Here is a 68210-nt window from a genome sequence, read left to right as displayed (position 1 = left end):
AATCAAGTTTCGGGTCAACCTTTGAGTAATCCCTTTGAAAACTTTAATCAATTGCCTTTTTCTCAAGAAGATTATCAAAAATTGTTATCTTTAATTCACTCACAACCTGATGATAATATCAATCATCGAGCAGCAAATGTCATTTCTAAATCTGCTGCTCATTCCACTCAAGGTATATAATCTAATCCAAGTATTTCCTTAAGTGCATCAGCTTACACTTTACTGTCCCATAATGCTTGGATTGTAGACACAGGAGCTACAGATTATATTGTATATTCAATTGATTTTTTCACTTCCATTACAAAGATCCTAAACACCTCAGTAAAATTACCAAAGAGTGACAATGTGTCTATTACACATTCTGGTATAGTTCGAATATCAAAAAATTTAATTCTTAAAGATGTACTTTGTGTACCATCTTTTTCATACAATTTACTTTCTGTGAGTAAAATTACTTCAAAATATAAATGTTTATTCATTTTTTCATCTGATTTTTACTTTATTCAGGAGCATACCCCATGGAAGATGATTGGGATAGCTAGAAGAAAAGCTAGTCTATACATATTGCAAGAATCAGGTGCTAGTGATGACGAGGTTCAACCCAAATCAAATCTTATCAATTTTGTGATAAATTCTAAAGTCCAGCATAGAAGACTAGGACATCCTTCCATGTCTAGATTGTTTTTTCTTTCCAAAAATGTATCTGATATCAATTTTACAAATAAAATGTCTGATCATTGTACTGTTTGCCCACTGACAAAACAGAAAAGACTTCCTTTCCAAGTTCATACATATAATAAAAGTTTTCCTTTTCATATTGTCCATTGTGATATATGGGGACCTTTCTCTATTTCAACCCATAATGGATCCAGATTCTTTCTCACTATAGTTGATGATCATTTAAGATTTATTTGGGTTTATTTGATGAAAAACAAATATGAAGTCAGAAACATATTAACTAATTTTTACAATCTAGTTGAAACACAATTTGGGAGAAAAATACAATGTATAAGGAGTGACAATGGTTCAGAATTCAAAATGATTGAATTTTATGCTTTAAAAGGAATTGTACATCAAATGTCATGCATCGAAACGCCTCAACAAAATTTCATAGTTGGGAGAAAACATCAACACTTGCTAAATATAGCAAGAGCTTAAAGGTTTCAATCAGATGTTCCTTTAGTTTTTGGAGGGAATGTATATTGACTGCATGTCATCTTATAAATCGAGTTCCATCTTTGATTTTAAACAACAAATCTTCACATGAAGTTCTTTATAATTCAGTCCCATCATATAATTAGTTGAGAAGCTTTGTTTGTTTATGCTATGCATCAACTATTACTCAAAAAAAAAAAAAAAATTTCACCAAGGGCTAGAAAATGCATTTTTATAGGCTATCCTTTTGGCATAAAAGGATATAAGTTGTATGACTTGGAACTTAATTTTTTTTTTGTTTGTTTCAAGAGATGTAATTTTTCATGAATCAATCTTCCCTTTTATTTTACAAAATGATTCATCAACTCATAATTCAAATCTAGACATTAGTTCTCAGCTTTTCCATTCGAAGTCAGATGACAATATTCTTCCAAAGCCAGTTCCTGATTACATTGAAAATAACATATCCTCCTCATCTGTTAACAATTCGAATCAGTCCAATAATGCTATCATTAATATTAACACAGAGGCCACAAATATACCATCTATCAATGATGAGAATCACTTTCCTTCTCTTAGAAGATCAACCAGACAACACAAAGCACCTAATTACTTGCAAAGTTATCACTGTAATCTAGCTACTTCTACTTCTCAATCATCTCCTACAGCTCCTGCCATCAATTCAGGTAACAAATATAGCATTTTTTTATGTTATCTCATATTCCAAATTATCTCAATCTCATAAAGCTTTTTTTGTTGCAATTTGTTTTGAAATTGAACCAACTTTCTATCACCAAGCTGTTAGGCATATTCATTGGAGAGAAGCCATGTCTGCAGAATTATCTACATTAGAGTCGAATAACACTTGGGTTTTAACACCACTTCCTCCAAATAAAAAACCTATAGGTTGCAAGTGGGTATATAAAATAAAATACAATTTAGATGGTTCTATTGAGAGGCATAAGGTAAGGCTTGTAGCCAAAGGGTACACTCAAAAGAAGAGCCTAGATTTTTTTAAAACTTTCTCACCTATTGCAAAAATGGTGACTGTTACATGTGTTTTATCACTGGCTGCTATACATAATTGGCATATTTTTCACTTGGATGTCAATAATCCCTTTTTATATGGAGACTTAAATGAAGAAGTTTTCATGAAAGCACCTCCTGGTTATCTACCTAAGAGGGACACAAGGGTATGTAAATTGCAAAGATCCATTTATGGCTTTAAAAGAGCATCTAGGCAATGAAATTCAAAATTCAAATCTGCCTTGTTTGATATTGGATTTTCACAGTCAAAAGCAGATTATTCCTTGTTTACTGAGAAGGAAGGAACTTCATTTATGGCATTACTATTTTATGTGGATGATATCTTACTTGCTAGCAATGATTTAGAAGCCATTGAAACTGTCAAAGCAGCTTTAACAATGAAGTTCAAGCTGAAAGATTTGGGTCCAGCCAAATTCTTTATTGGAATGGAAATTGCAAGATCATAAAAGAGTATTTCTTTATCTCAAAGAAAATATACTTTAGAATTGTTAGCAGATTTTGGTTTACTTGCTGCCAAACCTGCGTTATTTCCTATGGATACTTATACTAAATTGTCAAAAGATGAGGGTGAAGTAGTTGATGACATTTCTGGTTATAGAAGATTAATTGGAAGATTAATCTATCTTACTCATACCATACCAGATATCACATTTGCAATCCACCATTTGAGCCAATTTTTGGATAATCCTCGAACACAACATCTCCAAGCAGTAATGAGAATTCTGAGGTATTTAAAATCAGTTCCTGGGCAAGATTTGTTATTTCCCAACTCTTTAAATATTCATATAAAAGCCTTTTCGGATTTAGATTGGGCTAGTTGTCTGGATACTAGAAGATCGGTTAATGGGTATTGTGTTTTCATTGGTGATTCATTAATATCTTGGAAATCAAAGAAGCAACACACGGTTTCAAGATCATCAGCAGAGGCAGAGTATAGGTCAATGGCCTTTACTGTTTGTGAGATAACATGGATTCGAGCATTGCTTAATGATTTGCATCAGTCACACAGTCAAACAACATTGTTGTTTTGTGATAATCAAGCGGCACTTCAAATAGCAACCAACCCAGTTTACCATGAGCGCACCAAACATATCGAATTGGACTGTCACTTTATTCGAGAGAAAATTCAAGAAGGATCATTAACTATTCTTCATGTTAGATCTGTTCATCAAGTTGCAGACTTGATGACTAAACCTCTCGGTTCTAAGCCATTTGATACCTTATTGTCCAAGATGAATGTGCATAACATATACACATCATCTTGAGAGGGACTATTATAGATTGATATAATTCAAAGTGTATAGAATAGATACGTGGATAGTTTTCATTGGTTTACAATAAAGTTAGTTGATGTTAGTTACATTTGACTCTATATAAATACAGAGCATTTAATTGTAACTCGATCAAGTAAATGAATACAACAGTTTCTCTTCTCTTAGTCTGCTCTCTACTTCATCTCACTACAACATTTGTTGGTTTTTTCCGCAAGGATATGTGGTCGGAAAAACTATAGTCGTAGTGGGAAATGCTCTTTTTCCACTAAATCTATCCGTGGGAGATTAGTGATTTAAAGTTGGTGACACTTGATATTTTTTTCCACTAATTTGTGAACTAGTGGGAAATTGTGACATTTTTCTACCAAATAGATAACGGAGATAGCCAGCAAATTTCGTGAAAAAATGTTAATCAAATTAGGTTGGTTTGTGAGAAATACTATATTTTATTGACGAAATGTGCTTGTGGGTATTAATATTACCCACTAGAGCATTTAGTGGAAAAAAATGTTTGCTGAAAAAAACAAAAAAAAAAAAGAGTATTTGCCGCGAGATATATTCGCGGCAAATGGTAAAAGAATTTGGAAAAAAAAATTGTAAAAGCTAAAAAATAAAAATAAAAATGATGATATTGTTTCACACCTACTAATCAACATTCACCTAAATTATTAGATATCACATATAAAGGAAGAAGCAGAAGAATTAAGTGAATATTCCTATTCAACATATACAAATTGTAAGTAGACATAACCCTTTTTTTAATAATCTTAATTTATGTATCCTAAAACTACATTGAAATCTAAAAGTAAAATTACCAAGCTAGTCATCATTGATCCCATAAACATAGACAATAACTGAGTGCAATAACTGTGTGCACTATCGGCAGCAATATGGCCTAGGATACAAGGATATGCAATAATTGAGAATGATACACAACAGAGACAATAACTGAGTGCAATAACTATGTGCACTATCGACAGCAATATGGGCTAGGATACAAGGATATGCAATATTTGAGAAGCATACACAACAGAGACAATAATTGTGTGCACTATCGGCAACAATATGGCCTAGGCAAGTTATCACACCCATGGTAACACCAATTTTGAAGTGTACATGAACCTGCAATTGTCAAGACAAATTGTACTGCTAAAATCAACCTAAAACCGAGTACAACCGTCTTGTGAGCAAGCAATAAAAGGGTCATGTTTAAGTTCAGACGCCCCTGGATTAATAACAAAAGGGAACCCAACAACATGAAGGAAAAATCTGGTTTCAAAATAACAATAAGAGATTCCCCAGTATTACAAAGCAAGCAAGTCAGAATTCATAATTCAAAAGGCATGACAAATACCAAAATCATGAATCTGACCACCAGAAGGTCCTTTAACATGAAAATTTCAACACATAATAGGATTAATAGAGGTTTTCAAACCAAAAAACAGGGCTTGAAAAAAGTGGACTCACGTGCTTCCAACACTTAGCACAACTTCACAACTACAACACAAGACCCAAAATTTCATAATCCAACAACAATATTATCACAACCAAATTTGTTTCTCCTCTGACTTCCACAACAACATAATCAAAATACTACATGTCCACGAATATAAATCTATCTAAGCAATCAACACCACACTATACACATCCATTTACTCAAAAATAAAGCACTAAAGATATAAAGGTAGGATTTTACCATGCTTAAGGGCTTCGACAGTGAATGAAAGCGTGTAGGAGATGCTGCTGTGTAGGTGGGTTGCTCGTGGTGGTGCGGCGTCGTGGCTAGAGGCGGCGATTGTGGCTCACGGAGGCAGATCTGGTGGCTGGCGGCAGAGTTGGCTCGCGATGGCAAGGGACCGAGTGAGGGTGAGGGGGTTCGGTTTGGGGTTGCCTCGGGGAGAGAGAAAAGGAAGAGAGGGAGAGGGAGGCCTAGGGTGGCTAGGTCCGGTGAGGTGGTTGTGCTCAATGGCGACGACGGTGGCCATCTATGGAGCCGGGGAGGTGGTTGTGCGAATGGGGAGGCGTGGGGAAGCTGATGGCAGGAGAGAGAGAGAGAGAGAGAGAGAGAGAGAGAGAGAGAGAGAGAGAGAGAGAGGCTGCACGGGTTTTGGGTTGGGGGGAGGAAATTAGGTTTTAACTTTTAATTTCAACCGTTCGATCTTTAAGATGCAGATGAAATATTGAATTGCTTATTTGCAGCGACAAGAAATCGCCGCAAAATATGTATTTTTTTTTTCCGTCTTCTCTGTTTGGTGACAAAATGTTAATTTTTTTCCACTACACGAAGTCATCGCAAGAAGCAATTTTACCCACAATTTTTAAACCGTGGGATATGAATTAGTGGCAAAAGAACGTATTTTTTTCCACTAATACAATTTGTAACAACAAGTATATATTTTTCATGAACATATATTGTGGGAAAAGAATTGGTAAAAGGTCAATTTTGTTGTAGTCTCTCAATATTCTGTTACATATAGCATATTAGAGAGTATCGAGCAAGGAACATCGTTTATCTGGTAGACCACAAAGCTTGCTGTAATTGGAAGCTGACTGACAGATAAAATGTTCATGCCTTCCATCTCCCTCCCCCCCTCCCAACCCATGAAGATACAGTTCTTTTAAGGGCAACCGTGGGTGGAAACCTCCGTGGCATCCATTATGCCATATCATGGGTATTGGAAATCGAAAGCAGAAAGCGCCTTCTTGTGTGGGTCGAAATCGAAACCAAAATGTCTTTGAGGCTGCAACTCCCCTCAGTAGTGACGATGACTGTGTAAAATCTCGCTCAAATGTCAAAATGCCATTTGGACATCTTGTTGTTTTGCCGTGGACTCTTACCTATAATTTATATCATACTTGCCCCAGTAAACACTAGTAAATTCATGTTTGGCTGATGCTTTTTATTTTTTATTTTTTTAAATCTGTGGGTCATGAACTAAATTTAAAGCGTGCTTGAAGTCCGGATGAGAAAGAGAGAGACCTAAAAAAGGCCGAGTCTTTGGAAAGAAAAGAGAATTGTTACATTTATTGACCTGCAACCTTTTCTTCTTTGTGCAGTTGATCCAGGAGCTTAGAAAGGAGTAATATCTATGTATCCAGGAGGAAAAAAATTTTCTTCTAGGTTTTTCTTCCTCTCTTTTTAAGAGTTTTGGTTTTTATAAAGATGCTTTCTCTTCGAGGACCGAGGTACAAATCTCTAACGTTACGATTTCCTCTATTTTTAATCTTAAGCTTTGTTTTACTTTCAAATTTTTTCATGAGTTCTCTCGAGAAAGACGAAGAAAAGACTTCAAGGGCATGGTGGCTTCGTGGGATGGAGAAGATGAAGACCAAAATGAATTTTGAACTGCTTGTTTTCGTTTGAAACGCATTAGGGAGATTGGCTGGTAAAACAGAAACGACGTCGTTTCTATTTTGTCACATCAAATTCGGTGCCGTGGGATTTCCACGCCTGTTACGAATAGAATTTTTGATAGACAATTAATGCCACAGGCTTATGACTTATACACAATTGTAGCATAATTAGCCAACCTCCCCTTTGTTTAATTTTTTTATTTTAAAATTAAAAATAAATATAATAGTACGTGTTTCAATATTTTTTTTGAAAAAAGGTAATTTTATTATATTTTGAAAATTTCACATCAATTCCTTTAAAATAGTTGCCCTCATGTATGTGGGTTGGGTAGCTGAACGAGGACATGATTAAATTATTTACGTTAACATAAAACGAATAATTAATTTTGGAGTGACACAAATACATTGAAAAGTTATTTATTATTTTTATTTAAATTTAAATTATTTGACATTGCATGAAGAGAATAATATTGGAGTTATCTAGAAAGGGTGGCCGAGATACAAGTGAGGACTAACTCGTTCATGTCTATGAGATTTGACTTGAAAATTGAAATAAATAATACTACTTTTCATTATTCTCGGTCACACTAGCTTATAGAATTGGCAATGGCTTCACCATTGTTCAATGTAAGTCTAAATTAAAGAGAAATATTTCAAAAAATATTTATATTAGCTTAGCTAAACTTTTCAAGTTTGAGATTTATGTTACAGTAAATTTTAGCTTCTCTTCATGTTTGGAGAGCTCCTGTACATTGATCAAAAAAGTATTTTATCGTTTATTTACCTCACACTTCTCTTTCCCTCAATTTGTCCCCTCGGAACATATACTATTTTTTTTTTTAATCTTTTTTGGTTTCTTCATCGTGATGTTTTCTCCCATCCTTCTATCACTTCCAGGTTCTTCCTCTTTGTCACCACCTTACAGTTATTTTTTATTGAATAATTAGTGTTGAACCCAAGGTTTCAAATTTCATATAATTATAAATCTACACATGAATTTTGATGATAACAATTGAATTCAAAGAATAAATGAATTTCAAACTCAAGTGGTCCACACAATGGAATCAAGCACATCAAAGAACCAAGCATGAGCAAGAAGGAAACAAGTTCACATTAAAGTCATAGAGTAATGTTATAAATCTCTTAAAATTCGAAATTAGGATTAATGCTCAAAATTAATATTTTATCATAAAGCATTAAAATACATTTTCTACATGTGCATGAATATTTTTGAAAATTAAATTTGAAAATTTTGAAAGATGATTAATTAGCATCTTTTACATGTGCATGCCTTGATTAAAAGGTTGAACTTTGAAAATATTAAAGATGATTGATTGTCATCTTTCACATGTGCATGTTTTATTTGAATATTTTCAAAAGTGATTGATACTTTTTTAGACTTATACAAAAGGTAGATGATTTTATTTGAATTTTTTGAAAAGTAAAGTGTGCTCCTTTTGTCATATACAAAAAGTAAAAGATTATGTTTGAATTTTTATTGAAAAAGAAGAACCTTTTATTTGAATTTTTTGAAAAAGTGAATGATGTTGTCTTTGACATGTGAATCTTTTTAAATTTGAATATGAAGTCTTATATGCCTATAAATAGATCATTTGAGAGCTTCACATTCACAATATCAAGAGCATACAACATTCATTCAAAGCTTTCATTATCTCTTCTCTAAGCATTGAGCCTTAATCCTTATTCATTTTGAGAGATATAGTTTGCGCTGTATTGTTCTTATTTCACTCATTGAGGAGTGTTTTCTGATAACTTACCCACTATCAGCTTTTGTATTAGAAAAAGGGTGTGTATAACCCTTGTGCGTGTAGAAAGTATTCTACACGGGGAATAGTTGAATCACCACGTGTAAGGTGATTACAAGTGTAGAGGGTGTTCTACACGGATCCTTTGTAGCGGTGTTGTTCAAAGGTGTAATAGGTTTTTATCTCCACCTGAAGGAGGTTGAATAGTGAATTTGGGAATCCTCAAGGGGTAGCTTGAGGCGAAAACGTAGGCAGTGGGGCCGAACCTCGTTAACATACTGAGTTTGCTTCTCTCTTACCCTTACTCTTTATATTTATTGTTATTTCATATTTTGTTTATATTTTATATTATATATTTGATTTATAATTGTTATTTTTTTAATACAACTCAATTCACCCCCCCTCTTGTGTTAGTCATCTAGGCAACAATTAGGTTGAGGAAAAAATAATTAATAATTTTATTTTTTAATAATTAATATATGAAGTATATTTATAAAATATTAAAAAAACTTATCAAATATTATTAATATTATATTATTATTTAAAGTTTAAGATAAATAGTCTAATGTAGACTAATCTATTTAAAAGCCTATATTATAGCTAAAATATCACGTTAAAGTTTTATTTTAGATTTAGTAATAACTAGCTTATTGTCAATGCTCGGTGACACATTTTGAATGGCTAGCTATTCCATTAACTAGTTGAGATATAAAATTACTTCTAAATATAATACCCCAAAAGAATGTACGTAACTGAAAATAAAAAATTAAAAATTAAAAATGAAAAATCAAGAAAATCATTTGCCAATATAATAAAAGCATGCATGGACCGTGAGGTTGACGCTGCACGGGAACGACACATGCATTGTGGGAGCGTCCAGCGAATACATAATTAGGTTGGCTGAGAGATGGACAGTACTACGTACGGTATATGGGCATCTGGCCACATTCCAATGAATGAGCAAACTCCAGAGGCAGTAAAGCCCGTAAAGGGCATAAAACTCTGGAAAAAAAAATATTTAAAAAATATATATATATATGTATATATATATATTTTAAAAAAATTTCTTATCATTATTTGGTATTTATATCATTAATTCAAATTTGTGTTTTTATTATATATTTGAGTTTTTAATTGGTTCGTTAACTTTTCTTTTGTTTGCCAAATATGGGAATTTAGCATGCATGATTTTTAAAGTTTTTGTTACAGTACTGCTCTTACTCCATATATAATTTACGAAATTCATATAAAGTATCATTTTAAAGTAAGACGTTACTATCTGTCTATATGTGTATGTACCACACGTACAACAAATGTTCTTTTCGGTTGTCAGATAGCTTGCAGCTTATCCATGTTATTATGTCGAAACAACTGACTATTGGATAAAAGTTGACCCGTCGTGAACTATATATATATATATATATATTATATAGTCAGATGCAAAATAAATGTCCAGCAAAAACCATAACACATATCAGACAAATATTTTTTATTTTAGTAAGGAACACAAATTATCTCGGTACATGAAGAACTGCCACAACAAAACAAGAGCAATAGAAAATTAAGCAATGTCATTGCATTAATTGAAAAGAATCATGGTTCAACTATTAAAGAGACAACATGAATCACATTCATTGCCATGAAAAACAAAGTGAAATTCAGGTAATTCGAGTCAAAATAGTTGGACCAATCAAGAAGTGTCATTCTACGGGTAGAAATAAATTATTAGTATTAGCTAGCAGTATGGAGAGCAGCTGTAAATTTGTAATGCAATGGTTTTAGCTAGAAATTAATGGTATTACCTTTGGGTGATGCATATCTCATCACTTTTGTTTCCATGCATCTCCCGCCTTTGAATGGAGTCAAGGGCCTGCCCATATTTAGTATATCTCAATAATTTTCCTGGAACAAGAAATTTCTTTTTGTAGTGGTGCTTGGAGGTTGCTGAATAACTTTGACGTGCTCCTCAAACAGCAGAATGCTGGTTTCCCAAGTGTGAGCACATTTGATTTAGAATAAAATATTTGCATATCATAGCAACATTGTTGCCTTCAATGATATCTCATCACGATCATTCAATGATATCTCATCATGATCAAGCATATAACCTTCTATCTTCATCACCTTACTAAACCCAACCAGGGTCCATACTACTTCCTCCAGTGCAACTTCAGGTGATCCTCTCACTGAAAATTCATGAACAACCCCTTCAACTTCAATCATGCTGCAGCCTGGGACTTCCTTTATTATCCCTTTTTCTTTCATTAAGGCTCTGATTCTCTTTATGTCATCAAATCTATTAGCTTTGGCATATACATCGCACAAGTTCACATAAAAAGAATAATTCAGAGGTTCCAAATCAATTAAATATTGCGCCACCCTTTGTCCCAATTCCACATTCCCATGCATTTGACAACCTCCTAGTAATGCACCCCAAACAAACACATCTGGCTTCAGTGGCATGCCTCTGATAAGGCATTCTGCCTCTTCAAAGAGCCCAGCACGGCCAAGCAAATCAACCATGCAAGCATAATGATAAACCTGTGGCTCAATTAAGTAAACACGTCTCATCCTGTCAAAACACCAGCGACCTTTCTCTACTAGACCAGTGTGCGCACAAGCTGACAGTAGCCCAACAAAAGTCACATGGTTGGGCTTCGCCCTAAGGTTTTCCATCTCTCCAAAAAGATTAAATGCCTCTTTAGCATACCCATGAAGAGCAAAGACTGATATCATCGCTGTCCATGCCAAGGTATCCTTTTTAGGCATATCCTTAAAGACCTCATATGCTTTTTCTACGCATCCACATTTGCCATACATGTCAACCAGCGCTGTACCAATTACCACATCACACTGTAGGCCACTTCTTCCCAAGTAACTATGCACCCATTTTCCCTGATCAATGGCGCCCAGATAAGCGCAGGCTGAAAGAACACTAGCAATTGTAATCTTGTCCGGTTGGACCATAACATCATATATAATCTGCATTTCATGAAAAAACCCCAAGGCCTCCTTCGGCCGACCACCTTGAACAAACCCTGTTATCATCGAATTCCAAGTAATAATATTCCTCTTCTTCATCCTCCTGAACAAATCCAACGCCATGTCCAGTTCCCCACTTCTCAAATAGCCAATAATCATCGAGTTCCAAGAAACAACATCCCGATCTAACATATTGTCGAACAACTTCAAGGCAAAGCTCAAATACCCACACGCCATATACAAGCCTATCATAGAATTCTGAACAAATACGTCATCATAGAGTCCAAACTTGATGGCTTGGGCATGAATGCTTTGACCGGTGTCACCATCAAGCCTCCTGGTGCATTCTTTTACGAGGAACGGAAAAGTGAGATAATCTGGTGCAATGCCACCATGAAGCATTTGCTTATATAGAATCAAGGACGGGCACGAATTTGTATCATCACCACCATTGGTTTTACTGGCATAAGCTCTAATCATAACGTTATAGACAGAGGTATTTGGGTTCTTTATGAGTCGGAAAACATCGGTAGCATGGCTGAGAGAGCCTGAATCCGAAATGGCGCAAAAATAAAGGAGCCGAGTCAGAAGAAAATGACGCTCGTTCGGGAGTAGATTGGGAGACGTTAGGATATGGGCATTGATTTGCTTAAGCTCTCTCATGGTCTTGAATTCTTTGATTAAGCGGGAGATTGTGTTCTTGAGAGTCAACCGTTGGGTTTCTCTCATTTTGACGCCTCATTGACCATCTTATGGGTGCCTCAAATTTGGAACTTGAAAAAGCGGCGGCTGTTACTCATATTTGGAAGTGAAAACTGAAAACAAGAAAGGACAAGCGAGCCGGAGTCGGGCATGGAGATGGACCATTGGCTGCCTTAGAAAAGTTTTGTATTTCAGGGATGTTTCAAGCGTATTAATAAAAAAAACTTGTAAATATATATATATATATATATATATATATATATTCTCTTCATTTACATCTTCAGTGAAGATGATAACTTCGTACTGGTCATCCCAGAGCCTCGAGGTGCCATTTCCTCGTCATGAGAAGAATCCGAACACTCACCAAACTGCCGCTAAACCAACAAAGTATTAAACATTCAGCAGGTCGGACGGCATAAGCATGGCTACAATTAAACTATATACTGGTTGAAAAGACCAGATTGTTTTTATTTATGCAACATAAATAAATGAAAAAAAAACTAGCTCTATAACAGAGAATTCTCCTCGGGTCCAAAAATGGTTATTGCAGCTGAGAAAAAAAGGACTGGGTTGAGAAGAATCCCATTACACATAAATACTGTTACAGAGACCAAAAAATCTCAACAAATAAAATGAACAAAAATCTTTAACAGGAAGCCTTCGATTCAAGCTTGACCGACCTAAGGAAGTTGCACTTAGGTGCTTGTGTTGTCCTACAGAAAACCTTCAATCCCACGACCAGCTCTTACTTGCCTGTATATAGTAAGAGCTTCTTCCATGACTTGGGCTTGAGCCAGCATCTGAGCTCTCTTTTTTCCGGACGGATGGGTGGAAAGATAATCCCTTAGTTTCGAATCGCCCGTCAACTTTCCCAACTTTTCATACACTTTAGGGGCCACACGAGGATCATATCCAGCTGAAGCCATCAATAGCAGCCCTACGTAATCTGCTTCAATTTCCATCCTGCACAGAAAATCATTTATGTGAGGGTGAGCACCTGGAGGAAAATAAGTTCATTTTCACCAGTGTGTTGCCCTATAAGTGGTTTGCAACACAGGTGAACGTGAGACTAAAAGCCTATTCCCTCCTCTAACTTTGTAATGAAGAACATTCGTCAATTTGAAGTTTGGGCAAGAGAATTTTCATAATTCTCTCCACTAATCCTTAATAAAATACTAGTAGGAGAATATGGTTTACAGCAATTCATAAATGTGAAATAAGAGATTAAAAGGATTCCGGTGGCAAACCATGTGGCTTAACAAACAAGAAAATACATAATAATTAATGGAATGCACCACCAAACTCTACCACCACTCACCCTTCGAGAATTTGGATCTCCTAGAGTTTCTTCCTCAAATCTAGGGCCTAAAATGAAAGAGAGATATATGCACAAAGTGAATTCCATAACATTTATTGTTACCCGTGGAACTCAGTTTATATGTGTATCTTCTTTTTTTCACTCTTGACCCTAAGCAGGAACTCTAGGAGGGCAGGCAGGGGTGAACACACTCACACAACATACTACTAATAATGCAAAGGAAAATGTTTGGCTGCCCTCCAAAAGTGTCACCTAGTGCATTTTGTTTTTTTTTTTAATATTTAAAAAAGTTATCACTGGTGAATTTGTGTGGTTTTTTTAACATTAAAAAAAAAAAACAAAATGCACAAGGTGGCACTTTTGGGAGGCACATTTGGAGGGCAACCTAACATTTTCAAAACAGAAAGGAAAAGCAAATTATCTATCCAGGAACCTTATGGAAGTCTACAACATTCACACTTACCGTTTCATTCCAAACAATTACATCCGACTAGGACAGAAACTGTAGAAATTTTGTGAGCACCAAATATATCTGATATCTTTCAACGCTAGAATGTAAGGCACCATTTGGATGCTAAGAGTATCTTAGATGATCTGAGTTTATATGTGAATAGTAGTGAGTTAAGATGTTTAAGTGGGTTTTGTGTAAGAATGTGGGTCTCATTGATATGTGTTGGATTTGTTTGGATGTATGAAGCAAGTTTAGATGTATTTAACTCATGGGAAGTTGAAAAGGTAGTGGGTCTCATCAATGATTGATTTGTTGTTGTAGTGATGGAATAATTATGAGAATTTTTAGTTGATCCCATCAGTGATTTGTCTTCTCAACCATTAGTGATAAAAACACATGAGCCACTTCAGATCACTTCAGATGAGCATTACTTGTGTGCGTTTGGATGTTGAGTCTAGTGTAACGTATGGAACTATCTCCGATCACCTCAGTATCCAAAAGCAACCTAAGTTTGTTTACATTCTTAGGGACTGCCGCAAAAGAAATCAAACTTGGCCAAATGTAAAAATAATGTCTTAATTGATTCAACCTTATATGGTTGTGGTCTGATGTTATAGGAAACAAATGAGAGAAAAAATGAACTTTATGAACTGGAACTTATTCAATGTCCAGCAAATATTTGAAGAAAGCTACACCATTTTGAAGGAACTTGAGCTCTTTAGAAACTCTTAAGATATTAAGGTCCATTACTAGGACTATGGACGTAATTTCTTTTCCACACTTGCAATATCTGCCTATTTACTTGCAAGAAGTGAAAAATAAACTTACAAACTAACGTGATTTCATGTAATACGTTAGATTTACTTTACTATAAAAATAACTGTACAATCTGACGTACTATATCAAATCACATTAGTTTGTATGTTTATTTTTGTGAAATATCTTTGTGGCTAAAATATTTCTCTTTACAAAGATGTCTTTCACACGGGGCCTTTTCAAGATTAACAGCAATGGATAGAGCTTTTTTGCCTTATTTCCGTGTGAAGACTGTGAAAAGGCCCCATGTTTCCACCATCTTTATCATGCTACAAATTCCTTTGCTGTGTTTGTTCCTATGGTTGATCCTATTTGGCATGTACACATCTACACAGCCCGCAACACCACATCAATACTGACACTAGCCCCAAAGTACACCGTTTGGATTATCATGCTGCCTTGTTAACCACTTGCTGATGTCGAACGACTTAAATCCTTTCACTTGCATATAATACCGGCACTAAACTAAACTTATTATGGATCCTTGTAACATTGAGGCTTTTCTGAAGAGAATTTGGCTATAGTCAATAATTCTTGTAAGTCAAACGTCCAAGAAGTCCCAAAACTGTATGAGAAAGACAGATCTACATGGGCGTAAATCATTCACTTTTTTAGTTCTAATCATAATGAAGTCCTATAAAAATAGAACCAAATATTTGGAGCATGAAGTGAAAAGCGGTTCTGAAACAATAGTTAAAACAAGGTAAGCCGAAAAAAAAATGGAGGGCTTGGGATGATTTATGTAGACCAGTGTTAGAGAGCGGGGTGGGGCTTCGAAAATTACAGGAAGTGCAAGCTTCATGTGCACATGAAGTTGACTTGGAATCTTCTCCAAGGGAAATCAACTTGGGCTCAGTTTTTTCTTGCTAAATATGTGGGTAATCAGCATATTTCTATGGTTCATCCTATGAAGGGATCAAAGTTTTGGAAAATGCTTTTGTTTCATCTTCCTTCAGTTGCTCATTTTTCTAAGTGGAAGGTGAGGGAAGGAAATGTGTCATTCTGGAAAGATAAATGGCTCACTGATGCTCCGGTTATTGCTCATCATCCTATCAGCGAAGTGCCGGAGATCTTGTTATAGGATTGCAAAACGGAAAATGGATGGAATGTTGAGATATTTGATCATTTGGTAGGAATTGAAAAAACTGATCAAATTTTGGATAAGTTGGGCAGCGTTAAACCTGGTAAAGATATTCTTATTTGGCTGCCAAATTCTCAAGGGAGTTTTTCAACTCGTAGTGCATGGGAATGTATACGAATTTGTTCTCCTAAAATTCCTTGGATGAAATGGGTGTGGCACCCATCTTTGTCGGGTAAAATGTCAATTATTATGTGGAAGGCCTGGTATGGTTGTCTTCCAGTTGATGACGGTATAAGGAGAGCTGGTATTTACATGGTATCCAAATGTAACTTTCCAATATATGCATCTCGCGGAAGATCATAAAAAAATAAAATAAAATAACGGAATTCAGAATTTCACTCGAAAAAGTGCAAAGCAACATGGTGTACCTCCGAGAGAAGGGAAGCTTTAGGAAAAGAACAGACATTGTGTTGACAATGTCAGGCATAACAAACTGATAAAGTATAAGTTGTATAATTGCAAACCAAAGGTTCTTTGTGATCGACTCCGCGGAATGTCGAGCCACAGCATGCCCAACCTAATTAATCAAAACAAGCTTTCTCACATAACAGTTTAAAAGAACACAAAACAATCAGAAATCTTTAACCCCCGCATATTATTATGAGTGGGGCCAAACAAAACGTATATCTACCTCATGCCCAAGTATTGTTGCTATCTCAGCATCACTTCTAAAATGCTCGAGCAAACCTGTAAACACGACAATCTTCCCACCCGGTAAGCAGAACGCATTAACAACAGGCTCATCAACCACCAAAACTTCCCAATTCAATCCTTCCAAATGCGATGTTTCTGGTTTAGACCCTCTCTCCAGTCCCTTCTTCCTGCTCTGGTGAACCCACTCATCATCAAGAATTTCATCCTCTTTAAACCACTTCCCTTCCTCACTGTCTTTCAACGCCATCAAGGTCTCATGGGCCTTCGCCTCGTGCACCCCGCCAACACTCTCGGAAGCATACTCCAAATCAGTCCATACGTTCTCATTCCTCAGCCCTCTCTGCAACGCCTCAATGATGTCCCTGGCTATCAGTCTCACCCTCACGCTTTCCGGGTGTATCGCCGGCAATATTTTGCCCTTAAAGGTCGCCTTCATGTTCTCGAATTGTGTCTCCCCGAGCTTCCTCTCCATGCTTCTCGATAGAAGCACGAAATGTTTTCGATTGGTATATGGGATAGTCTCCAAATTCCCGAAATACACAGTGATCACAACCCCAGAACCTACCAGAACCACAATCAGCACGTTTCTCGGGTTCTGAAACCAACGCCGGGGTCCACGAGGCTTGAAATGCTGAACGCGGTACCTATCGACATAGTAATATTTCTTAGCGCCACCAAGAAAGGGATTGTTCTGATTGAACTGAATGTTACGAAATCTATTTGGTGCAACTTGTAAACCCCTTTTCTGAGAAAAAATGGAGGAGTATAAAGAAAACTGGGAAGACTTGGCTGTATTGGCTGAAAATATAGAAGACCCAGTTTGGGAAATTCTCGAACTGGGTTCTTGGATTGAAGCATTGGATATGATCCTGGAAGTGAAATTCCGAAAAGCATCGAGGGAGAACTTTGTTCGTCTGAAGTATCCCATGACGATGAATAAGAACTATAAGTAGAAATTTTCAGATTTCAGTTTCAGATTCGTACAGGGCACTGAGCTCGTTTCGGATTCGGGAGGACCAAAAAAAAAAAAAAAAAATGCTGCTCCTTGCTTCTAGTTTGGGATATGAAAGGACAGAGAAAAGGGGCAGGACAGATTTGTGGGTATGGAAACGAGCACTGCTACACACAATATATCAGTCTAAAATAATAAAAGATAAAATAATAAATTTATATTTTTTAATAATGTAAAAAAATATGAGATTGTTGTGTAAATTTTTTGTATGAAAAAAGCACGGACCCCGCTTGGGGTGGGGGGGAGCAGCTGCCGCTGCCAGTTTTTATTATTATTATTATTATTTATTTATTTATTTATCTATCTATTTATTTTATAATTAGTAATTAAGAAATAAATAATATTATATATCACACTCTCATCTTATTTTTATTTTATTATATTAAATAAAATATAACACATTTATAACTATATGATAATAAAGATATATATAATAAATGATCATTCAATAATAATAAATATATCACATCTTATTTAATAGAATAAAAATAAAATATCATTATAGTATATAAAATTTTTCTTGAAAAATATTATTTAATAATATTATGAATTTTTTATTTTTTAAATATTTAAAAATATTAAAAATGATGTAAAGAAAAAAAGTAAAATATTAAATAGTAAAAAAAAGTAATAAATAGTAAAAAAATAATAATAAAATATTAAATTGTAATGAATCATAATAAAATATATATATAAAATAATTAATAGTAATATAGTATTTTTAGAATATTCTATTATTTACATTCTTGTTAAAATATATTTTTTAATATTATTATTATTTTAAAATTTAAAAAAATTTAATTATTTATTTATTTTATCTAAAAATTTAAAATACTATAATAATTAAATTAGATATAGATTAGACGGGAGTTCAGAGACGGTGGACTGTTCTTCCTATCTTCTTTTTCCTGTTTTCGTCATTTTGTCAGTTTCCGTTTCTTTCTGCAGAAGGTAACGATAATTGCTATTGATGAGATACCCACTCAAAAGTAGATTGAAAAAATGTTCGAAGTAGCTACAGGATTCAAAGTGCAAGCAGGCTTACGCCCATAATTGCCGTTCAAAAGAGATTCTGAAAAGAGTAACTATTCATGTAATCGTGATCGCTTTAAAAATAAAAAAAAAATAAAAAGTATATTTTATGATTAAAAAATTAATTTTTTAAAATATAAATCTTATATTAATTTATTTTTTTCAAAAAAATTATGCAATCACAACTATAAATATCATTGAGAAATATTTTTTGCAGTCGGTAGATGTAGTCGGCGTGCAGTCGGCTGTAAAAAAAAAATTAATACGAGATCTACATGAAAAAAAAAATTATTTTTATAACTTTTTATAATTCATGTAGATCCCCTTGAATATAAAAAAAAAATTTATAATTTTTTTTTATTCATTACGTACAGCCGTCTGCATCTGGCGACTGTACGTAGGAAAGGCCAATATCATTTTTCTGAAAATCCATCCAGCCGATCGAGTCCCACATCACGTACGTCGTACCATGCAATGTTATGGACCCAAAAGTTGCAACAGAGAAGGTTAACATCTCTAATGAAAACTAATCTACTTCTCCACATGTCAAGAAGCCTTCACTACTATTTACTCTTTTATTTTTTTTTTCCAGTACTTTCTGCTTTTTGTTCTAATCTTTCGTTTCAGTGAGCTTCCGGTCGATGCCCGAATTGTGTAATGCATGACAAAAAGAATCGCCACGACATCGATACAGAATCTAATATAATATACTCTATTTTTTTTTCTCATGAGTCAATCAATAACCAGATTTGAGAAAGATCTTACATTTGCAGCCAAAAATGAGAAGCAAATGGGGAGAGAAGTAAAAATCCCCAAAGCCTAAATAAATAAGCTTGATTTAAATTTAAAAAAATAAATAAAGTGAAGGCCAAAAAAGGAAGAATTCTATACTGAGCATGTCTAGAGATTTTAAGTTTCCTATGACAAGGCCCTATATCGAATATTTTCTTCGTTATCACGCACAACTCTTCCTCTCCACTGCAAATCAATGCAGACCACTGACTACTTGATACTGACAGCTTAGAAGCTCTTCACCATTTTTTGTTGTTGCTACCATAACCCCTCCCACCAGAGCCATTGGTGAATCTATCATTTCTTCTGCTAGAAAAGCCACCACCCCTGCCACCCCGTCCACCAGAAAACCTTCCCCAACTTCTATCACCATAGCCACCCCGACCACCACCACCAAATCTTCCCCCTCTTGACGGCTCTCTTTCCTGAAAGGGCGGCAATGTATTCAACACCTCTAAGCTCACGTTGGCTGCATTTTCTTGACCTGCAACCCAAAAACAAAAAAGATATATAAAACATCCCATTAGAAACCAAAGATTCACTGTACCATCAAAAGCAGGGTTAAACAAATGCCAAATTGCAAGTACAGCTCTGAAAGCTATTCAGTGAAGTTCAGAAACATAAACAATCATAGAATGCACACCCTCATATAGATTATGATGTTAGACCAAACTGTCTTTACCACCAACAGTGATAATTGTAGGCAGTGTTAGACGCAAACTGCTGGGAAACCAAAGGAGGTTTGCGTGGAAGGTGACCCCCTTTTAAGCAATTGATGTTTGAAATGGATCACTTTTTAAAAAAACGGCCTAAAGACCTATGCCCTTTCCCTCTTCTCTCTCCCTTCTCTTCACCCATCCAATCCTTTGACAGGGAAAAAAAAAGAGAAGAAAGAGGAGCAGAAAAGAAAAAAGAATGTGAGAAAGTTCAGTAAGCAGATTAGTTGACGGAGATCAATTGGAAAAGAGGTCTCACAAAAACCAGCCTGTTACTTCTCTGAGTCGTTTGATTTCGCTACAACCGCTTTGGCAGATTCAAGACCAAGGGTACTGATCAAAGTTGTCACCCTTCCTTTGGTATATGTAGCCTCCACCAAAATAAAATCAAACAACCACATCCATTAAAGGCTGGGAAGCTAAGGCCTCATTTGGTTACACAAACCATTCCATCTAATCATTACAACTTTCCCAAACTCCCACACAAAATAGAATAAACAATTCAATTTTTTCAAATCCCAAAACAAAAATTATATTAAAAAATTATATTCTAACAATATTTTATTCAACTTTCATCTCATTTTATTTCATCTCATCTTATCCGTGTAATCAAACAAGGCCCAAGTGTCAGGGAAAGAGAAAGAGGGCAGCTTTGCTAACTTGAATGTGACTTAGAAAATGTGAAGTTGGGGCTAATAACACCATTGACACTATTTTTTTTTTTTTTTTGATAAGTCTATTGACACTAAAATTAAAAACTAACAATCTATGACATTGAACATACCAGCAAGAAATGTATCCAAGTCTTCGGCAGGAACGTCAAACACTGCACCCTTACCATCGGCAGTAAGAGCAAGACCCTTCACTGCCTCAACCTTCTCCTCCGGCAAGAATCTCCTCAGGACACTATAAGCAAAACTGCGACAATTCATGGAAACTTGAAGTCAGGCAGAAGTCAACCTATAAAAGGGAGATGGAAACTGAACAAAAAAAGTATAGCAAACGTTAACGCTGATACTTTATAATTGCATGAGGTGTACGATTATAATCATTTTCCATCAATGCATGTGCATGCCAATAATAATAATAACAACAACAATTGATGGAAACCACAAGTCAGGAATCCTCAAACATTATGAAGGGTATAATATTTAGGGATACCTAATCATAGTATTAGACAACAAAAGAGAAATATATAAAAACATAACCACATACAAACAAAATCCAAGAGCAGTATATTCTTTCATACTTAAGGCTAACGCCCATGTTAAGAATAACCTTCAAAATAAAACCGACTTGCTTTTGCACAAACATAATTTTATTTTATAAGTAACTTGCTTTTACGGCAAACATCCAACTCATAATCTACCATTGCCACAAACAATTAATTGTGGTATGAGTCTCTAATTTCAGCACTTTCACCATTCCAAAAAGTTCTTGCCCATTCAATAAAGTAGGATCTGGTGACATACATGTCAGCATCCATTTTATTTACTCGTTCTACTAGTGCCAAAAAGGTTGCAGGTCCTTACTACGAGTAGATTCCAAGATGTTACCTTGTGCCAGACAAAACTATTGAAAAGAAAAAGATGCAAGAGTTCCAAGTACTCACGATGGTGTATAGATTGGACTTCCAGCCTCAAGAAGTACTGTGACGTAATTCTCCATTGAAGTGAGAAGTGATCTCTTCTTTATTTCTGTATAACCCTGCACGACACACAATAGCTTATATATATATATATATATTTAAAACTACAAGCAGGATAACAAAATTGAAAGATGATACAGACAAATATAAATGAAAAATGAATCATTTGAGATGGGAGAAGGGGGAGAAAGGGAGACTCACAGCAGCCTTGGCCAGAGCTTTTGCAAGTAATTCAACTGCTGATAGACCAGAGGTGTTCAACAACTCCTCGGCAGCAGACTTGAAGGCGGGAATTACACTGAGATTTCAAAGTATGTTAGTGCCTACAGCCAACAGACACAAAATTATCCACAAGCTAATACTACAAAGAAGTATGCATACTTATCAGAGACTTGGATTATCATCTCTGCGGCTTCTCCACCAGCAGCTTTGGCAATATCAGCTTGCTGAGGAGCAGATATGTGCTCAAACTTTACACCGGATTCTCTTTCTATCTTAGATATATTGGACTTTCTTGGATCATAAAGCATTACTGCCACTCCAGTATTACCTTCAACGGAAATTGACAGAAAGACCTCTCAGTACACCAGAACTCCCCAGTCATTCAAAACAAAAGCTTCAAGTCTCAAAAATTACCTGCCCTTCCTGTGCGTCCAGATCGATGAATATAGTCTTCAACATCACGCGGAGGTTCACACTAAGCACAAAGCACAAACACCAATTCCACTTAAATCAACATGCATTACAGAGTCTCTGTATATACACCTATTCTACCCACCTACAGATATGGACACAAACCTGAATGATTAATTGCACGTCATGGATGTCCAATCCCCGTGCCGCCACATTTGTGGCAACTAATGTCATGAACTTTCCAGACCTGAAGCCAGCAAGTGTGACCTGCAAAGAACAGTACCAGATCACAACTTAGATAAGAAAAGGAAAGAAAAGTCTCTCTCAAAAAAAAATGAAAATAAAATCATAAACCCTTTTCTTATCAGTTAAAATTAAATCATAAGGTCTTTGCCTACTTCATTGTATCAATAAAATTTTCATTTTACTTGTCAACAATAAAATAAATCATAAAACCCTTGTTCCCGCTATGGTTTTTTTATTTATAAGTCCTACTAGGGAAAGTCCTGCTTCAAAAATTCATATGATAGCAAACAAATTTGCTAAATATAGAAACCTGTTGTTACCATTATTCTGTTAGTGATCAATACCTGCAACATAGACAAATCTACCCTGCCCAGGATATTCGCTAAGACTGTCCAACAAAAGAATGGACAGTATGCAACATTTTTTTTTTTTTTTTGTGGCCAGAATCTCTGAGATGTATCTGTTACAAACATTGGACAGTTGAACAGATGAACAGAAGTGGAGAATGAAGCAGAACCTGCAGTAAGCTGGGCCAATTTCCATCCAATTGAAAAAAATTATATCTTCTTTTTTTTTTTTTTGGAGGGGGGACAAAGGGGTTGGTTTGGTTGGACAGAGGATTGATAACTTCAAGGAATCAATTCTTTACACGTAATAGGTTTGAAGGAGCGTCTATAAATATCACAAGATTGACTGGAATATTTAAAACTAAGCCTCCACATTTCTCAAAGAAACAAACTTGTTTATTTATATAGCCCCATCGCCCATCTATTTATTTATTGTTTTCTTTTCTTTTTTTTTTTTTTTTTGGGGGGGGGGGGGGGGGGGGGGAGGGGATGGGCGGTGTGTGTGGACTGCGCAAGTATATAACCAACATACCTCGCGTTGAGCCTGCTGTATATCTCCATGCAATGCCCGTGCTCCAGGCAACAACCCAGCAAGTGTAGAAGCAGAATCCTTTGTTTCAGTAAAAATAATTGTCCGACCTCCACTAAATCAGAGACAATCCCACCAGGAAATAAATGAGGAATGTGATCCAACTACTTAGGACATTTACGCATAGTCTAAAAAATAATGTTGGACAATATTTAAAAAAAACGAACCTGCCATAACAGCGAATAACATCTGGAATAAGCTGGGATCTTGCAGAGCTAGAACAGGGAAGGACAATATGCCTAACACTGGTACTAGCCTTCATTTTCTCATTACCTACAAGGTCGGCAGTTTTCTTGTCTGGTTTAAGAAACCTAGCAGCAATCTAGCAAAAGAAAACAGAGGTTCGGTCAAGATTAGAATAAAATGCATACAAATTCCATGATTTGAAAGGATATATAGAAGAGGTAACCTGAAAGCTGAACTGAGGAAGAGATTATAACTGGAAATCATAGTGACATACTAACCTGCTTAACCCAGCTAGGCAATGTCGCACTGAAGAGCAGTGTCTGAACTTTACTTGTATCCTCTACCTTTCCTGGAAAGTCCAAAGGAAATAGTTAAATACATGTAACCACCACTGAAAATAGACAGCAAAGGACACATTGTAGTACGAACTGTAACAACTTTTTGAATCAAAGACTCGTTCCTTGCAATAAATTAGATTAAAGATTGTAATATAGTTCAGTTATAAAATAATGGCATAAATAGTCAAACGTGCCTTTAACAGACTCAACAAGAAGCCAATCATACACGAAAAGCCCCAAACAATTTATGCAATTACATACCTAGAATTAGTTCAACATCTTCAACAAAACCCATCCTCAGCATTTCATCAGCCTCATCAAGAACCCGGAACTTCAAAGAGCTAAAGTCAATATTCCCCCTCTCTATGTGATCCTACAATAAATTTTGGTGGAAATCTACAAGCGTTAAAAATATAGGGACCCAAATTCTAATACCCTCATGCTTTTCAAAACCTTGTATAAAAGGAAATTGATAATAAAGGTACCTTGACTCGGCCAGGTGTTCCAATGACTATGTCAACCCCTCTCTTGAGTCTAATCTCTTGACTTTGGTATGGAGCTCCACCATACAAACAACATGACACCAACCCCAACGCTCCACCATAAACTTCAAAGTCTGCATAAACCTGGAAGTCACCCAAATGAGTATTAGAAAACACGGGTTACTGTCACAGAAGGATAAATTCCTTTGATACCCTCATATATTACCTGTTTGGCTAGTTCTCTAGTGGGTAAAAGTACCAAAACACTAGGTACCCTCCCATATCCAGTTTTCCGTGAAGCTTTTGCTGGTCCATTTGTGAGTGACTCCAACATGGGCAATACAAAGGCAAGTGTTTTACCCTACATCGTAAACATAGCCAAGCTCAATATTCAACATGCCAACAATAGAAGATTTAGTACTAGCCAGACAACATTCTTTTTTGTTCTACATAGTCAGCAGACAAACTGTTAGAAAATCTAGGCCACCTCGATCCCAATAAATAGCATCGTAACTGTTGTCTTAAACAACCACTCAACTCGAGACAAAATCAATCAAACTTCCCACAAAAGCACTACAAGAATTCTATGCAAATTCGCCAAACATCATTGCTACCCTTCCATCCAGTTCTTTTTCATAAGTGCCCCTCCATCTAATTCAAACAAACTGAACCCAACCATCTATCATTCCCAAAATGCTACGGTAACCTACTATTTAAAATAATATCTTTTTATACAATTCATTTCATAACAGAGTTGCATTTTTTGTAGTTCACCATAACTCTGTTCGGAATTTCACTCTGAAGGGTTAGATTAAGTCATAGGTACCACTTGAAAATGGCCCCTTACTAACCGGATCAAATAAGTTGCTTCGCCAATTATTGAAATTAAGAAAAAAATTGATAGTAATCCTCCATGAAATTTGACCTGGGAACAATATAATTGATGGCAATACATACGTACAAATAATGAAACACGGATACAAACACATACACACATCAATACATACATAGGTACATATAGATATAAGTCGCGAAGAACATATACCTGTCCGGTACGTGCGCGACCGACCAAATCGGAGCCGTCAAGAATGGTATCAAAGGTCATTGCCTGAATTGGAAACAACGACTCGATCCCCTTCTCCTTCAACTTGGCCCTCAACTGCTCCGAAATTCGAAACCTGGACACCGCATTCGGATCTCCCTCACTCTTCGCTTCGTCATCTTCCTCCTCAACCTTCGCCTTCTTGCTCTTCTTCTTCTTTTTATTCTTCTCTGACTCCTCATCCTTCCAGTTAACCGGCTCAAACAACTCCGAGCTCGTCTCGCTCCTCTCCTCCGCATCCTCGGTCTCCAAAGCCTTTCGCTTCTTGCTCTCCTTCCTCTTCTTCTTCTCGCTGATAGGAGCGTCAGCTTCTAGGGTTCCGTTTACGGTTTCCATACTCTTCATCTTCTTGTTCTTCTTCTCCTTCTTGTCCTTGGAGGCTTCGGAGAGAAGAGGATCAGACAGAGATAGTGAAGGCATAGTTATCTAGTTTTCTATATAGTAAGTAAAGGTACGCAGGTGTGTAAGGAGGGAGAGAAGGCTCAGAAGGGGAAGGAGGGGGCGCTTCCGCTTCTCCTGCTGCAGAGAGATGTTGCAGTGAGTTGCAGGAGCAGGAGAGGAAGAGCGGCGGTTAGGGTTTACGGCTTTATGCTTTAGGAGTGGAGCGATATAAGAACGTTGGATGATAAAGCCATATAGTTTGGATTGTGGCCGTTAGATTAGAACTTTTAATGCGAAGGAGAAGAATATGCCCTTCCCTCCTAAAATGTCTCCGGCGTAAGGCATCGGAAGCGCTCCGTGAAAAAAGAATTTGGGAACAAGGAATAAGGATAATCCAACATTCTTAATTCGAACTATAATTTTAAGATATTATTCCCCTTTTTTTTCGTTTATAATTTTTTTAATCAACGTCAATATATTTATTATATAATATTATATATAGTCGTAAAATATGCATGTATCATACAGTCACTTAAAAAAATAATAAGATCTATTATTAAAAAATTAAATTTTTTTTTATATAAATCTCATTTTTTTAAATAATTATATGGTAATTACGCACTTATAACTATAACTATCATTTTTCATATTTATTAAAAAAATTCATCAAATGAGGGAAAGAATTGATCAAACCATTGGCTTATCTTCTAACATCCCTAACAAACCATTGATCAAATTGTAATAATCAAACCTATGCTATTACAATGAGAATCACGTTGCTTGATGCTATTAATAACCTAGAGAGAGTCACATTCCAAGAAAATCATTTTTAAGCCTAATTCACTACTAAAAATTGTTACTTGTGGAGTACCAAAAGCTTCAACCAGCAATGAATTAACGAAAAAATCACGTTGCATTCTTTTTGTAGTTAGAACATTACCATCACCATCTCTTATTATTATATCAATACCAACATTTCTTAAAGATTTATTAAGTATTGCATCCTAATTAATCTTTAATAAATCACCAGTAGGAAGTTCCCACCCGTTCATCAAATTCTTTGCATATGTTATTGTTTTCTTGCCTGAATTTGTTTGAGCTTCCTTATAATCAACAAGTTGCTGCTTTGACTGCTACATCACCAAAGTCTCCTTGTTGTCACAACTAGTTCTTCACTTTGTTCTTCATCAGCAATATTATACATAGCAACAAATAAATCCTTAAAACAAGCTGCTGTCAAATACCTTTTCTGAATTTTCTTTGAATGAAGGCACCACACATTCTTTGCTGCTGTACACTTCCAAAGAACATGTATTTTACTTTCTTCTTATTCTAAACAAAGCGGACAGTTTGGTGACTATCAATTTCATTTTAAAGAGATTTAAAGAGTTTTCCTTTTAGATTATGTTCTTGAATAGTAAAATGAACAGCTTCACATTTTTTTGAACTATAACCAAGCCAATATATTATTTCTCTTTGTAAATTATTATGTAAGAGGTTCACCTTATTTGCTTCTTTAGTTTCTTTTTCAATTACTTTGGAGTTGTGATTATGATGTTGTGAGGAATGCTGAAATTGTTAGATTTGCAGCCTATCCATGTCTTAAGATTACTCTTTTGGTTACAAAAAATTGAACTCTCTTATCAAACTATTCTGATCAATATCAAGAAGTTGTGTTATCATTATAACTTTAGGTTGATAGGTCATTCTTAGTTCAATGGCCTATAAACTGAGCAAACTCAAGCTAAATATTGATGGTGCTTAAAAAATGAATATTGGGATTGCTAGCCAGGGTGGTGGAGTTCTTCAATCGCATGATGGTCTTTCGTTTATAGATTTGCTTATTTTTTGTGTTACGGTAATCTAAGTTATTGTACAAATGTGTTTGTGGAACTTGATCTCTAAAGAATCTAAATGTTAGGATGGTATAGTAAGGTAAAAGTCACAAAATAGACAAGGCATAAGCAGGTTGAAAAATAACTGGCACTGCCCCCTCTCACTTAATGGTAGGGCTAGTGACTTGAGTGAAGTCGTAACAAGGTAGTCGTACTAGAAGGTGCAGTTGGATCACCTCCTTTTCATAGACTAGGTCTTAATAAGCATTCCTTCCTTTTTGCCTATTGTTATTGGTTAGATCGTAAAGAGTTTTGCCTCATCCTTCGGTTAGACTAGGCTTCTTCTCAAACAAGTAGTCCCTTAGTGGTATAATCTTGTAACCCAAGTCGCACACATAACAAAATTCTTCGGGCAAAATTTGTCTGTCGAGAGCTAAATGTTCCAATCTGGCTAGATTCATAATCATATTTGCGAACATTTTTCCGTGGACCAACACCCCCTAGTCTAACACTGATCGATATCACTCCATAAGAAATGATTGGTAAAAATGGGGCTTTGAATGTAGAGGTGGTTCTTATTTTTACATGAGGGGTTTGAATTAGCCCCCCAATCATATTGCGCCCAAGATTAAAGAAAAACTTCTTCTTCTTTTTTTATTAGCTTTCTCACATATGTATAAGATAAGATTGAATCCGTTTAATTTCTAAAAAGAATTACTAATCCTTAACTTTTCGATGAATGCTTTACCAGTGGTTGTGAATTATCTATTTTTCTCAATTTTTATGAATTGCTCCTATAGAATCAAGGTCAAAAAGATTGAGAAATAGAACAAATAATTCTGCTATAAAGTTCATTAATATTCAAGCTCATTAATTTACCCCCATTTATGTGAATGATGGGTCTCAACTCAAGATGATGAACTGGTAATCGGCATAAAACCATCCATTATGGTTCAATATTTGTTCGAATAAAATGCTTAGCTAATTACATGCGTCTAACCAGGAACGACAATAGATAAAGGAAGATTTATTCAATCACATAGTTTGGGCTCCTAGAACTCTTGACTATTGAGGCCGATTCACTGTTTGTGGGTGCCATTGATTTAACAACCTCCTTAGATGTATTTCAAATTATGGCATGATGGCTGATATACTTGCTTTTGATTCTACTTTCGAGATAATTCAGACCTATTAAGAAGTAAATAATTTGGCCAATGCTCCGACAAATTTACGTGCTGTTGGCCGTGATGTTTTTTTTTTTTTTTTTTTTTTCCTTAAATTACTCATCTCTCAAAGCATTTTACATAACATATATGTTTTGATAAAATCTATACTGCCTCATTTTAGGAATTTGAATGTGTTATTATTTTACAAAGGTATAGAGCTTTTTCTCTGTAAAAAGCATTCTTTCACTAAAAGTGGAGGTTTTTTTAGAAAATTAGAATGTCATACTCAGCAAACATTTGAAGGAAATAAATCCAATCTACCAGGCATTTGAATCTCAGCTCAATTAACAACATGGAGAATGGGTATCTCACTTAACAATATGGAGACCATACCTGAATACTATTAAGATCAGACCCCACAATTCAAGTATCTTCTCCAGTCATCCAACCTCTGTTTTGGATGAGTAATGTTAGATACAATCAATGTGCAAGTCCTACATATTTCCTTTAAAAAAAATAATGGAGTCCACCATAAAAGTTATTTTTTCATGTGTATCCAAAATTTAACCATTTTTTTCAAAATGAGTGCAGTGACAAAATCTTGTATATTCTAAGCCTGTAAATATAAGAAAATGTAATGATCTATTATTTCAAAGGAAAGGGAACAGGTTCACAATTCCATAACTACACTTCAATGATTTAATTTCAATTTCTTATTTATAAAAAAAATTGTAAATATTATTTATCATAATTTTATATACTGTTTTCTAAGTTTGCAACAGAATAAAAAGAAAGGGGAAAAAGCAAAAGTACAACTATGGGAGAAGACAAAGGAACCAGTGATATTTGGCTGTATGCTAATCAATCCAACAAGGAAAATGCTGGTTTATATCATTTAAAATTCACATGCTGTCTTCTGGAATTCCTAATCATTGCCATCGATGTCAATGAAGAAATATAACAGGTTACACACTTTTTACCCAGGAATACGCAATAAGAGATGTAAAAGAAAATTGTAGATAAACACTCACATCAGAGCACCAACAGTAAGCCCTAGTACAACATACATGAACCATTTCCGACCAGAATGGCGACCCGAGGAAGACGCACTCTGACACAGATTAAATCCATACCAGATATCACTTGGGATAAAGACATCATAGTAAAACGTAACAGCTCTGCTGTTATAGCCATAGATTTTCACACTCTTAGGTTTCCAACCATCTGGTCCCGTACGATACAGATACAGATAACAGATCTGGTAGGCACAAGGTCCGTTTATCTGATATGTATCCGTTGAACACCGTTCAAATGCCCTCGACGATGGATCGTCCAGCCTCGGTGCATAAATCTGATATCAGAGTTTTATAGGACTTTAGTACAAAAAAAAACACCCATTTCTTGTTCTTCAGCTTCAGTGACACATTAAAAATTTCTTACAGTTTTCGTATTTGAACCCATCTTCAATTATTCTGTGGAAGGAACTAAAGAATGACACATCAACTATTTTTTTTGGGAGATCTACGGTTGAACTATAGACACGTCCCCAGATATTTATGAACTACGGACAATTGGTGTTATGGGGTAGAATTCAAGAAAATTAACATCAAATTCAGTCCCATTATTCACAATCTAATCTCCTTTCTCTTTCATAGTTTCATTGCCTCCCAAAACTGGAGTCCTATGATTTTTGGGTATTAAACAAAAATATAATCCACAGTTTATCTAATGGAGAAATTCTATGTCAATACCTCAATAAAAACCTGATCATCCAGATAAATCCTACTTACCCAATATCAAAGTTTTCAATTTCAAACAATGGGGTTCATCTAAATTTGAGAAATTAGATTGAAACGTAATTTGGGAAATTCGTAGACGTGAAAAAAGAACCTGAAAAAGAAGAGGAGAAAAGAGAACGAACCTGATTGCCATAAGCGTCGCCAAAAGAGATACTGATCTGATCTCGGGTGTACCTTGTTGAGGAACAGCTTGTTGTTATAACAGCCGTGTAAGAACAGCTCGCCGCACTCTTTCGGAATCAAAAGAGGAACAGAAAAACTTTTAATTCGAAGAGATGTAGAAAGCCCAAAAATAGAAAAAAAAAAAAAAAAACGAACAGCCGAAGTGTCGAACGAAAATAGAAAAGATAAAAGAAAAAAAAAGAAAAAAGATGTTTGGGATGAAACAATAAACCTGGATATAGCTGATATTGAAGGATTCTGCCGCAGCTTGGGGCTGTAGCCTGGAAGATTTGGCTTCTGAGAGGATAAAGATGAAGGCAAACGGGAGCAGAAAAAGTAGAGGTTTGTTCATTTTTCCTCTTTCTTTCCTTCAAAATGGAACTTGGCAGAGAATTGGGACGGAAAGAATCAACAAGCAACGTTAGCGTAGCCACCTATGTCGATGTCACATGGGCAGAATGTGAATACTGAATACAGTGAATACGATGTGTTTGTCTTCTAAGTTCTGGCCAATAGTATTGAAGAAGAAGCGTATTTTTATAATTTTCCACCCACGACTTACCCAACAAATAATGGATAATAATACACTACCAACTTATTTATAATTTATAAATAATTTTAAATATAATAATATTTTTATATTATATTCATCAAATTATCAATAAAGTCAAAATAAAATTTAAAACAATATTATTTTTTTACATAATTATATACAAATTGTAAATAAAAAATAAGTTTATCATTTTTCATAAATAATAATAAATATATATACACACATACAGGGTTGTTCATTCAGATTCCGACTCAGGAACCCGAGTATACCCAAACCGGAATCCGGATTTGAAATCCGGGCCTGAACCCGGATCAGGTTATCCCGGGTCATATCCAGGTTGGAACCCGAATAAATCCGGGTTTTCTAAAAACTAGATTCCAAGTTTCAGATTGAACCCGTTTTTTTTTTCAGCTTTAAAAACATTATTATTATTTTTAATAAAAACCTATATTATGTTAAAGATTTTTTAAGAAAAATCAATGTTGAAAAGCATAATTCTCTTTATGTAAAAGCCTATATTTATTATAGAAATTTTTAAAAATATGTTGAAAATCATACTTTTTTTAAAAGCCTATATTTTGTGAAAATTTTTCTAAGAGGTAATGTTAAAAAGCATAATATTGTCCAGAATAATAAAATATATAAAAATTAAAAATTAAAATGCATGCAATCCACTATATATTACATTACATTACAAAATATAAAATTATAATATATGAGTTACATATCAATAACATAGTCTTCCATGTAATTTTATCACACCAAATAAAACTTCAAGTATATTTGCTGTAGCCACCCAAACAGAAGATAACCGCCAAATTCCTAGTATATTCTCTGCAGCCACCCAAACTGAAGAGTAAGATATATTTCAACAGAGAAAAACACAAACCATGGAAAGGAACACTAAGAGCATTATCTCTGAAATTCCTATCCCATTTTTTGCCCCTTTCATTATGATGATGATCTTGAGTTTTGAATGTAAAAATTTAAAATTTCTCTATCCAAAATCTCAACCCGGTGATAAGGAAATCATTTCCCAATCAATGCTAATCAATGTAGAAAAACCAATAACATGGATGTCCACAGCACTAACTGTTTAACACTAAGGAAAAGCCACATTCCACATAATAGGTAAACAAACACCCCACATATATAGTATGTTGGCTAAAAGTAATTGATAAAACCACATAAATTAAGTTATTGGTGCTGAAACCATATACTTTAACCCGTTGTACAATCCACAAAGACAGTTAACAAAAAGCTAGAACTTCCTACGTTTCCTTGCACAGAATGAACAACCATATGTCATCCATGTACCTGCAATATCCCAGAAAACTTGGATTATTGTAATCCAACTAAAAACTAAGCCCCATACCCCCTAAAAAAAATGATCCCATTGAGATATAATCGACCTTATATGCCATTGAGATATATGGTGCAACAACAGGATGTAAAAACGAACAAAAATGAATGAACTATTTATGGATAAACTAAATGCCCATAAACAATCAGTAGGATGTAATCAGGAACACTAAATAAATGAACCCTCTATATACATCATTAAGAAATTATATCAAAACGAACAAAAATGAAAATTCCAATTTTTGGCAAACAGAGTCCTAAAATACTAAAATGAAGTTTCGGAAAGTACTAAAATAGTGAATGCAGTTGTGAAAAATGCTATCAATGCCCATGCTCGTGCCCTAAAAAATTGAACAAACTTCTAAACAAAAATCAGATGAATAATATAACTTCTAAATAGAACAGGGCACTCTTGTACATGGGCATAAAACAAAGAAATGAAAACAAAATAGACCCAAATCAACAAAGTAAAAAAAGGAAAAAAAAAAAACCCTAAAAAAACTGCTACAGATCTGAACTTGATAGATGCTAGCACAGATCTAACCCTAAAAAACCCATAAAAAAAAGGATACACGCAGATCTGAACATCTCGAGCAAGAGAAATCACTAACGGTAACAGATAACAGGTATCAAACAACAAACAAAATCACTAACAGTAACAGGTAGCAAACAACAAACAAAATTACTAACGGCATGATCTACACGAACCTCGTTTTTAAAGGAAAGAGACCGAGAAACCGACAACACCATGCTCACCCAAACCCACAAACATAAAATCCATTGACCCAAGAAACCGAGAAGGAGATGGAGCGATGGAGAGTGATGCTGAAGACGACGACACAAGCGACGAAGATTCGGATAGCTTAGGAAGCTAGGGTTTCGGCGAGAGAGAGAGAGAGAGAGAGAGAGAGAGAGAGAGAGAGAGAGAGAGAGAGAGAGAGAGAGAGAGAGAGAGAGAGAGAGAGAGAGAGAGAGAGAGAGAGAGAGAGAGAGAGAGAGAGAGAGAGAGAGAGAGAGAGAGAGAGAGAGAGAGAGAGAGTAGTAGGGTTTTGAATGGATTTTTTCAAAAAATCCGGGTACTAGGTTTAAAACCCAGAACCGGGTATTAAAACCGGTTACCCGGCTCTGGTTTATACGGATTTAAAAAAGCGGATTTCGGCCTGGATTTGATCCGGGCCGAAACCCATAACCGAAAATCCGGTTTTCGGGTTTCCGGTCTGGGCCGGATGGATGAACAGTCCTACACACATATATACTTTGCCGCCAATCCTTACTGCTTCATTTGACCGCTTAATGAATTTTTTTTTCTTTTACTTAATGATTAAATAAGTAAGTTTTAATATATTGATATATTTTTTTATATTTTTTAAACATATTTAAAAATGATAAAAAAATGTGAATAAAAAAATTGGATAAAAAAAAGCACTACTGTTACACTACTGCAAACCGCTGCGGCACTGATGTGAACCTCAATCGACTCGCTTTGAGACCCAACAACAATATTGGAAAAACAAACCCAAGAACGCCAAACTCAAGTCTATGGATGGAGAATTTAGACCTGTTGAGAACTCGTTTCAAGAACCTAGATTATATCAAAATCTAGACCCGTTGAAATCCCGTCTCAAGAACCCAAATTACGAGGAGGAACGCCACAAAGGTTGTGATTTACCTTTGATAAGTTCAAGAGTTCAATTAAGAACAAGAGGAGAAAACTCACTCACAATTAAAATTCGAAATAAAATAATGTCTGCCTTGAAATGGCTGATTACATCCTTTAAATACCCTCCTCAAAACATGATAAAACCCTAGACTAAAATTTGAGACCCTTTCTCTCAAAAATGCCCTTTGTGAACAGTAGCCGCGTGTACTGTAGCGTGAACAGTGTCATGCTACAGTACTTCTAAACCCTAGTTCAACTAAGTAAGACATATGTGGGTTAAGCATCTTCAAGCCCACTTATTCAAAACTAATAATAAAAATCCTTTAAACAAATTGAAAGCCTTAATATCTAAAGGCCATATTTCTAAGTCAAGTCTTCCATAGCTTGGATCAAGTGGATCAAAGCTGGTTCTTCTTCTTTCAAGCCCATCTTGAGTGTTGGGCTCTTGCTGGCTTCTTCCCAAGTGGTTTGTACTAATCCTTGCATTGCTTCCTTGATCTTCTTGGCTCTCGATCTTGTAATTGGCCCATCTGGAACTTGCAAATGATCTTTAAGAGTAGGCCTGCCTTGGTTCCCATCATTCCCCCTCTCCTCAAAAGGATTCGACCTCGAATCTTCACCTACGTCAAAAGGAGAAAGATCAGAAACATTGAAGGCAGCAGACACATTATACTCACCTGGGAGATCCACTTTATAGGCATTGTCATTAATTTTCTCAAGGATTTGGAAAGGTCCATCTCCTCGAGGATGCAACTTAGTCCTCCGATGAGCTGGGAATCTTTCTTTGCGCATGTGAACCCAAACCCAATCTCCAGGTTCAAAGATGACACGCCTTCGCCCTTTATTGGCTTGGGAAGCAACTCTTTCATTCTTTTGCGCAATTTGAAGCCGTACCCTCTCATGGAGTGACTTCACCAACTCCGCCTTCTTTTGTCCATCCAAGCTACTCCTGCCATCAACCGGTAAAGGCATCAAATCTAAAGGGGTAAGCGGATTGAATCCATAAACAATTTCAAAAGGAGAATATGAAGTAGTAGTATGCATGGTCCTATTATATGCAAACTCTATGAATGGCAAACAATCCTCCCAAGTTTTTAAATTCTTATGAACAACAGTGCGTAAAAGCTGAGTTAAGGTCCTATTAACTACTTCAGTTTGACCATCAGTCTGCGGATGACAAGTAGTGGAAAATAAGAGCTTGGTACCCAATTTCCCCCACAACACCTTCCAAAAGTAGCTAAGGAATTTAACATCCCTATCAGAAACAATACTCCTGGGAACACCATGGAGTCGCACTATCTCCCTAAAAAACAAGTCAGCTATGTTTGTGGCATCATCTGTTTTATGGCATGGAATGAAATGTGCCATTTTACTAAATCTATCCACAACCACAAAAATAGAATCTCTACCCCTTTTGGTCCTAGGTAGCCCCAAAACAAAGTCCATAGATATGTCGACCCATGGTTCACTAGGAACGGGTAAGGGTGTATACAACCCATGTGGCAACACTTTAGATTTGGCCTTCCTACATGTAATGCACCTGCCACAAATGCGAGTGACATCTCTCTTCATCTTAGGCCAAAAGAAATGTTCATGCAAAATATCCAAAGTCTTCTTGACACCAAAGTGTCTCATTAATCCACCACCATGTGCCTCACGCACTAGTAATTCACGCATAGAACAACCTGGCACACAAAGTTTGTTTTCTTTAAATAAGTAACCCTCATGCTTGTAAAACTTACCAAATGCCACCTTATCACATGCCACGTACACATTAGAGAAGTCAGCGTCATCGGCATATAGGTCTTTCACATATTCAAACCCAAGCATCTTAGCACTCATAGAAGTAAGAAGTACATACCTTCGAGATAAAGCATCAGCAACAATGTTCTCCTTACCTTGCTTGTAACATATGACATATGGAAATGTCTCAATGTATTCCATCCAACGAGCATGCCTTTTATTCAACTTACCTTGACCCTTGAGATGCTTTAATGATTCATGATCGGTGTGGATCACAAATTCCCTAGGCCATAGGTAGTGCTGCCAAGTCTCCAATGCACGAACAAGAGCATAAAGCTCTTTGTCATAAGTAGGGTACTTGAGTGAGGCCCCACTTAACTTTTCACTGAAGAAAGCTATGGGCCGCCTATCCTGCATCAAAACAGCTCCAATCCCTATACCTGAGGCATCACATTCAATCTCAAAAGCTTTGTTAAAATCAGGTAATGCTAGCACAGGTGCAGAGCACAACCTTTCTTTAATGGTGGCAAAAGCATTCTCTTGACTACCCCCCCAATGAAACCCAACATTCTTTTTAATGACTTCAGTGAGTGGTGCAGCAATGGTGCTAAAATCTTTAACAAAACGCCGATAAAAACTAGCTAAACCATGAAAGCTTCTTACCTCAGTGATACTCTTTGGCGTTGGCCACTCCTTGATGGCCTTGACTTTCTCTTCATCCACCTCAATACCCTTTGTACTAACAACATATCCAAGAAAAACAACTCTTTCCATGCAAAAGGTACATTTCTTGAAATTAGCATACAACTTTTCACATCTCAACACATCAAACACATATCTCAAATGCTCAATATGCTCATTTAAGTCCTTGCTGTACACTAGGATATCATCAAAATACACAACCACAAACTTGCCAATGAATGCACGTAGGACATGGTTCATCAATCTCATGAAAGTACTGGGCGCATTTGTAAGTCCAAATGGCATAACTAACCATTCATAAAGGCCATACTTAGTCTTAAAAGCAGTTTTCCATTCATCACCCTCTTTCATTCTAATTTGATGGTACCCACTTTTAAGATCACTTTTACTAAAAATACAAGAGCCATGCAATTCATCAAGCATATCATCTAATCTAGGAATGGGATGCCGATACTTTACCGTAATATTGTTGACCGCCCTGCAATCAACACACATTCTCCACGTCCCATCCTTCTTTGGCACTAATAGCACTGGTACTGCACATGGGCTCATGCTCTCCCTCACATACCCCTTGCTCATCAAGTCCTCAACTTGCCTCTGAAGTTCCTTTGTCTCCTCTGGATTACTCCTATAGGCTGGTCGGTTTGGAATAGCAGCTCCAGGTACAAAATCAATCTGATGCTCAATGCCTCTAATGGGTGGCAACTCATTAGGCATCTCCTTTGGGAATACATCATCAAACTTCTGCAACAAGGAAATAGCCAAACTAGGAAGAGACTGGTGAGTGTCATCAAGAGTAAGATAAGACTCTTTATAGACAAGAAAAATCATAGGGCGATCTACGAAGAAAGCCCTCTTAACCTCACTCTCTCTGGCATAGAAACTCACTTTTGTCTTTCCTTTTCTCTCTGCAGACTCTCTTTCTTTTTTCTCTCGTGGCTCTACTCTTTTTTCTCTACTCTCAGCCACATCTCTACTTTCTTTTTCACTCTTTTTGTTGTGCTCATTTTCACTATCACTCTTTCTTTTCTGCTCAATCTCTTTTTCACTCATTCTTTTTTGATCACTCTCATTTTCACTCTTTCTTTTTTGATCACTCGCATTTTCACTCTTTCTTTTCTGAGCAACCTCACTTTTCAGTTTCAATTGGTCTTCATAGACCTGGCTTGGAGTTAAAGGAGCAAGCTTGATTGTTTTACCCTCCTTTACAAAGCTGTACATGTTTTTGAACCCATCATGTGTCACCCTCCTATCATATTGCCACGGCCTCCCCAACAAAATATGGCCAGCATGCATAGGCACAACATCACAAAGCACCTCATCCTGATACCTTCCAATTGAAAAAGGAACTAACACTTGTTTATCCACCCTAACTTCCCCACAATCATTCAACCACTGCAATTTGTATGGTCTAGAGTGTTTTAAGGTTGGTAAATTCAATTTATCAACCAAAGTAGTGCTAGCCACATTAGTACAACTCCCTCCATCAATAATCATACTACATACTTTGCTGTTGACGTGACATCTAGTATAGAAAATGTTCTCTCTCTGTTGCTCGGCATCATCCACCTTAATGTGTGTGTTGAGAGCACGCCTAGCAACAAGAGACTCACTCACAGCATATATCACTCCTTCGTCATCACTAGCATCAACCAACTCGGGCACTCCATCACGATCATCCTCACTCTCAGTCATCACCTCCCCATTGTCACGCATAATCATCACTCGCCTATTTGGACATTGAGAAGCAATGTGCCCTGAACCCAAACACTTAAAACATTTAATATCTCTATTCCTTGAAGGTTGAGATTCTGCCTTGGCTTTGCTGCTAGGTCCCTCATCTTTGCCCTTAGGTGGTTCGATCTTTCTCTTTACTTCAGCAGGATCATTCCTATCCCACTTTGATTTCCAAGTAGTGCTAGGAACCGGAGTGTACCTTGCTGTCCCTTTTCTCTTTAATTGCCTCTCCACCTTCAGAGCCATGTGCACCATGTCCTCTATTTCCACATAATGTTGCAATTCAACCACATTGGCTATATCTCTATTCAAACCACTCAAAAATCTAGTCATGGTGGCCTCCCGGTCCTCCTCTACATTAGCCCGAATCATAGCCACCTCCATCTCCTTATGGTAATCCTCCACACTCCTAGACCCCTGTGTAAGATTTTGGAGCTTTTGATAAAGGTCCCTATAGTAGTGACTAGGTACAAATCTCCGCCTCATGAGAGCTTTCAACTCTCCCCATGTCTCTATAGGCCTCTCATGATTCCTCCTCCTAGTGGTCACTAATTGATCCCACCAAATAATAGCATAATCAGTGAATTCAATTACTGCCAACTTTACTTTCTTCTCCTCAGAGTAATTATGACAATCAAATACCAAATCTATTTTTTTCTCCCACTCTAGATAAACCTCTGGGTCAGTTCTACCTTGGAAAGATGGTATTGTCATTTTGATGCTCCCCAAGTCTCTATCGACACCATCCCGACCCCCTAGGTTCCCCTCAAATCCTCTTTCACGCCTAACTCCTCTATGTCTACCCAACCCAATTTCAGATGTTAGGTCTTCCTCATCCTCATCATCTCCTTCATTCTCATATGCATTTTCAACCCTAGGCTCACGCCGCCTCCGATTTCTCCCACCTTGCAAATTTCTAATCTCTGCTTGTTGTTGATTCATCCTATCCTCCATTTGTCCCAATAGCATGTTCATCCGCTCAAACTGTTGTTGCATGGCTTGCAACACAAATGAGTTATCTGCTATCCCCTTGGGTGATGAGCCACTGCGGTGAGACATTGTAATGTGCAGCAAAAAGAAAATGTTAGCAGAAAAAAAAAGGACCTCACACGCTCCCTTACGTGTTTACACTCAAATGATGGCACTCCACTCGTGTTTCACTCTGAATTGGCTTTTTTTTTTCGATAATAATCTCACACTCTCTTGCCTTTTACCTCTAGTTTTCCCACTCAAGTTCTTTGAGAACTAACTGAACTCAATCAAGACAAAGCAACCTTGTTTAATCCCAACTAGCAATTAGATCCAAGAAACAAGAACAAGAGAAACACGGAAGGAAAGAAACGACACGAGAATCACGGAAATTATACGAATGGAAGAGTGACTGTAACACAAGATACCAACTATAATGAAGGATGCACAACCCCTATGATGAAAGGCTCAAGAAAAAAAAATTTGGATGTTTCTACACCTCTTTTTTTTTTTTTTTTTTTTTGGACGATTTTTTTTTTTTTTCTTTTCTTTTCTTTTCTCAACAATTCATCCACAAACAGAAATATTCAATTGGGATAATCAAACAATTGAATTCAAACGCATACAAATTGACAAGGAAATAGAAGGAAATCAATGAAACCCAAGAAATTTCAAACCCTAGATGGTGCAAATTTTGGCAGCCCTAGGAAAAACGAATTTTTGTGCTTTTTTTTTTTTTTGGGCAATTCTAGAACATTGAAGCCCTAGAATAAACAATACAATAAATAAAAAGATAGAATCAGACCTGATTGGAAACCTTGCTCTGAATACCAAATGATGTGAACCTTAATCGACTCGCTTTGAGACCCAACAACAATATTGGAAAAACAAACCCAAGAACGCCAAACTCAAGTCTATGGATGGAGAATTTAGACCTGTTGAGAACTCGTTTCAAGAACCTAGATTATATCAAAATCTAGACCCGTTGAAATCCCGTCTCAAGAACCCAAATTACGAGGAGGAACGCCACAAAGGTTGTGATTTACCTTTGATAAGTTCAAGAGTTCAATTAAGAACAAGAGGAGAAAACTCACTCACAATTAAAATTCGAAATAAAATAATGTCTGCCTTGAAATGGCTGATTACATCCTTTAAATACCCTCCCCAAAACATGATAAAACCCTAGACTAAAATTTGAGACCCTTTCTCTCAAAAATGCCCTTTGTGAACAGTAGCCGCGTGTACTGTAGCGTGAACAGTGTCATGCTACAGTACTTCTAAACCCTAGTTCAACTAAGTAAGACATATGTGGGTTAAGCATCCTCAAGCCCACTTATTCAAAACTAATAATAAAAATCCTTTAAACAAATTGAAAGCCTTAATATCTAAAGGCCATATTTCTAAGTCAAGTCTTCCATAGCTTGGATCAAGTGGATCAAAGCTGGTTCTTCTTCTTTCAAGCCCATCTTGAGTGTTGGGCTCTTGCTGGCTTCTTCCCAAGTGGTTTGTACTAATCCTTGCATTGCTTCCTTGATCTTCTTGGCTCTCGATCTTGTAATTGGCACATCTGGAACTTGCAAAGGATCTTTAAGAGTAGGCCTGCCTTGGTTCCCATCATTCACTAGCTTTACTTATATGTATACTAGTAGTAGAGCAACGTCCAAGATCGTTTGCCTAGTTTAGATTTTTAAAAAAAGAAAAATGATTAATAAATTATCTAACAAATATCTTTAGATAATAATATATTAGTAAAGTATAATAATTAAATGTTTTGCTAGATTAGAAAACAAAAAAGTAGTTCAAAATACTCCATAGTTTAATACAAATTTTGTAAATTGTATTAAACTAAAGAGTATTTTAAGTCGTGGCAAGATTAACAAAAAAGATTAGTTTAAAATGCTGGTCGGCTGGTTTGTGGCAAACCATGCAATGCATGACACCTCTTTATGATCAACGTGTAATTAAGTCGTGGAAGATGTATATATATTGTGATCAAATAACATGTCACAAGCACATATTAATTTGAACATTACATACCTAGAATTTTTTTTTTTTTAATCATGTTATGTCCCTTACATTTCATCTATCATAATGGAGATATCTTAGCAAGAGCATAAATCATACTTATATTTCAAATCAGGGTTAATTATTAGCTTATACTTTTGAATTTAGATCATAATATTAGCTAGATTATCATTGTATTACAAAAAAGGTTAATAGTTTGTGAGTTTAATTTGTAAACAATACTTCGATAATTTTGGCAGTTAATTTTTGAGATCTTCTCAATGAAATTTATGCACTATTCTTCTCAAGGCGGGTGTGGAGAGCGTAGGGTTGTAAGCAGAACAACTGTTATGTATATCTCCAACTGTATGGCCGCCATCTATGGTAGCCCAAACTTTGCAGATATCATTTCTCCTTGCTCAATTGACCGAAGGGTACCTTGCAAATTCAATATGCAGTCAGAAAGGCTATGTAATATTCAATATAAATTCATGGATGAGATAAGTTCAATTCTAGAAATTTTTTCTATGATTTTGATAACCATTGGGCACTAGGTTATGAACTTTGAGTCACATTAAGCTCTGAAATTGAATCAAAACTTGCAAATGAAACTCAAAAAAATCACCAAAAAAGAAAAAACAAAATCAAAGTGATAGAAGTTCTCATTCAAGTACATCAAAAGTTTTAAGAGCTTTACAATTACTTTTAGTTGTTGTTAGTTAATAATAGTTTATAGGAATTAAAATCCAAATAGCAAAAACATGATATTTATACAAGTTTCAGTTTATACAATTGAATGACATAGAACAATTCTGGAAATAAACAATTCTTAAGTTGGAAATAAAAGAATATGAAGAAACCAAGTGATGGTTTTGTTTTTCACATTATGACTCAGATATTTTAATTTGATAAGTCACGTTATACACCACTTTTCATTAGAGAAAATTGGATGCAGAAAACTATTATAAGTCCTTCACAATTTCAAACAGAGGAAGCACACGTGAGAAAAATTGTTGCAAATTCAATATAAACAGCACACGTGATGGCCTAGACAGACAAATTTGGCTATTTTTCGTAATGGAATTCAAAACAAAAAGATGCATTTTGTTTCAAAGTGCATCCAAACATTCCAATAAAAGACTGACAAAAAAAATTAAAATGAAAGAGATAAATAAAAGATTGTGACAGAAAATAAAAAACATCAGGAGCACAAAATGAATTTAGAAAGTAGTGATGACACTTTTATTTTATTTTTTTCTTTTATAATGCCTTAAATTCCTGTTTAGAAAGTAGTCATAAAAATGATTCTCATGTCAAATATATTGAGACAACAAATGTTGCCTTTCTTCCATTTATACAGTACAGAAGATTAGAGACTTACTGATCCACTTGAACGATCACCAAGCGTGCTCATATAAAATGTTCCTATGAGCTGCTACATGTCACACTTTCCAAGCATGCCCTTTCTTTGAGACATTGACCATTAGACGTATAGCACTACAGTCTACTATTATATAATTATAGCTCTAGTCATTAAGCAATGTCATGCTAGCATTCTATTTTCTTTGACACCAAAAGTGGCAAAATTTGCATTCCATAAACTTTATGACGTTTTATTTAACTACACTTCTCACCAATCAAATAGAATGTAACAAAAGTCGCAAAGAATAAAAATAAATGAACCCACATTTTTCATTCTATTTCCCATAACTGTATTTCACCAAACCCTAACCAATCACAGATTATGCTGCTCTTACTTTCTAACATGAACCACCTGACCCGATACAACAAAAATAATCAAAGCCTCCTATTTTTGGTATAGCATTCAGTTAGTTTGTTAGCAAATGTGTATATATCATGGCCTCCTTGTATCGTGCATAGTAGTGAATACAATATACTTTCCAAAACTTCATGCTTCACGCCCTATGCTTTCTTCTCCTTTCTATTCTCTAGAATCTTATATGGTATCACAGAGCCAGAGAGCAACTATTCATGGAGGATTCACTAGAAAGTTCTGCTGATTCTTCCTCAAACCATTATGCTAAACACTCAGTCCACACAAACCTTGATTCAAACACCTTTCATGCAACCAATATGACCCAATACCTAAATCTCAATGACCCCAATAACCCCTTTCGATTAGACACATTAACGCATCTCTTGGATAGGGTATTTAATTGTCCTCTGTTAAGTTTCAGATGAAATCAAGATCATGAACTCGAGATAAGAGAAAAACTTGAAACTGAGATTTGTATTGACTGAATCAATTATTACAAAATGAAACTCTGTTTATATAAGTACAAGAAGGAAGTAAAAATGACTAACTAACTAACTAACTAACTCTTCTTCCTCTTTTAATTTAACACGTGCTGCTGCTGCTTTAGACTTCAATTCCATTTGTTCAATCTTGGATGCTATACTCCAACACCCCCCTCAAGATGAACATGGATATTAATGAGGTTCATCTTGCGTAATGTGTGATGAAATAGTAGAGAACCAAGGGGTTTTGTCAATATGTCTGCCAGCTGCAATCTTGAAGGAATATGAAATAGCTTGATGACTTTTTGCTGCAATTTTTCTCTGATAAGGTGACAATCTATTTCTATGTGCTTTGTCCTCTCATGCTGAACAGGATTTGTTGCTATGGATAAGGCTGCCTTGCTGTTTGTATAGAGCATTGTTGATTGAGAGTGATTAATTCCCAAATCTTGCAAGGCATAAAGAAGCCATTAAATCTCACAGGTGGTTGATGCAATGGCCCGATATTCTGCCTCTGCAAATGACCTGCTTATTGTTGCCTATTTCTTGCTTTTCCATGAAACCAGTGAGTTGCTTAGAAAAATAGCAAACCCTGTGACACTTTTTCGAGTGTCAATGCACCCTGCCCAGTCACTGTTTGAAAAGGCTTTCAATTGCAAATCTGATGATGAGGAAAAAAATAATCCATGTCCTGGTGTTGCTTTCAAATATCTAAGAACTCTAGTGGCTGCCTGATAATGACTAATTGCTGGCTTGGAAAGGAACTGACTTAAAACTTGAACTGAATAGGCAAGGTCAGGTCTGGTGAGAGTTAAATGCAACAATCGTCCAATCATTCTTCTGTAAGCTGATGGATCATCATACAAGACAGAATCTGTTTCAGTGAGCTTAAGATTGGATTCCATTGGGAATGCAGCAGGCTTGGCAGCAAGTATCCCAGTATCTTGAAGTATATCAAGAGCATATTTCCTTTGGCATATTGAGATTCCATTCTTGGACCTTGCCACTTCCAAGCCAAGGAAATATTTGAGTTCTCCCACGTCTTTAATTGTGAACTGGTGATGTAAGAAATCTTTGAGTAGTTGTATTTCAATCAAACTGTCACTAGCCAATAAGACATCATCCACATAGACCAGTATAGCTAGGAAGGATGATTCAGATTTCTTGATGAACAAAGAAGAATCTGAATTACCTTGGACAAAACCATATTGAAGCAAGGCCTTGGACAATTTTTCAAACCATTGTCTACTAGCTTGTTTTAAGCCATAAAGACTCTTGAGAAGTTTGCAAACTTTGTTTTCTCCATTTTGAGCCATACCAGGAGGTAATTCCATATAAACCTCCTCATATAAGTCACCATGTAAAAAAACATTATTTACATCTAGTTGGTGAAGATGCCAATTTTTAATGGCAGCTATGGCTAGGATTAATCGAATGGAAGTAACCTTTGCTACTGGAGAAAAAGTGTCAAAAAAATCCAATCCCTCTTGTTGATTGTAGCCTTTAGCAACCAATCTAGCCTTGTGTCTCTCTATAGTGCCATCTGCTTTATATTTAATTCGAAAGACCCACTTGCAGCCTATGGTCTGTTTATGTTTAGGAAGAATAACAATTTCCCAAGTCTTATTTAACTCTAAGGCATTTATTTCTTTTTGCATAGCAGCTTGCCATTCAGGTATTTGGACAGCTTGTTTAAAGGTTTTGGGTTCTTGGGAGGTAGAAATTGATACTAGGAATGCTTTATGAGATGAAGACAGTCTAGTTGTGGATATAAAATCAGAGATGGGGTAGAAAATACCTTTGTTAGGAGAACAAACAGCATGAGGAGATGAAGAATTTGCTTGTACAACATTTTGGATAGAACCACAAAAATAATCCTGCAAGTATATAGGTGTTTGTTTCATTCTTGAAGATTTTCTGAGTTGCTGAGAGTGATCAATATTGTGAGAATGTTGACCACTAGAGGATTCAGTATTCAGAGTTGATTCAATATTGAGAGTTGATTCAGTATTCAGCATAGGATTTTGACTATTTGGTTCAGTCAGTGTTTCTGTGCTTGGCATTTGTTCAATTGGTGGATTTGATGCATTGGAAAATGGATTTGAGGGAGTATAAGTAAAAAGGGAAGAAAAATTTGAAACAGAAGTATTTGGTGGAAATAGAAATGAATGAGCCTCGCAATTTGATGGTAAGGCTTTAAAAGGAAAATGGCTTTCATGGAATATGACATTCCTTGAAATGAATATTCTGTTTGTGTTTAGATCTAGCAATTTGTATCCTTTGATATCAGAGGGATATCCTAAGAATAAGCATTTTAAAGCTCTTGAATCAAATTTATGCCTGTGATTTGAAAGAGTTGATGCAAAGCAAAGACATCCGAATACTTTTAAATGGGAAAGATTAGGAGCTTTATTGAAGAGCATTTCAAAAAGTGTTTTATTTCTAAGGAGAGGAGTAGGGATTCTATTTATGATGTGTGCTGCTGTCAACACACAATCACTCCAAAAGGTTAGAGGGAGGTTTGCTTGGAACATTAAAGCTCGAGCAGTGTTTAGTAGGTGTTGATGCTTCCTCTCCACAACACCATTTTGTTGTAGAGTTTTTACACAGTTCTTTTGATGTAATATGCCTTTATCATGATAGAATTAAGGAATAAGAAATTCAGACCCATTGTCTGACCTGAGAGTTTTGACAAAAACACTAAATTTTGTTTCTACCATTGTACATAATATTTTTAAGATAGAAGGAACTTCAGACTTGGCTTTGAGCATATATACCCAAACACATCGTGTATAATCATCAACTATTGTAAGGAAAAATCTGAAGCCAGAATAAGATACAACACCAAAGGGGCCCCAGATGTCACAATGTATCAAATCAAAAATTTTATTTGAATGTGTTTAAGAAACAGGGAAAGAAAGCTTTCTTTGCTTTGCAAAATGACATGTGTCACAAACATTATTCGAATCAAGAGATATAGAAGGTTCCAATTGTCTAAGAAAAGGTAATCTAGAGATAGAAACATGTCCTAATCTGTTATGCCAGATATCTAAATATTGTTGGGTAATAGCTGAAGCAAATGGTAGAGAATGAAACTTATTCTTGGTGCAGGTAGTAACTTGTTTGAAGTGGTAAAGTCCATGTTTTTCATGAGCAATCCCAATCATCCTCTTTGCTGATTGGTCCTGTAAAAGGCAATGAGAGTTAAAGAAAGAAACAAAGATATTAGTGTCTTTGGTTAGTTTTGAGATAGAAAGCAAGTTGAAAGAAAAGCTAGGAACACATAACACATTATTTAAAGATAATGTGTCAGACAGGCAAATGGTGCCAATGTAGTTGGCAGAAACTGATTGGCCATTAGGTAGGTTAATGAGAGTATTAATAGGCTTAGGTGTAAAAGCATATAGAAGAGGTGAACAGATCATATGATCTGTTGCACCAGTGTCTAATATCCATAAAATTTCATGTTCTTGGATTGAAGAAACAGAAAAACAAGAAGAGTTTAGAAGGTTACCAGAGAAATGAGAAGTGGCAAGATTCACAGCTAGTGTGGGATTTGTTTGAGGAGGTGGAGGATTTGAATTAGCAAGTGCTAAAAGTTTGTTAAATTCCTCATGAGTTAAAGAAAACTTCTGGTTCTCATTACTGTTGGTAATGTAGACCTCTTCATTGGAAATAGCTGCATTTACATTAGGTGAATATCGCTTGCCTTTGGGTCCAGTTCAACCAAGGGGATATCCATTCAACTGGAAACATTTCTCCACAGTGTGTCCATTGTACCCACAGTGAGTACAGTATAGAGAGGATCTCTTTGACTTGTCTTTCAAGAATTTAGGCTGGTGATTAACTTGTTTGACCAACAGAGCATGAGTTTCATGATCAACAGAATTATTCAACTGTCGCTGACTTTCCTCTTGAATCAGCAAAGAAAATACCTTTGCCATGCTTGGCAATGGAGAACAGAGAAGTAATTGACTCCTTATTGAGGCATAAGAGTCATTGAGACCAACTAAAAACTTTAAGACATAATCAGACTGTTGTCTCATAAGGAGAAAATCAAATAGGTTGCAGGTGCATGAAGCCATCTTTCCACAGCTACAAGTAGGAAAGGGTCTGTAATTGAGATATTCATCCCAAAGTGTCTTAAATGAACTGAAGTACTTAGTAATGGTTAAAGAACCTTGAGTAATGGAACTGAGAGATTTTTCAAGATGAAAAACTCTAGGACCATCACTTCTCAAATATCTGGTCTTCAATTCATTCCATAAATCGACAGCAGAGGCAACATAAAGAAGACTACTTCTTATTTCTTTCGATATGGAGTTCATGAGCCAAGAAAGTACCAGATTATTGGCTCGAAGGCAAGCAGTGTGGAGAACACGTTGATCAGCAGGAGGAGCAAGGATTGATCCATCAATAAACGCATCTTTGTTCTTGACAGTTAAGGCAATGATAATAGATCGACTCCAGGCAATGTAATTATTACCAACAAATATTTCTGAAACCAGCAACACACCAAGATTATCACTTGGATGCAAATAGTATGGACTAGAGGAGTCATCCGAAGGATTTTGACGAAGATGAGAAGAATGAACAGATACATCATCATCAGAATTCATTCTTGGAAATTTCCAAGAAATGCAAGAAAATTATGATTAGAGATTTCAAAGATTTCGGACTGAAAATGTTTGTAATCGTATCAGGAAGTGAAGTTGCGGAAGCAAGAGTATTTTCAATCTGATACCATGTTAAGTTTCAGATGAAATCAAGATCATGAACTCGAGATAAGAGAGAAACTTGAAACTGAGATTTGTATTGACTGAATCAATTATTACAAAATGAAACTCTGTTTATATAAGTATAAGAATGAAGTAAAAATGACTAACTAACTAACTCTTCTTCCTCTTTTAATTTAACACGTGCTGCTGCTGCTTTAGACTTCAATTCCATTTGTTCAATCCTCTTTTAATTTAACACGTGCTGCTGCTGCTTTAGACTTCAATTCCATTTGTTCAATCTTGGATGCTATACTCCAACATCCTCTACATTCATGCTGCAGCTCAGAGCTTATTATGACTCGGATTGGGCCCTTCTATTTTGTGAAAATAAAGCAATTTTACATATTGTTACTAACTCTATATTTAGTGAGAGGATTAAGCACGTAGAAATAGACTATTATTTGGTTAAGCAAGTGTGATAAAGACCTTGCATGTTAATAGTATTCATCAACTCAGTGATCTCCTTACCAAGCCTCTCGGTGCTACTCAACTTAATCACCTTTTGTCCAAGATGGGTGTTAATGACATTTACACTCCATCTTGAGGGAGAGTGTTAGCAATTTCAGAAGATCCTAGAAGAAGTCATAATGTAACTATTTTGAGATACATTTTCAGCACGTGTATATATTTTTCACTCAATTGCATATAACAGGCAGAGCATGTACCATTTTAGTAAGTTTAGATTATTAATACAGAACAAGAAAAGAAGTTCTCTCAATTTCACTTTCCCTTTCCTCTGCTCATTCTCTTACACAATCTTTGCTTTCTGGTTCTTGGACGTAGTAGTTGTAATGGCTGTCCAAGTTTTATCAACCTCTAGGTCCGATCGACCATTTGACGGACTCCTTTTTCTTTTGTTCTTTTGGAATGAAAATGTGGGACAAATTGTGTAGAGTTTCTGTTGTAACTTTTAAATACACTCGCTTGAATGAAATATATTGACTGAAAAGCAAAGTCCAATTCTAATAACCATCAATGTCTGTCTTAATCTTTTTTCCATTTTTATTTTTAAGCCACCATTTTCATTTCATTGACATAAAGAAGTTTACTAGCATTCAGTCTTTAGTGAGTTTGCATTATTACACTCTACACTCATTTATTCAAATTTAGTTTCGTAAATATTAGCCATAAAAATTTTGGATATAAAAAATTAAATCATAACATCCAATTATGGTATTTTTTTACAATTAGCATCACCAACCTAATTTGGTCATATGGCTTATCAATTTAAGAAATAATCTTTACCAGCCCAAACTAATAAGCACGAGCCCCAATAGAGCCCATTGTTTTCTCTTTCGTGGACCTCGTTGATATAAGGCTTCCTACGTTCCAGAGGTTTTTTTTTTTTTTTTTTTAATTGATTTCACATACATTTATCTTCAATTTATGGGTCTAATCGATCCGATTCGCTTCCGGGAAACTCATAGATTGAAAATTTTAATCTATCAATTTTTTTGAATCGGACCGATTCGGTCCATGAATATTTTTTTCATCTTTTTTTGACAAAAAAACTAATACAAAAATTAGTTAAACTAGTAAAATTAAAATTAAGTGATCTCTTTAATATTTTATAGTTAGTTAATGAATATTAAATAATTTTGGATGAAAATTATATAATTAATTTATATAATTACTATATAATATGATATAATATATAATATTTAAATATATATATACATTCATTCCGTCTCGATCTAGTCCAATTCAAATAAATCATACCCGAAGACCAACCAATAAAACAATTGGTCCAGATCGAACCATTCAGTCCATTTAATTTCTTTGGTCCGGACCGATAGTCTTACATTGAAGCACAAACTCATAAACTTTTATAATTAACAACTGCCCAAGTGTCTCGCTTCTTATCCTTGATAATTCTTTTAAATTTTATATAATTGATCGAGTATGATATAAATAATTAAATTCACTAATTTCACATCATTATGCAATATTCAAAATAAAATTATAAAACAATTTTAAGTGTGCAATTTATTTATTTTTTTTCCATTTAGCGGTTTCTAAATAAAGCATAGATTTATTCACGACCAGAATGTGAAACCTTAATATATATATATATATATATATATTATGTTAAAGCTGAATGGTGTTAAAATAAAATAAAATAAGTCCAGTCAGACAAATTTAACGTTGTATGCTGGTCCAACACATCCGTTTCTAAACTTAAGTTTCAAGTTTGTCTTTTTCTTTGGACCGGACTTATCACGTTTAAAATTGCTGTAGAGTAATATAACTATATACGAGGAAGGGCGCACGTGCAGTTGAGATTAAATATTATTAAATGGTAAATAAGACAGTAAATAAAAAAAAATTTAAACAGATTTAGAAGAGGTTATAAATTTACATAACTTAATCAAAACTAATTTCGTCATAAAAGCAGGAGCAAGAAAGAAAAATAAATATTAGACAGGTAACCATGCAAATGAACAAAGATCAAAAAGTTAGTCAGTGGACAAAGAATCAAAACAGAACAAAATATAATATTTTAGACGAAAATTCAGCGTTTACTTACTTGACACTTATTTAAGATTGATACCGGTATTACTATATTATATATAAGAGTTTTGCTACATACAAATCGCGTACTAATCTGTGTATCAATACTGATTTATTTATACTTAAAATTTAAATTAACACTATTTTTAATAAAATTTACTTTTTGACCAATCACATCATATTAATACACAGATTAATACACAATTGTACTTACAAGAATATTTTTCCTATATAGAAACCCCATTCCCTCTCATCTCATACTAAAGAAACATATACTTCTTTTTAATTCCCAAACATTTCAAGTCTCCACTCCCAAAAAACATATATTAATTATATTTTCAGAAATTCATATAATCATTTTGTACTAAAAACGTAACAGAATTCAAAATATTTAAAAATAAATAAAAAGCAGGATAGTTAAAAAAATAATGTAAAAAAGATCCCGTCCACTTTTATAATGTCAAAAAATAATGTAAAAAAGATCCACCAAGTCGACAAACCTTTACGTCAACAAGATACAAACTTGCAGAACTAGACAGTTTGCATCATATACAACTCTACCCCACCAGCATCTGATATTTTTATAAATCTACATCCATTGGAAGAAAATAGCGTAGGATGAAGGATGAAAATGAAACTTGTACCACCGTTTAAGGTTTCCCCATTGAACATGAAACCCTGTTGTATATGACAGATTCCTCAACCCAGCAAAAATGGACCAATTCCTTCTCTTTCTTTTTTGTAGAAAGATGAAAATGCTCTAAAGAGACCAATTCATAAAGTGCAAATATGATAACGCGCATCACTTATTTTCTCAATTATACATGATATTATTGAATACCTACAATGCCACATGCACGGTCCCCAAGAACAAAGGGTGCACTGCCCTAACAATATCACACCTCATCTAACCATCCGTCCCCCTACCCGTCCACCACTTTGGACCACCACTGTCTGCGTGTCTGCTGCTCATTTGGACCACTTGCTGATGGCTAGTGTTCGCAGTTCACTTCATTGCCGAAAGTCCCCCACTTTGTGCACAAAATGAAACCCAGAATTCTGAGACTGATTCCTCGATAAAAGGATCAGATAATAATGTCACTAACAATGGCAGCAATTGTATACAAATGTACCCAAAAAAAATCTTTTTAAAAAATAGCTCTAATAACTAATAAGTACTATCTGCCTCACCCATAAAAATTTTTGGCCACAATCCCTATTCGTAGTGACATAATCTCTATTATTACCACTTGAATCCCCACTCCTCTTGTTCCTTGAACCTCCGTAGCACCCCCTCAATGGCCACATCAAATGCATCCTTTACCGTCTCCAACCCCTCCTGAGGTCTTGCATACACTATTTTCGGTATATAATCGATCACTTTCTCTCTCATTTTCCTCACCTCCTCCCTGCTATACCTCTCCAGCACTTCCTTCACAGACGTCCCGTTCTTTACGGCGTTTCGGTCAATAAAGACCGAGTAACTATCCGGTTCGCCCGGTAAAAACCACTCGTACTGATAATAGGCGGTTCGCTTCCAAAAGAAAACAGGGATCGACCCGGCAACCATGCAGTCGAATAGCGATCTGCGGGTGAAGCTGTCACCCCTCGGCTGTAGACAGAAGTCGGAGCTCAAGAACGTTTCCAGGATAGCCGATGTACCGTTGGAGCAGCGAGACCCCGCGCAGTCCACGATCGTACACGCGTCCGTCCCGTTGCACTGCCTGAGCAATATCCCCCTGAAGTCGTTCCTGACGGCGCCACGTGTCGCCCCGGCGAAAGAGAATAGGCTTGTGCGGTTACGGTCGCGGACGAAGCGCTGCCATGCTGTAACGTCGGAGTCTGACCTGGGGTGGAATCCCGTGGGGTAAGGCACACCGACGTCAAAGTAGTCCCACGGGTTCCGCTCGATCAGGAGGCGCGTGATATTCCGCATCCGGCGCATGTAGATACAGCTAGAACCCCAGTCCTCGTCTTTCGACCGCCGGAAGTCCCACGAGATGCGCCCCATGGTGAGGAAGTGATCCCAGCCGTTGGATCTCTTGTAATAGGGTTTCTCCTGAACCCACTTCAACATCATCTCGCAGTGGCGATCGCGTTCCTTGGCGCTCGAATTCGACCAAAGATACTTACCCACCGCCAGTCCAGCGTAGAACGGTATGTAGAACGCCGTAGCATTTTCCGGCTCTAGGACCCGACACTTGTGCTTCAAGACCCGATTGTGGAAAATGATCTCTGACACAAACTGGTCCGTCCAGTACCACGCCGAAGCCAATTGCTTCGGCACGACCCCGACAAGCCCGGTGGCACTCCGGCCGAAGCCATCATTGACCAGCGCTTCGCAGCGAGAGTTCCACGGGTTCAAGTCATCACAATTGGCTAGAATCTCAGAGTTGAATGTTACGGGGAGATCGTACACGAATATTCGACCCGATCCACATTGATCTCGATTCGGGTCCGCGGATAAGGAATCCTGGACGTATTCGCTGGGGCGAGGGTGGGAGAGGGAGAGGGAGATAGGAAGAGACCGGAGTGTGAAGAGAAGGAGTACCTGGATGGAGAGGATGGTGAGGAGGAGCCAAATGCGTGAATGGGCATGGTGGATAGGAAGAAAAGCCGAGTTGAGCTTGTTGGCCGGTGAGTTCTTGCGGTCTAATAACTCGGGGGTTTTGGGTTTCTTGATAGTTTCGAAGGAAGCGTGACCGGAAATGGGAAGCATCAGAGAAAGAGTATGGAGGGTCTTTGACTCTTTTCCGGCAACGATGGTGTCGGAGAGTAGTGAGGATTTCTTTGAGGTGCGAGGTGGTGGAAGGGGTTGGAGTTTGGGGCATATTGGACCATTGGAGGATTTTAGAGGCTGAAGAAGAAGGTGTCGAGAGGGGAAAGGGCACGTGTGCGTTCGCGGTGGGATGGGCTGGCTACTGGCTTAGGGCAACCGACAGAGAACATAAGCTATATTTGTCAACCGACACGTGGGGGTTTTCGTTTAGAATAATGATATTCACACCAAAAATAAAAAAACCTTGTATTTACGTATGTTTGGAAGTCTGCGCGTAAAGCTCATGCTATTTTTTATTATAAATAATTTTTTATATGTATTTTTTATATATTTTATTAATGTGATTGATTAGATTAATTAAAATAATTAATTATATTAATAAAATTTATAAAAAATATATAAAAATAACTATACGTAATATTATTATTTTTTATTATAATCTTTTCAATAGCCATATCAATTAATTGGCTCCGGTAAATAATACTTTTCTTGTATAAATAATTTACTAAGATAGTTTTCGGATTCTTCATGCTGTTTCTTAATTAAATTCATCTATCCAAATATGAAAATCTAGAAATGTTATAATGTATTTTTATCATTTTTAATCAAATAAGTTGATAAAACACATTTAAAATACGATTTACTTCTATAGTTAATTTTTGAAATAATTAAAACGCATCATACTAATAGGTATGTCTTGGGGAAAAATTCTAAACATAAATTCATATATCACATACAGTACTTTTTAAAAAAATTATTTTTACTAAATATTTAGTATATGAATAATGAGTTAAAAAATTCAATTAGTTTAAGAAGAATCAACTCAATCAAAATTTAAAAAAATAAATCAATATAAAAATATTAATCATCTTCTATCGTTTTGAGTAGAGATATGCATCTGGGCCGGATTTTTTCGAGATCCGATCTGAAAATTTGGATCCGGGCAATTATCTGCCCGAATTATACCCGGGCGGTTATTATAAATCCGGACCCAATTACGGATCCGGTTTTATAACCCGGTAATCCGTAACCAGTTATACACCCGCTCATTTATTTTTTTTTCCCGAAAACAACGTCGTTTCTCTTACACTGCTCATCAAAATCCTCCATTGCTCTGTCCTCCATTCGTTCTCTCTTGCTGCTTCTTGGCTCCTCAGCTCTAATTACACCTGCGATTCAACAGCCAAGTAAATATCTCTCCACTTGGAGCCTCTCGGGGGAGTCTCGAGTCAAGTTGGGCTCCAGCGATTCGAATAAGGCCAAGTAGAACCTCAACGCATTCTTGAATCGCTGAAAGAACCCTAAGTTTAAATTGACTTCGTATTCCCCCAAAGTAATAATTTTTGGACTCAGCGAGTTGGCCAGCCGAAGAGCAATTTCGACGACAACGGGAGTTTCATCTAACAAATTGTATAGCTGAAACATGAAGTGGACTTTCCAGTGGTTTACCTAGAGCGGGGGCGGGTATGCCCGAGAAGCAAATCGTAGTGGGCTTTCCGATGGAACGTGTCGCCAGAGCTTGTAGAAGCGCTGCCCATTGAACCCCTTGAACGATGCCGAAATCTACTATGTGAATCTTGGTTGCCCTGTCTGTAGCTTCAAGGATTGTTTGGTTTGTTGTTAAATGTGCAAATTTTGAGTAAGGGCATATCGTTAAGAGATTTGTACTCGACTGGGGTGGGTGGCAAAAGGATTGGAACCCTGGCTGTTAATCGTCGGAGTCGAACTCACCACCCGCACCACCTCCAAAATCTACAAACATAAATCCAATTGATTGATGCTCCAAAACTGAGACCCTGGCTCAACAGAACCTAGGAAGAGGGGATTGACGACCAAAAAAAAAAAATGCCGGATATCCAAATTGAACCCAGTTATTCGCCCAGATTTGAAAATCCGGATCTGGTTTTGACCGAATATCCGGATCCGGATGCACACCCCTAATTTTAATTTTGAGTGCGTTAATGTTGAGTGAGATAAAATTAGAAATCTGAAGTTCCTTAATTTGAACCTGTGAAAAAGAAATGATAATCAATATAGCTCATATGTTTTACGAAAATATATTTTTAAAATTTTATTTGAATTTTAAAAATTTAAAAAGTATATATACATTAAATAAATCAACCGCACTCTCCCATGATCTATCCTAAAATATTTTGGGTAGCAATAAGCATATTAGTAACCTTTATCATAATTTTTTTTTTGTTTATTTTAAAGTTTTTAATTTAGGTCCGGTTTGCATATTGAGATGAGATAAGATGGTTTTAGATAAAAATTAAAAGTTGAATAAAATGTTCTTAAAATATTATTTTTTAATATTATTATTGTTTTGAGATTTGAAAAAGTTGAATTGTATATTTTGTATAGAAATTTGAAAAAGTTACAATAATAAGATAAGATGAGATGAACATGTTTGGATAGTGGAGTACTACTATTTATTATTTTATCATTAATTTTTACCTATTTTCACTATTATTTACTATTAGGGGTGAGAACGGTCCAATCCAACATCCCTAGTGATCGGACCAGACTAGTAGCTATCGGTCTGATCTGATCCATTCAGTCCAGCATTTTTTTTAAAAAAATTGATTAATAAAAAAATTATTTAAAATACTAAATTAAAATTAAGTGACTTATTAAATAAAAATTATATAATAAATTTTACAATTATTAATATATACTAGTACCATATATTATAGTTATACATTAAAAAATATAATAATACATTAATCTAAATATATATAGTTATAGACTTAATACCAATATTATAACTAATAACTATACTAGTAGTATTACTAATATACTATATATTAGTGATAACTTGATAATACTATATTAAATAATACTCTATGTAGTTATAATGATTTAATATTAACATAGTTAATTATACTAATACTATTATAAATTTATATATATATTATAATTTATACAATAAATCTTATAATATGTTAATATATTAATATATACTAGTGCTATATATTATTATAGTTATACATTAAAGAATAGAATACTTATGTAATATTGTGATATATTAATAATTAATTATATATAATTGTTTATATAAATTATATGTAAAAATAATGAAATGTTTTTTTATTTTCATTTGGTCCGGTTCAGGATGAAAAAATGCTGGATCAGGTCCAAACTGAATGAATTCAATCTTATAAAAATTGGACTGAAAATGGCTGGTCCAGTCAGTTTCTCTTGTCCGGACTAGCCAAATCTCAACCCTATTTATTACTATTTAATATTTTATCATTATTTTTCACTATTATTAACATAATATTTAAAATTACTTTATAATTATTCTCCCGTAAATGATATGAGATGATAATTTTTTAAATAGTGGTAAGACAGTTTGTGAATAATAGTAAGATAGTTTGAATTGAATATTTTTTAAGCTTTTGATAAAGAATATTATAAAATTAAAATATAATATATTATAAAATATAATTTTATAATATAATTTTGTTTTAAAATTTAAAGGAGTTGGAATTATTTTTTATTTTAATTTAAAATGTTAAAAAATTATAATAATTAATTTAAAAATTCATATTTAAAAAAAAAAATTTATATCTCGTCCTGTACCTCAAAATCTGGCAATAGTTTCCAACCTTTTTACAATAATCTCGAACAGAGAATATTATAAAGATCACGGCTGTTTGCTGGCACTTGATGATTGGCCGGATCTGATTAAACAAACAGGCCTAAATGTGTCCGTAGCGCGTGCTACAACACGTGGCGTAAAATGTAGGGCTAAGAAGGGAAGTGATATTTTTTAGCGATGAATTGCGTAAATATTGTGTATTTTTTTATAAAAATATAAATATAAAATTTTTATAAAACAATTAATTTTTAATAATAAATATTATTTTTTTAAAAAAATTAATATTTACACAATATTATAACTATTTTTAACATTGTTAAGACAGTCTGACAACTGCCGATAGATATCGGAATATTATTTACAGGAATTTTATTATATATAAATATAGTCATGTATTACTTTGTATATTAATATTAATTTTTTTTTATTTAAAATTTAAATTAATATTAATTTTAATAAAATTTATTTTTTAATTAATTATATTAAATTAATATATAATTTTACTAGATTGGAGAAACGAAGCAGGCATCCAGACGACGACGACGTCCTTCGGGTGTGCCGACGTAATTGAAGTTGATGAAATATTGTTAAAAACTTAAATTAAGCGCCGCTGCTTTTAAATTAATTGATTAATTAATTATAAAGCCTACCAACCACCATAAACTCTCTTGGCGTGTGGGCTGGGTCAATATTTTTGGAGGTTGCCGACAAATTGCTTTTTGTTGTTTTGTGCGAGATGTGTGGTTGAACATCTTGCATGAGACTTGGCCCTCTCTGTTGTTTCAATTCTTAAGCGAATCAGTTTATATGTGTGACACGTGGTTATTGATACCATGCATGTCCTTGATGTGGCCCGTGGGATCCTCTCTCTCCTTTTATTTTTATTTTTATTTTTCTTGAAAGTAAATAATGTATATACGGTCATTCAATTCCATTATTTAAAAAGAGTTTTGTACGCACTATATATTATATTTATTTTTTATTTTTATATTTATTTTATTTTATTCCTCTTAAATTAATCAAGTTTTTTTTAATTATAATTCATACATCACATATTTAATAAAAAATAAATTAAAAAATTATATATAATATAAAATATAAAAATGATGAGTATAATATTTTTTATATAGAAACTCCTTTAGATATAGTATTTATCTCGTCGTTTGGAAAAGGACAGACCTGTCGATTATGTATATCAATTATATGTTTTCTTTTTAGCAAATGTGAATATTTATTTTTTTAGTATTGTGTTCGTTTATTTTTTTAATATTTTTTTAACTAAAAAAAATTGCTCTAGAAAAATAAAAGAAAAGAAAAAATATTTTAACACCGTCGCTGCAAAAGCTCGATAACTTTTGTCTTGTCGGTGGTAGACGTAGCAAGGTCCTTAACGTTTAGAGTAGACGCTCCTTTCACATTTTTCTAGTTCAGTCAGCTCGCGTGAGGGCTTCAATTAAACTAAAATTACACTAATTATTTAAACTTCACAACCATCTTAAACAAGTTCATCTAAATAAGTTCAAATTAGAGAATTATTATAATTATAAACAGATTTTATAAAATTTAAATATATAATTAATGTGATACGATATAGTATGTTAGATTTATTTTATAATAAAAATAATTTTATAATCTAACATATCACACTCTGTTATATTAATTTATGAATTTATTTTTATGTAATATATTTATAGCTAAACTTTTTCTCTTGGTATTAATGTCTAAAATTCAAACCTACAAGTATGAGTTCAATTGCATTAACAATTTAGTCAAGTTCCTTGATTTAGGTCTATCATTAAAAATAAATCACCCTCATTTTATGTCAAAACATCGGGCATGGGAGTTGAGTTTTTTTAATTCAAATTGATTCGACAATATTAAATAATTTTTGTGAATATTATATTATTATGGCCTCATCATGCATATTTATTAATATTTTCTTAAATTTTTAAAAAATATTTAGATTATAAAATTGTAGAAAATAGCTTATTTTAGTTATTTCTATTATTATTATGATGGCTTGTTTTGTCTTTTCTTTGTAAACGTAATGGTTATGGGAAGAATTTTATTATATATAAATAAAGTTTTGTATTAATCTACATATTAATATTAATTTCTTTATATTTAAAATTTTAATTAATACTATTTTTAATAAAATTTATTTTTTATCAATCACAATAAATTAACATATATATTAATGCATAATTATATTTGTAACTAAATTTTTTTTTAAGAAAATTTGTAAATTAATGCATTTAGAATCGCGTGCTTGTGAAAGTGTGTGTAAAGATAACACTTGTCAATGGAACATCGCGTTAGCTAGTTTCTGACGAACTAGTGGATCTGGATGCCCACCCCCATAGAGAAATGATTTTTACAGTTGGTAAATACAGTCAGCGTGCAGTCGTTTTAAAAAAATAAATTAATATGTGACCTATATGAAAAAAAAAATTATTTTTATAACTTTTTTTTATTCATTCCGTACAACCATAAAAAAAAATATATTTTTATAATTTTTTTTATTCATTTCATACAGCCGTTTGCATGCCGACTATATTTACTGACTGTATCTAACAAAACCCCCCTCCATAAATAAAAGCAAATGAACATATGGAGCGCACAAAATTTCCGGACTGGCTTTCTCGAATGCATCTCTCATCCATGTGTAACAAGTGAGAAGGCTGATCTGTGGGTCAGCACTAGATTTTCGCCGCAATAAGTGTTTTCCAGTCCCCGTTACGGTTTCTAAATCAGGTTTTAGTGGAGCCACGATCCATGCATCTGACTGTCAACACGTAAACTGTGAAATATTGTCATAAAAATCATTAACCTTATTATTATTATTTTTAAATATTATGGTTGGTAGCCTCATCGAATCTCAATTGATTGGGGTTTGCGCGCGGCACCACAACCTTCTTACATGTATGCTACTAACACGTGCCTTGTTTTGCTTATTGTCCGTCACGAATTAGTGTAGTATGATCTGGAATGTGACAACTCGTGTGTCTAACGTTAGTCATTTTATTTACACATCTGTATAGAATATAAATAAATAAAATTATATTTAATTAGAAGCATAGAAGGTGTGTCCTCTAAATAAACTCTGATTTTGATTATTTTAAACAAGTTAAAAGGTTCCAACAAGCATAGACCTTTTCGGCATAATACTTTTCAAGAAGCAAAACTTGGGATTCGTCCTACTTCAATCTTGAATACAGTTTGCAAACCAAGAAAAAAGAACATGTTTATGTTACGTAAGTCCAGCTATCTAGTTTTGGAATTATGGGTGGTGGGGTCTAAGCAAATTGCCGACTACTGCTAGCCAGGGATGAGAAGACATGTTTCCCCCTTCAGTTGTTTCATTTCATTACCTTTTCTTTCCCAACTTTTTTTTAATGGAACGCTGGACATTAGCTTTAACCCTTTTCTTTACGAGCTGAGTCATTTGCTTTAATCATTAGGGTATTCTTTTTCCTCTTTGGTATCTAATGGTCATTAAATCTTGTTATTTTAATAAGCACTTTTGATTCTTTAGCAGAGGATTAAATGATGGCATAGTACTAGGTTTTTAAAATTATACCCATCAAACTAGAACACATTATGATAATTTAGATCGTGCCACTTAGCATATGTATTGTTTTAATCCTAAAAGCGAGGATAATGGAAAGCGAGAGATGAGAAGAGAGGTGCGGAAAAGGAAAATATTATCTGATCCAATATATACATCTCGCTTTGGATTGGAATCTCATCAGCATCATAATTGTGACATGGATTGGAACCAATTTTTATTGATTTTCATTTTGTTGATCTCAAGGGTACACAAACTAAAATAGACTAAGGATGAACCTTTTGTAATTCATGTTGCAAAATGAAAAAAAGATAACTGACGGCATGCGGATTAAATACCACTCTAATAAGTAGGAGGGGAGAGAATAATAGGCCTCATTATTTTCTTTGAGAAAATTTATTATAAGGCCCGTCTGTTAATCTCACACTGCAAACCCTTATGTGGCGAACCCAGTCTATTAAGCATCACCGGTCATCAAGAAAGGGTTGCGGTCAGTCGTGTTCTTTGCTGCATGATACAAATGCAAAAACAACTTTGAAAAAGCAGTGGTTCTACCCAACACTACATTTAGAAGGGGGTAAATAGGTGTAATCCAATTTTTATGACCTTTTAAAAATTAGACAAACAAGCAGTTAATAAAAGAATCAAATAACACAAATAATCAACATATGATTTTGATCACGGAGTGGAAACTCATTTGAAGAACATCTTCAAAATCTAAAACCACTCCGGGTGTAAGACACCACCTCAAATCCACTATAGAAATTTTAGTTTGTTACAACCAATTTAGAAACACTCACAAAACCTTTGTAGTAGCTAAACTTGGCTTGCAACACCACGAGTGACCCACTCGATTTCTACACGCATGTAGTGTCGGAACTCCGACCTTCTTATAGCTTCCGACGAGAACCTCTCGATCTCTGCATCAACGGCAGCTCCGGACTCTTCCGGCCAACAAAAATGTCCACTTCAATGGACTCAAATAAGAGTTGATTTTGAATGTGTTGTGGTGGAGAAATTTTTATCCAAGAGAGAATCAACCGAATGGGGGAGAGTTTGTTTTAAGAAGTTCTTGGAGGCCCTTAGGGTTTTTGCTCTGATTCTCCACACTTAAAACAGAAGTTAAGCTGTTCTATTTATAGTTCCCATCAAATGAGGCATTCAAAACCCTACATTGTAAGTGATCTGGAACATTGGCTCGAGCGAAGGTCGAGCGCCACAATCTGCCTAAGTTCGCTCGAGCGCCCTGTCGAGCGAGTATCGAGCGGTTGACTCTGCCTGAGTTCGCTCGAGCGAGGGTCGAGCGACACACTCTGCCTGGGTTCGCTCGAGCTCAGTGTCGAGCGAGGGCGAACGGTTGAATCTGCCTGAGTTCGCTCGATCTGTATGTCGAGCGAGGGTCGAGCGACACACTCTGCCCAAGTTCGCTCGAGCACTCTGTCGAGTGAGGGTCGAGCTAAATCACTTTCTTTTGACCAATAATGAGTACACTTCAAGCCTTTCCGCAACAACACTTGTTACAACACTATTTTACACAAGTTTTCACAAGAATATGCCAATACGCTCATTTTTCCCTCAACAATCTCCCCATTTGGCATTTCTGTGACAAAACCTCTAACCTATACATATGACTTAATCCTAGCACACCCAACTAGATTCATATTCTTGAACATGTTGAAATATTTCTGCACAAACTTAGCAAACGGTTAAACATACCCATTCACATATGCACAAAAACGTGTTTGCAATTCTTAAATCATAGTTCATGAACAGTCATGTCAAGTACAGGTTTTAGAAAAGAAATATTTCATTAAGCAACAAATCAGAGATTGAGTTCAAGAAACATTAGTCAAACAACAGCAGCTAATAAGAGATATAAATCAACAGACATAACCAAAAGCTGCTGCTCCCCAAAAAAAAATGTGTTAGTACAAGTAACACTTCACACTCCCCCTGAGTTAATACTACTGTACTACTCCCCCTCAACAATATCTCTCCCTTTTTGTCACAAGAGGCCAAGGGTCTCAATCATCACCATCGGCATCCTCATCATCCTCATTAAGCTACCTCTCGATGTCGTTGAAACGTTGAGTCACAAGTTGCTGCAGGTTATCAACTTTTACATCAAGGCTATGAACCGTGGCATCTATAGTATCGAACCAGGCGACAAGGCGGGCTAGATACTCAAGTACCTGCTGAAGACTGGGCTCCGACGAACCAGGGGCTGAGGAAGATGGCTGAGAGCTGGATGGGGCCGAGGTAGACGGCTGAGAACTAGATGGTCGGGAGCTCGAAGGCTGAGAGGAGGGAGCGGGAGGGTGCTCAACACGGAGAGGGTGTGGAGTTGTGTGAGCATGACTCAGCTGGACCGTCCTACGACCAATAGGAGCCTTAAGTGCAATTCTAGGCTCCTGAGGATGTAAAGCAACAGATTGGGAGAGGGCTAGGCGGGTGATTAGACACGGTAAGGGCAAACCAGTCCGTGTTTTGGAGGACCGATATGCCTCAATAATAACCCGACACAGAAGACTTCCTAGATCAATGGAGACACCATTGATCAAGGCATACAGCAAAATGGCACGGTCAAGACCCACATCACTATTATGACCAGTAGGATCTAAGTTCGTAAGAACAATCCTACTGAGAATGAGGTGATCAGGTGTAAAACGAGCAATTGAAATAGTCCCTTCCCAACTACTAGGCCGACTACAAAGACAACTAGCAATGACTTGTGGACTGGGAGGAGATGTCCGTGAGTAGGGAAACTCGGGATAGAACACACGAGGGGCATTTAGCAAAGTCGTTATCATGCCCGGAGTTACTCGGAAAACAACGTTCCAGAGACTGACTTCAAACGAGTTATCAACAGACACGTTATGAATGTTAGAGTAAAACTCCCTAACCAACTCCACAGAAGGAGTGGGATGACCAGTGGTCAATGCGTGTCACAGACGAGACTAAAAAATGCGGGGAATGATAGTCTCAGTAAGCTCACCTAAAGCCACTTCACGCTCGACTATGGGAGTACGATGCGAGAAGTTCTGAGAATACAACTCCTGGGCTCAGGCACTATGGAAGTGAGCTTGAGCGGGTGCAAAGGGTTTTGGCGAGGACGAACACGTCGAGACATGATTTCGGCTATAGACATAGTCAAAAACGTTAGACAAGACTAAGGTAATGTAAAGACGTGATGAATGGATGAATGTATGTCAATCATGCTGACACAACAATGCCAACCGACAATGTAAGACTTGGTGCATGCCCTATGTCACTCTTCATTTTTCAAAACAATGATAAATGCCTAGTCCAAAGTGTCCCATATGCATGCCAATGCCAACTCATGTGCATGACCAACATGCATGCTAATGCCAACCATTTGCAAGCCAACGTCACTTCTAAACTAAAATACCCTCAAACCCAATGCAAGCTTAGTTAAACGATGTCCCAAACCTAGGATAGACATGAAATAGGTATGAGAACAATGCTATGCCAATGCATGATGAAAAGGAGAAAACACAATTCATTTAGGCATTTTATCGAACACTTGGAGTGCATCCAAGTGAGAAACTCGGGCATAAGCCCATGAGAGTTTCAAAAACCTCCTAAATACACTCAAAAACCCAACAATGACTCCACAAGAGTCTCAATAAACTAAAAGAAATGGAAAACAATCGAAGAAATATCTCAAAAATCGAATTCGAAACCCATATGCATAACACACGGAAAACACCCAAAATAAAAGCACCAAATCATGAAAATACAAAAGAGAAATGGCTTTACCTTGATTTGGAGATGATTTCGGAAGGAAAACACAGGATTAAACGAAGAAATTTGAGAAAACGAGGAAGAAAATCGCACAGGAGGGGGAAAAACTCGAAACAGAGCACTGTGCTAGAGCGGCTCGAGCGGCGCTCGATTTTTATAACAGGCGTTCGCTCAAGCGAACTTAAAACCCTCGAGCGGCTGTCGAGCGAGGGTCGAGCGAGACCACCAGAAAAACACATTTTGCCCAATTTTGAAGCACACAACACTCACATGACTTGAACAAATACTGGGAATGTCAATTTTCACACCAAGAGTACATATCAAATGTAAAGGAGCATCATATTCCCATAAAACACGCAGTTAAAAACAAAGTATCACAAGTAATATAGACGTGCGTGTTTAAAGCGGTCCTTGCTCAATCAAGAAATTTCAACCGTAAGGCGTGAGCGGGGTTGGGCTGAACATGAAACCATAAGTGCTTGAGAAGCTCATTCAAGACACAGAAAGTCCAACCCAATGTTGTTAGGACCTGAATATTTCTGTTTAAGTACTTGTTTCAGTATGTTCAAGAAAACAGAAAACTTATTCCGTTTTTCACCTTTTTTTTTTTTTTTTTTATTACAACTTCACTTTTTCTTTTCCTTTTGAGATACATATTTTTGCACAAACGAACCATGATGAGGTCATCTAGCCCGTGGTCAATTCTGTATGAAGGTAGAGCTTCCTACCACTTTTGATTGCCTCCCTAATAAACTCACAAGTGGTGAAATGTCAATTGACCGAGTTTGAAGTGAAGTGTGTGATGCTAGTCACAGATTACAAGAGATACTCATGTTTCAAACCTTTGTAAAACATAGGTATATGATACAAATCTCAAAAGACACATGCACCTAGATTTTATAATTAACAACTCCACTATTATATAGCGCAATCATGAAGTGCATGTATGGGCAGCAATCAATGACAATGAAACTAAACAACTAACAAATACAACCCAAACATCAACAAAAAAAAAAATGAAAGTGCATGAAAAGCATGTTATGCATGTTTCAGGGCTTATGTCAAAGCACAAATCCCAATAGCCTTTCTAAGAAGTTCAAACCGAAGCTTATCCAATGGTTTTGTAAAAAGGTCGGCTAGTTGATGTTCGGTGGGAACATACTCAAAATTTGAATTGTCAAATTCTCTTCCATGATCGCTCCTAATTCTGACTATTACCTTTCCTTGCTCATTTTGAAACTTCTTGCACAAGATTTTAATCACACTGCATCTTCAGCTTTCTCTCTTATAAATTCCACCCATGAATATCTGGTGAAATCATCCACCATTACCAGTATGTATCTCTTTCCCCCAGGCTTTCAGTTCTAGAGGGTCCCATAAGATCAATGTGCAATAACTCCAAAGGTTGTTCGGTTAAGATAGCCGTAGTTTTCTTGTGAGCTGTTTTGACTTGTTTTCCCAATTGACATGGCCCACACACAGGAGTCTCCACTTTACCCAGCTCAGGCAACCCTATCACCATATCTTTCTTGGCAATCTTGGACATATTTTTATGATTCACACGTCCAAGTCTTTGGTGCCACAGGTCTGTTGCCTCACTCTTAGCACTGTTGCAACTATATTGAAAATTAGGAGTGATGCCATAACAATTGTCAGATGTCCTCGTTCCCTGCATCATGCAGTTTCTATCATTATCTGAAACAATGTATTTTTCTTTTGAGAAGCGAACAGCAGCACCATTGTCACACATTTGACTTATGCTGAGGAGATTTGCTTTTAATACATCAACAAACAGTACTTCCCTCAAGACGAGTAGTCCATGTATATCAATTTCACATTTTTCAATTATATTAGCTTTTCCACCATCTCCAAAAGTTACTGTTCCACACTTGTATTCCTCAACAGTTTTAAACAAATTTCTATCACCTGACATGTGACGTGAGCATCCGCTATCAAGGTACCACATATATGTGTCTCTAGTCTTTAGAGCAATGTGTGCCACATGACATGTGTTTCTTTCTCCAGTTCTGACCCACATCTTTCTAACTTTTGGAAAAACACCCTTTTTGGTAGTTGACAGTTGGTCTAACTTGACATTCAGCATCTCATTCTGCCTAGTTAAGGCCATGACTTGACTCCAAAGATTCAGATGCCCTTTTCTTGGTTGTCTATCTCCATTTTTCATGTGATTCTTCCTAAGCTCATAGCAATTTGGTCGGATGTGGCCAGCCCTACCACAATTATGACACACATAGTTTTCTTTGCTATCTCTTTGTCTGCTGAATGAAGAGGTATACTTAGGAGTAGTTATGAGACGTTTACCCATGTTTGGAGGGTGCATACTTTTGCTTTGAGAAGGTGCATGTTCATACGCGATGTATCTTTTCAGCTTAAAACACTCCGTTACAACATGACCTGTTTTACCACAGTGATGACAAATAGGTCTTGCATTTCTAGTTCTTGGTTTCACATGGGACAAAACACCCATTTGGACATGAGATGATTTCTTGCCCTTGTCAGATGGGTAAGTCTTTCCATTGACAGCTAATTCACAAACAAATACAGTCTTCTTCTCATTTTTGTGGGAGACCTTTGAGGTGGTTGCAGTCTCAGAGTTTACTGCATCATATCCTAGTCCACTCTTGTCACTAGGGGACTTTCCAAAGTTTAGGATTTCATCCAACTTTTGTTTCCCGCTGGAGAAGGATTTCAGCTTTTCTTTCAGCAAGGTTATCTCACTTTCATGAGTTTTTAACTCATCTTCCAGAAACGCCTTCTTCATTTTAAACTGATCAGCTAGAACAATGGCCTCAGTTAATTTTCCTTGAAGCTCTTCATTTTCTCTTATAATGAAGTCTATCTCTTCAATGTGCACTTTGTTAAGTTTCCTCAATTTAACACATTCCTTGTATAACTTCTCATAAACTTCTTGCAGCTCATCTTCATATTCAGATTTATTTCCAGACTTGCTCTCATCATCCGACACATTTTCACTGTGTTGACTCTTGCTATCTACCGAGACAGTGAATGCCATATAATTCAGATTTCCTTTTGGGGAATAGTTCCCTGATGAATCACTTGACTCTGATT

The 68210-nt window shown here is 35.8% G+C and overlaps 5 protein-coding genes and 1 non-coding gene across 6 annotated transcripts; all 6 read right to left on the bottom strand.

The window, feature by feature from the left end:
• Positions 1 to 10150: 10150 nt before the first annotated feature.
• Positions 10151 to 12570, bottom strand: LOC122303172 (pentatricopeptide repeat-containing protein At5g66520-like). The gene has a single exon (XM_043114806.1). It carries the CDS (start codon positions 12305 to 12307, stop codon positions 10628 to 10630), a length of 1680 nt encoding a protein of 559 aa, XP_042970740.1. The 5' UTR covers positions 12308 to 12570; the 3' UTR covers positions 10151 to 10627.
• Positions 12571 to 12702: 132 nt separating this feature from the next.
• Positions 12703 to 17769, bottom strand: LOC122303173. Its single transcript, XM_043114807.1, has 3 exons — positions 16638 to 17769; positions 16375 to 16523; positions 12703 to 13243 (listed from the first exon to the last, which is right to left on the bottom strand). Exons 1-3 carry the CDS (start codon positions 17586 to 17588, stop codon positions 12994 to 12996), a joined length of 1350 nt encoding a protein of 449 aa, XP_042970741.1. The 5' UTR covers positions 17589 to 17769; the 3' UTR covers positions 12703 to 12993.
• Positions 17770 to 19397: 1628 nt separating this feature from the next.
• On the bottom strand, positions 19398 to 26417 carry LOC122303171 (DEAD-box ATP-dependent RNA helicase 7-like). Its single transcript, XM_043114805.1, has 14 exons — positions 25727 to 26417; positions 24908 to 25042; positions 24685 to 24825; positions 24461 to 24572; positions 24140 to 24210; positions 23843 to 23997; positions 23619 to 23730; positions 22659 to 22760; positions 22497 to 22557; positions 22242 to 22410; positions 22062 to 22158; positions 21825 to 21919; positions 20997 to 21130; positions 19398 to 19980 (listed from the first exon to the last, which is right to left on the bottom strand). The coding sequence occupies exons 1-14, from the start codon at positions 26201 to 26203 to the stop codon at positions 19736 to 19738; spliced, it is 2106 nt and encodes a 701-aa protein (XP_042970739.1). The 5' UTR covers positions 26204 to 26417; the 3' UTR covers positions 19398 to 19735.
• LOC122305950 lies at positions 20410 to 20519 on the bottom strand. The gene has a single exon (XR_006241377.1). It is a non-coding gene; the product is annotated as a small nucleolar RNA snoR109 (small nucleolar RNA).
• Positions 26418 to 30010: 3593 nt separating the features above from the next.
• LOC122303170 (embryo-specific protein ATS3B) lies at positions 30011 to 31632 on the bottom strand. Its single transcript, XM_043114804.1, has 3 exons — positions 31359 to 31632; positions 31087 to 31194; positions 30011 to 30516 (listed from the first exon to the last, which is right to left on the bottom strand). Exons 1-3 carry the CDS (start codon positions 31476 to 31478, stop codon positions 30193 to 30195), a joined length of 552 nt encoding a protein of 183 aa, XP_042970738.1. The 5' UTR covers positions 31479 to 31632; the 3' UTR covers positions 30011 to 30192.
• A 20549-nt stretch (positions 31633 to 52181) lies between these two features.
• Positions 52182 to 54297, bottom strand: LOC122303169 (xyloglucan galactosyltransferase XLT2). The gene has a single exon (XM_043114803.1). The coding sequence runs from the start codon at positions 54121 to 54123 to the stop codon at positions 52648 to 52650; it is 1476 nt and encodes a 491-aa protein (XP_042970737.1). The 5' UTR covers positions 54124 to 54297; the 3' UTR covers positions 52182 to 52647.
• Positions 54298 to 68210: the final 13913 nt, after the last annotated feature.

Source organism: Carya illinoinensis, chromosome 3 (genome assembly GCF_018687715.1).
Source record: "Carya illinoinensis cultivar Pawnee chromosome 3, C.illinoinensisPawnee_v1, whole genome shotgun sequence".
NCBI lineage: Eukaryota > Viridiplantae > Streptophyta > Magnoliopsida > Fagales > Juglandaceae > Carya > Carya illinoinensis.
Note: the sequence above shows the minus strand (reverse complement) of the source record. Positions and strands in the feature narration are given on the sequence as shown.

Bases quoted from the DNA above. Each gene is read 5' to 3' on its own strand.
- LOC122303169 (XM_043114803.1), bottom strand. From the start codon at position 54,123: ATGCTTCCCATTTCCGGTCACGCTTCCTTCGAAACTATCAAGAAACCC.
- LOC122303172 (XM_043114806.1), bottom strand. From the start codon at position 12,307: ATGAGAGAAACCCAACGGTTGACTCTCAAGAACACAATCTCCCGCTTA.
- LOC122303171 (XM_043114805.1), bottom strand. From the start codon at position 26,203: ATGCCTTCACTATCTCTGTCTGATCCTCTTCTCTCCGAAGCCTCCAAG. The intron at 22,558-22,658 runs GTTTGTGTCCAT...CTTTGTGCTTAG, and splicing joins ACGTGCAATTAATCATTCAG to TGTGAACCTCCGCGTGATGT. The intron at 19,981-20,996 runs GTATGTTCAATG...TTTGGGTTGCAG, and splicing joins CTTGGATACATTTCTTGCTG to GTCAAGAAAATGCAGCCAAC.
- LOC122303173 (XM_043114807.1), bottom strand. From the start codon at position 17,588: ATGGGATACTTCAGACGAACAAAGTTCTCCCTCGATGCTTTTCGGAAT. The intron at 16,524-16,637 runs GTAGATATACGT...TTGATTAATTAG, and splicing joins CAACAATACTTGGGCATGAG to GTTGGGCATGCTGTGGCTCG. The intron at 13,244-16,374 runs GTACACCATGTT...TTTTCTGTGCAG, and splicing joins AAGCTTCCCTTCTCTCGGAG to GATGGAAATTGAAGCAGATT.
- LOC122303170 (XM_043114804.1), bottom strand. From the start codon at position 31,478: ATGAACAAACCTCTACTTTTTCTGCTCCCGTTTGCCTTCATCTTTATC. The intron at 31,195-31,358 runs GTTTATTGTTTC...TGATTCCGAAAG, and splicing joins TCAATATCAGCTATATCCAG to AGTGCGGCGAGCTGTTCTTA. The intron at 30,517-31,086 runs GTTCGTTCTCTT...CTCTGATATCAG, and splicing joins GCGACGCTTATGGCAATCAG to ATTTATGCACCGAGGCTGGA.